At 55.5% G+C, this 67,803-nt stretch overlaps 3 protein-coding genes across 11 annotated transcripts in view; 2 read left to right on the forward strand and 1 right to left on the reverse strand.

Annotated features, from left to right (window-relative positions):
* Positions 1-9,802: 9,802 nt before the first annotated feature.
* On the forward strand, positions 9,803-37,991 carry UBTF (upstream binding transcription factor). Of its 8 annotated transcripts, none has more exons than XM_050934698.1 (22): positions 9,804-10,321; positions 10,572-10,678; positions 15,139-15,280; positions 21,187-21,362; positions 21,850-21,933; positions 23,047-23,202; positions 24,622-24,686; positions 25,344-25,464; positions 25,916-26,026; positions 26,377-26,507; positions 27,626-27,767; positions 28,242-28,283; positions 29,895-30,008; positions 30,316-30,471; positions 31,792-31,947; positions 32,391-32,501; positions 32,755-32,843; positions 33,712-33,901; positions 34,538-34,585; positions 35,027-35,095; positions 35,633-35,782; positions 36,817-37,991. In XM_050934698.1, exons 3-22 carry the CDS (start codon positions 15,223-15,225, stop codon positions 36,928-36,930), a joined length of 2,283 nt encoding a protein of 760 aa, XP_050790655.1. In that variant the 5' UTR covers positions 9,804-10,321; positions 10,572-10,678; positions 15,139-15,222; the 3' UTR covers positions 36,931-37,991. The 8 variants fall into 8 exon arrangements, with proteins under 8 accessions (XP_050790658.1, XP_050790655.1, XP_050790654.1 ...); XM_050934697.1 differs by having other exon boundaries at positions 10,572-10,647; XM_050934701.1 differs by lacking the exon at positions 10,572-10,678 and having other exon boundaries at positions 9,803-10,321; positions 36,823-37,991.
* Positions 10,732-14,230, reverse strand: LOC127040781 (basic proline-rich protein-like). Its single transcript, XM_050935365.1, has 2 exons — positions 14,185-14,230; positions 10,732-12,617 (listed from the first exon to the last, which is right to left on the reverse strand). The coding sequence occupies exons 1-2, from the start codon at positions 14,228-14,230 to the stop codon at positions 10,732-10,734; spliced, it is 1,932 nt and encodes a 643-aa protein (XP_050791322.1).
* A 13,372-nt stretch (positions 37,992-51,363) lies between the features above and the next one.
* Positions 51,364-67,803, forward strand: part of ATXN7L3 (ataxin 7 like 3) — a 16,637-nt gene continuing 197 nt past the window's right edge. Inside the window, exons 1-13 of one of the 2 annotated variants that reach the window (XM_050934734.1) lie at positions 51,366-51,498; positions 54,880-54,992; positions 56,381-56,513; positions 60,807-60,978; positions 61,539-61,636; positions 62,489-62,511; positions 63,302-63,347; positions 63,930-63,961; positions 64,271-64,339; positions 65,397-65,440; positions 65,741-65,812; positions 66,697-66,830; positions 67,082-67,803. The exon at positions 67,082-67,803 is cut by the window's right edge and continues 197 nt beyond it. In XM_050934734.1, the coding sequence (XP_050790691.1) occupies positions 54,942-54,992; positions 56,381-56,513; positions 60,807-60,978; positions 61,539-61,636; positions 62,489-62,511; positions 63,302-63,347; positions 63,930-63,961; positions 64,271-64,339; positions 65,397-65,440; positions 65,741-65,812; positions 66,697-66,830; positions 67,082-67,230 (1,023 nt within the window). In that variant the 5' untranslated portion in view covers positions 51,366-51,498; positions 54,880-54,941 and the 3' untranslated portion in view covers positions 67,231-67,803. Of the gene's footprint in view, positions 51,499-54,879; positions 54,993-56,380; positions 56,514-60,806; positions 60,979-61,538; positions 61,637-62,488; positions 62,512-63,301; positions 63,348-63,929; positions 63,962-64,270; positions 64,340-65,396; positions 65,441-65,740; positions 65,813-66,696; positions 66,831-67,081 lie in introns of both variants that reach the window. The other variant, XM_050934735.1, reaches the window with a different exon arrangement.

A 67,803-nucleotide genomic window follows, 5' to 3' on the forward strand; every position in this document is an offset into this window, starting at 1 on the left:
GCTTGAAAAGACTTTAGCTCAGGGGGGGTCTCAAACTGAGGGTCAGGACCCCTCGGGGGGTAGAGAGGTTATTACATGGGGGGGTCGTGAGCTGTCAGCCTCCACCCCAAACTCCGCTTTACCTCCTGCATTTAAAATAGCTTTAAATACATAAACAAATGTTTTTAATTTATTAATGGGGTGGGGTCATACTCAGAGGCTTGCTATGCAAAAGGGGTCACCAGTACAATAGTTTGAGAAACACTGCTTTAGCTCAAGCTACGGCCCCAGAGCTGATCCCGTTATCCAATCCACTACCCTGGCCCCTGGTGCAGGCTAGCAGTAGCAGATCAGGCTGCAGGGACAGGGCTGTGAGTGGGACAAGAGGCAATGCACACAAGAGGACTTGGGACAATCCTTCAGAGAAAGGGAGGTGGCGGTGGAGAGATTACTGGCCAAGAGGGGAAGGTAGGAAGGAGCCCTGCATGAGGAGTGGGAAGAATGGTTGCTTGGCAGATCACAAATAATTAATCATAACAGCCAGAACTCCTTTACTCCAGGGAAAGTCTCCTCCCTGTGTCGCAGATCCCACAGCGAGCACCATGTCTTGTCTCACCAGTTTGTCACTGGAGCAGGGGAAATTATTTGCAGGGAATAATTTGTTCTCTTCAACCCCTTCTATGCCATTCACATTTTAAGGTTGTAAGCTTTTCAGGCAGAGACTTCATCTAGATGGACCCTAGCACAATAGGGTTTGGATCCTGACTGGTGCTGCTTTGCATTCCCCTGAGTTCAAATCCTGCTGTTAATCCATTCAGTGTATTTAGCCTTTTTTGGTGACCAGACTATCCACAAACAGGGCAGGATTTTTACTACTTCGTTATTCAACACTTGGCGTGACGGATGTTTTTTCAGCCAATGATCTGCTGGTCTCTTTGTTTATCATTGATCCAACTTCTCATATAGAAAAGAGCTTCAATAATGATGCAACCAAAAGGGCTCAATGAAAACTGCATCACAATCATACAGGGCCCAATTCTTCACTGCCCAGCACTGTGTGCGGTGCAACAAAGTTCCTCCTCTACCTTGGTGGGTCCTGCACTTATTGGCAGATTTGTTCACCTCACAGATTCACCCTGTGGGTGGGGAAACAGCCCAGAGACCTTCCCCTCTGGTAGAGGCCACAGTCCAGGTCAATTCCTCCTGTGTCTGATCAGGAGTGGGGAGGTTTGGGGGGAAGCCGGGCCCACCCTCTACTCCGGGTTCCAGCCCAGGGCCCTGTGGACTGCAACTGTCTAGAGTGTCTCCTGGTTCAGTTGCACAACAGTGACAACTCCCTGGGCTACTTCCCCATGGCCTCCTCTCAACACCTTCTTTGTCCTCACCACTGGACCTTCCTCCTGATGTCTGATAACGCTTGCACTCCTCAGTCCTCCAGCAGTATCCCTGCTCACTCTCAGCTTCTTCCACACCTCTTGCACCCAGTTCCACGCACGCAAGCACTCCCTCTCCTCTGGCTCCCCCTTGGGCTGACTGGAGTGAGCCCTTTTCTAGCATCAGAGGGGCCTTCATTAACAGCCTCACCTGGCTCTTAGCAGGTTAATTGGAGTCAGGTGTTCTCATTAGCCTGAAGCAGCCCCTGCTGTGGTCACTCAGGGAACAGAAAACTGCTTATCCAGTGGCCAGTACATTTCCCTTCGACTACTCTGCTGTTCCCAGCTGGCCTGGGTCTATCACAGTGGTTATTAGTTCCGGTGTCGTGTACGTGTGAAAAAGTATAGTGGGGGGTTTAGACTAGTGTAATTGACCATGTCTGATGCGGGGGAGCAGAGAACCTGGCCCTGGATGCATTTTCATTCTGTGTTTGTCCAGTGACTAGCACTGTGGGGGAGCAGAGAACCTGACTCTGTATGCATTTTCGTTCTGTGTTTGTTCAGTGACTAGCACTGTGGGGTTCTGGTCCCTGACTAGGGCTATAGTAACACAAATAAATAATGTCCTCTCTTCTTTTTAACCTCTGGCAGAAGGGATGTTATTCTCTATTCCATTCTACAGGAATTTAGAAAGCTCACAATCAAATTCCAGAAGAGATTAAGCTAGATAAAAGCTTGGTTTACACTGAAGTTTTACCAGTGTAACTATTATGGTTAGGGTATTTAAAAAAACCAGAACAGTTATTCCAGCCCCTAGCCGGGAAGCCGTTATACCAATATAGAAGGTGACTTCTGCTGGTGAAGTTATTCTCTGTGGGAATGGGCAATACCAGAATAAAGCCCCTTTATGCCAATATAACTAGTATGACGACTACTGCAATCCCATGGCATACCTTTGGGGATGGCTGTATGACATTTAGGAATGGTTTCGGTATGACTAAAACAAACAGGAGTCCTTGTGGCACCTTAGAGACTAACAAATGTATGTGGGCATAAGATTTCGTGGGCTAAAACCTACTTCATCGGATGCCTGGAGTGAAAAATACAGTGACTGTGTTCTACTCCCCGGAGGAGGGCTTTCACAGCTCTTCCAGGGCCTAAATACAAGGGGGGGGATTACTATCAGGATCCTAACAAGAGCAGTCAGGACCAAGGGTTAGAGGAGGGTCAAACCTGAGGCTGGGCATAGCAGAGAAGTTCACAGTCAGGTTCCAGGCTAGGGTTGGTACCAAGGGTCAGAGTCCAAGTCAGATTTCAGGGTCTGGGTCAGGATTCAAAGTCCAGAATAAGCTGAGCTCCAAGCCAGGAGTTCCAGAGCAGGAGCAGTCATGGCAGCTACAAGAGAACCACACTATGGACACTTCCTGGAATGCCCTGGGGTTTAAATAGGTCAGGGAGCCAATCAGGAGCCATGTGGCTGCTGCCTGTCAGACCCTTTGAGGCAAGACTTCCCATGGTTGGTATCCACAGCAGGCCAAGGGCAGTGGGCTCTAGATCTGTGGGGCCTTATGGTTACCTTGGGGAGTGTCAACAACTCTGGAGAAGCACCACTCCTAAACTGGTTCACACTGGGTTTTCCAGAGACTCCAGCAAAGACAGGGCTTGGGGTCTAAAAAGCTGGGCTCGAGCAGGGGGCTTCCCTTTTGATGCAGCAGACGGGCAGGACTCTCTGTCCCAAGAGAGGCCCCAACCCCTGCAGAAGAATTGGAAATACTTTGGCCTGCGAGGGCCCCATAAGACTGATGCCAACCTGGGCAAAGGCTGCAGCATGCCCCTAGAAACTTGTCTTGTTTTGTGCGTGTTTTCTCTTTGCTTTTTTGTCCTTCCAATAAATGTACTCGGCTGGAAAAGAGCCGTGGGGTCCCTGGTAAAAGCACAGGAATTATCCTCAAAAGATACAACTTTCTAGTGCAGACAAGCCCTTGGATTTTATTCTTACACGCAAATTGTGTTTTTTTCCCCTTCCTTTAGTCTATTTGTAATGGTCTCTCTCTGCCATACTCCCCCTTGTCATTTCCAGCAGTACAAAGCGAGTGCAAAATGTTACCAGATCGGACCCTATGACCCAGGAGGTCCCTTCCAGCCCTACGTTCCATTCGACACCCCTTTTGCCCTGCTGTACATGACCACACAAAGGTGCCGGGCAATAATGAATCAGGCCCATAGTATCTCGCCATAAAAAGGTCTACAAATCATTAGCCAATGAATGATTTGCAAATGAGTAGCTCCCAAGGTCTTCTGAGGTGTGATTGGCCAGCTAGGTCACATGTTTTATGAATTATCATTTAGTAGCCCAGCGTGAGGCCCCAACCAAAATCAGAGCCCGCTGTGCTTGGTACCGCAGATCTCTGTGGTCAGAGACAGCCCATTGCCCCAAAGTGCTTACAATCGAATTAGACAAGACAGCCAGCTGCAGTCTTAGCCTCTCCACTTTATAGAACTGAGTCCCAGAAAGACGATGTGCCGCAAATTCTGAGTCACACTCCAGCGTCTTAACCACAAGCCCCTCCTTCTTTAGAAGCAGGAAGTCTTGCAGGAATTATCCGACAAAGCTATTCGCTTTTGGAAGTGTCCATCAGTGTCATATACACTAGTATTTACAAGGCCTTTGCCAGCTTCCTGGCATCCCTAACACCAGAGCAGCGAGTTCAGCTGCCATGATTTTTCCAAGAGCCTTTTTATGCCCCCTCCCTGCTGTGACAACATCCTCCTTTCCAGCATTTGCTCTCCCTTGTACCAAGCAATTCATGATGCAGGCCCTGTCGCTTCGTCTGATGCCCACTGGTACAGTACTGATTCAGTGTGCTTGCTTCATTTGTTGTAGAATCAAGCCGCTTTCTGAATAACTTGGAAAATCAGTTCATTCCCCTGCTTCCCTCAGTCAGAAAGCAGCCGATTCACAAAAGCGCGGAGGATTTGAGACATGTGGTATGTTTCTATAAATCCACTAGCTTCTGATTTGTTTTTTAAAGTCATCTGTAAATTAGTGCCCCGCCATCCAGTAATCTGTTCAGCTTCAGGCAGATCCCTCTAGTACAAAGCGAAGTGATAAAGTCATTGCCGTGTAATTTCACAGGATAAACAGCTGTGTGACCTTTCCTGCTGTGATTGTAGACGACCATTCCACGCGTGTATTGCTCCATCTTGCACCCAGCACTCTCATATTAAATTGAGGGGTGGCTGCAGCCTGCTTTGGTTTATGCAAAGTAGCTTTGGATTTGAGGAGCGACTGATGTGCCCGCAGCTGGGCAAAATGTAGGCATCTCTGTGCTGTGGCAGGATTATGGCATCGAACCAAAAGGAAAGCAAACAATGCAAAATGGAACAACTACGTAGGACCCAGATTTGTTATGCTCTCAGTGGAATTTAAAGAGCAAAGGGAAATCAGCACCAAGACTGCATAAAATTAATATATAAAACAAATACAGTATCAATTTTGTACTCACTGACATGACCTCTGCTGATACGCAGTCACTTTGCATCACTTGATGATGACGTGTTCTGTTCATTCCCCCTGGGGCACCTGGCATTGGCCGCTGTTGGAAGACAGGACACTGGGCTAGCTGGACCTTTGGTCTGACCCGGTGTGGCTGTTCTAATGTTCAATGAAACACAGAGCTGAAATCCAAGTAGTTGGGGGTTGCCATAAAGCAATGTTGAAGTTGGCCTCGATATTATGTATAACGATTTGTTTCCACAAAGACTGAAATAGGATGGCTTTAGGTCAGTCATGCTTTGAACCTAGGGTGACCAGATAGCAAATGTGAAAAGTCAAGACAGGAGGTGGGGGGTCATGGAAGCCTATATAAGAAAAAGTCCCAAAAGTCAGGACTGTCCTCGGGATCTGCCCCCCCCGCCCCCGGCCTGTTCCTCCCCCACCCCCGGGCCTGCTCTTCCCCCCTGCCAGGGGGTCTGCTCCCCCTGCTTGCTCCTCCCCCACCTGAGGACAGCTGGTCACCCTATTTGAACCCATAGGCCTCCACCATGAAAACACATACGCGTAGGAGTAAATTTACACACATGAACAGTGCCAGTGAACCCTGTGGGACAGTTAGGGTGACCAGACAGCAAGTGTGAAAAATAGGGGTGGGGGGGTAATAGGAGCCAATATAAGAAAAAGACCCAAAAATCGGGACTGTTCCTATAAAATCAGGACATCTGGTCACCCTAGGAACAACTCACTTAAATAAAGTTAGCCATGTACATACGTTTGCCAAACTGGTGCCAAACTGTTTGCCAAACTGGATGGTAGTTCTGGCCAAATTTTGGCCCTGATCTTATAAATGGAGCCAAATGGGCAGAACCTTGGGCCTACAGGCAGCTCCCAAGAAGTCAGTAGAACGCCACATGGGTTCTGGGATCCAATAGCATGGATCAAATTGCAGGATCTGTCCTTTGTTTACAATTGTGTGGGAACAGTACAATATAAGGGTAATATAATATATGAGCAATGTAAGAACCCTTAGAATTGGACAGATTAGACTTGGAAAAGGTGCAGAGAAGGGTAACAAAAATGATTGGGGTATGAAATGGCTTCCATATGAGGAGAGATTAAAAGGACTGGGACTTTTCAGCTTGGAAAAGAGATGGCTAAGGAGGGATACGATAGAGGTCTATAAAATATTGACTGGTGTGGAGAAAGTGAACAGGGAAGTGTTATTTACTCCTTCATATAGCACAAGAACTAGGAATCACCCCATAAAATTAATAGGCAGACAGTTTAAAACAAGCAGAAGGAAGTATTTCTTCACACAACACCAAGTCAACCTGTGGAACTCATTGCCTGGGGATGTCGTGAAGGACAAAACAATAACGAAGTTCACAAAAGAACTAGATAAGTTCATGGAGGATAGGTCCATCCATGGCTATTAGCCAGGATGGGCTGGGATGCAATCCCATGCTCTGAGTGTCGCTAACCACTGATTGCTAGAAGTTGGGAGTGGACAACAGGGGTTGGATCACTCAATGTTTGCCTGTTCTGTTCTTTCCCTCTTAAGTACCTGGCATTGCTCACTGTCAGAAGACAGGGTACTGGATCATTGGTCTAACCCAGAGTGGCCATTCTTATGTTCTAATATTGCGGGTGTGCAAATGGACACTTTATCGGTAGTAGCAAGGGCTAGTCCTTACCAACCTACAACATAATGCTGGTTACAAAAGTTAATGTTATAAATATTTATATTTCAGTTGCACCCAGCGGCTCCCATGAAGACTGGGGTCTGTTGTGCTCTCCACTAAATAAACACATACTCAGAGAAAAGACCTGCTCTGAAGAGCTCACAGTCTCAAGAGACAAGACAGGCTAAGAATGGAAGGGGAAAGAGAGGCACAAGGACATAATGCGCCCAAGGCTGCATAGTGGGGAAAGTGGCAGTTTTAAACAGAAGCCAGGTAGCCTGCCTCCTATTTTACTGCATTATCCACTAGGCCATGCTACCATCACATTTAATTAAGAAAAGCAGTAATGTTTCACAGAAAGCAGTTACGCTAATACCCACATTGATCAAATGGTCTAGGAACAATAGGCCTATATGCTCAAAAGAGACCTGTGGTGACAAGCTTACGAAACTTTCTTAACATGTTACAGATTTTAAGCAAACACGTGAGTATCTGAAGTTTCACATGATTTTCTTTTGGCGCAGGAAGCATCTTTTTGTTCTATGATTGTACATGGCTTGGGGTCCTAGGTGCTATCACAATACACAGTATCTGCCTCATGCAATTTCAGCTCTTTGTTTCCCCGGTAACAGCAGTACTTATATAGGACTTTGCATTCTTAAAGCACTGTACAAATATTAAGTAATTCCCCAATCAATACTCTGAGGTCCTTGTCTCCCTGTAGTAAGAACCACTTTCCCACTACACAAAGACTAAGTTATGGTAGGTTAGTTCTCTGCTGTCCACAGGCAACAACAAAGATAATCGCACTGTGGAGTTTCTTGGTTCTGAGCTGGATTCATCCACCATCAGGGCTGCCCAGAGGATTCAGGAGGTCTGGGGCAAAGCAATTTCAGAGGCCCCTTCCATAAAAAAAAGTTGCAATACTACAGAATACTATATTCTCGTGGGGGCCTCTGCAGGGCCTGGGGCCCCATCGCCCACCATGACCCATTCTGTGGCAGTGGAGTTATGGACACCAGAAGTAAAAACTCTTGGCCCTGATCCTGTAGTGAGCTCTGCATGGTGGAGTCATATGAAGCTTGAAGTTCTGTACAGGATGGAGGCCCTGGATCTGGCTGATTTAGGTACCGGCCTAGTAGTCTATGATGGAAAATGGTGCTGGTTTTGCCATACTTTTAATCAGGCTCTACATCAGTATCCACAACCATTTATCACCTGCCAGCATAATGGCTGAAATGAGTGTGAAAATGCTTTTAAAACTGGTAGTTTTTTAAAATGCTCAAGAAATAAAATGAATCTTACATTCCTGTAGCAACTTTCTACGCATATCTATCTATCTATAGGTAGAGAGCGCACTACTAAAATGCAGCCACCGGGCAACTTTGTTGCAACATGCAGCAAAACTGTGGAAGAAGGGGAAATTTTGACCAAAGGATATTGTGGGGAATTCTCTGTTTTAACTGAAGTTCCACAGCATTTTTAGGGCCAATTTTTCAGTGGCCTGGCATCTCTTTGCTAGTACATATCACACACACATTTTCATGCCTATAATGAACTGTGGTGTCAGACATCAGAAATTTTCAGTTTGTGGGAATTGAAGCTGTTTGTGGGCTTTTGATGAATTTCACAATTACAAACATTTTTGAATATAGTTTAGACATTGACAAAATGTTCTGTTTCGACAATTTCTAAATGTAAAGGTTCCATTTTGTCTCCAAATCATTTTTCAGTTAGAAATTTTAGTTATACTAAAAAAGTTTTAAAAGACTAAAAAAGGTTTAAAGTGAAATAAGGCTTCAATTTATCTGATCCATTTTTTTTTAGATTATTGGTTTATGAAAATTGAGATTGACTTTTCTTCCCAATTTGTGAATGGATTTTTTTTTAAAGCTTCTAAACCGATCATGAATGGGAAGCTCATCTCCAGACCAGCTCTAGTATCAATTAAGATGTGCGTCTGCCATTCTTCATCTGTAGGTGCACACACACAGACATCCAAGCAGGTTCATGTGTGTGTTTACACAAGTTGCATCCACCAAGAAAGGGGCTAAGCCTTTACCTCATTTAAAATTTTGGCCTGCCCTATGCAGAACAGACAAGACCTATGTTTTTAAGGTTTCACCCAAAATGATCACTTTGAAAGGCCTCTGGGTGAAACACAGCAGCACCTCAGTGACAGGACATGACAGTTTTAGAGCAGGAAGTGAACAATGCCGAAAACCGATGGCAGTATTTTACACCAAGGGATTGTAGAATTTATTTTTTCCCCCACCAGTGTGACGTTAACAACGGTAAGATTTTTTTTCTAAATTCCTTAGTGTAGACAAGGCCTAAATATACTATTTATATTTTGGTTCCTTTCCCAAACCTAAAGAGTTCTGTGTAACTCAAAAGCTTGTGTCTTCCACCAACAGAAGTTGATCTAATAAAAGATATTACCTCACCTACTTCTCTCTGGCTTACACCAATGTACTTTAATTCTTCCCTGGCTACCATCCCACCACCACGCTAAAACGAATCTACATTAATCTGTGATAACAAAACTCAGCAGTGCTGACATTCCGTTTACATTTCCCATACTATAAAAAGTATCTCCTTGGACAGGGCAGAAAAGCAATTGCAGATCCTGTTATGGGAATCCCTGGTAGCCAAAGCAAAAGCATGTAGCACCCTCCTCGTTCTTTCACGTTTATGGGCCTAAGAGCAGGTCCACCCACCCTTTTTCCCTAAGAGAGCTGGCAACACTTAATTGCAATTTTTTTTATTTTTTTTTTGGTCTGTAGAAGCCGCTTGCTTATTGGGATTGCCATTAATTTGACAGGCAGATCCCAGACAGGGGATTGGCTAGCAGCAGATGACGCCCATAACAACAAAGGTGGAGTTGGAAAAATTAGATTAAAAAAAATTGGGGGGGGGAATGAAAAACTCTCCCTTCACCCGCCCCACTCTGGCTCTGAAATATACAAGAGTGTCAATTTCACGGTAGCGTTAACAAATCCAGCGGTTCACCCGGTCCGGGAGGAAAGTGTGAATCTCACTCTAGATTGTGCATTTCCTGGTGCAAGAGACACACAACAAAACTCCCCATTTTTTTTCCGTCTCCTTCTTCCCCGCGAGCCTGTTTACAACGCAGCCACTTGCAGTTTAGTTCAGGTTCCTTCTTTTGCGTTGGTGCAAATGTCTGTCCCCTCCCTGGGAACTTTACAAAGAAAATCTGAATTTTATTTTTGTGCTTAGGTGGAACTTTAAAAAAAAAAACAACCACCCTCTTTTTTCGTGCTATTCGAGATGGGTTGTAGGAAATCGACCATTTGAATTTTTTGGTGCTGTTGTTGCAAACGTCAGAAGAGGATTGTTGCAAATGTAAGCTGTTTTTTTTTCCCTCCTCCTCCTCTTCTTTTGGCTACAGTGTTGCAAAAGCAAAGAGCAATAAACGCGCACACACACACACACACAGAGCCCCGTAAGAGCAAGAAGAGAGAGTTAAAAGAGAGGAGAGGAGAACGGTTTCTCTGACAATTCCGTTTAGGGAGCAGATGGAAAAGTGGAGACTTGTGAAGGGCTGTGAGGTTGGCTAAGGATCCAGGAGCGAAAAGAGCCCGGCTGATTGGAAGAAAAAAGCAGAGAGATGGAGGCGGGGGAAGTGCAATCTCTCTGCGGGGACTGGAGCGAGTCCACGCCCGGGGCCAGCGCTGCAGAGCTGGCCAGCATTCAACCAGCGCTCCCCAGCTAAAAGCACCCAAAAAAAGCAGCCCCCAAGTTCCTTCTTCAGCCTGGCTGATTTGCAGGTAGGTGCATTTTGGAAAAAAAAAAGCAACCCACGACCTCCAGCAGTCAACGCGCCCGATGCAGCCCCCTGTTGCAAGGGAGGGTGGGTGGGAGAGACGGATCAGGGGGAGGGGGGAGAAGGCACGATCCGAGGCAACGCTTGCTGCACCGGGCTGCTTTGCTGCAGCAGGAGCGCATGTGGAGCTCGCCATTAGCCGACGCTCTGGTTCGCCATCTGGGGCTGGAGGAGGCGCTTTGTTTCCTCCACAGGCTCCGGCGGCGGTTGGCTGCAGCTGCTGCTTCTCCCCCCCCCGGTTGCAGACTCGACTGGTGGCCGGCTGACTCGGTAAGGAGAAGGCGCTCGGGGGGCAGAGAAGGTACCGGGGCTCGGGTTTTATTTTTTTTTTTTGTTATTTTTTTTTGGTGTGGTCTAGCGGGGAGATTTTGGTGGTGGCTGCATAGGCAGATCGAGGCGGATTTTCCACGCGCTCCCAAGCAGGGAGAGGCCCGGGGATCGCCATGCAGGAAGCGGCGGCTCCATGAGCCTGGGCTGGCCCGGGCATCGGCGCTTACAAAGCGGGGTGGAAACCGCGTTCCTACCGCTCCGGGCTGCTGCAGAACCGGACCCCCCTGGAGGAGCAGCAGCCGCGGCGGTAGGGGAGGGGGAAGCCGGCGCCGCCGCCTCGTGCGCGCTGCAGCCCGGCGGTGCCGCTCCGCGTGCAAGGGGGGGACCGCACGTGGGGTTGGAGGGCGGCCTCGCTCGGGGGGCGGCTGGATTTCGGGGCCAGGCTCCCAGGGCTGGGCGGTTGGATTTCGGGGCCAGGCTCCCAGGGCTGGGCGGTTGGATTTCGGGGCCAGGCTCCCAGGGCTGGGCGGTTGGATTTCGGGGCCAGGCTCCCAGGGCTGGGCGGTTGTTTTTTCCCGTCCCCGAGGCGGTTAGTTCCGCGCCGGGGCTGGGGAGGTCGCCATGCGGCGGGCGGTGCGTGCCCAGGCTGGTTCCCCTCCCTGCCGGCCGGGCGCGGGGCTCCAGCCCCCCGCTGGGGTGGGTGGTTCTGGGCCCCGGCGCACGCCGGCGGGTGGGCTGGGCGGAGGAGAGACGCTCCCCGGGGGTCGGTGCGGGGAAGGACGCGCAGCTGCCCGGACGCCCCCAGCCGGGCATCCAGCGCGGTGGCGGCGCTCCCCGCCTCCTCCTCCCCTGCCCCCAGCGGCTCCGGCGAGGCTGCGGCTGCAGCGGCTCCGGCGAGTCCTTCCCCCGCCCCCCCTGCCCTGGAGCCTCGGGAGGTGGGTCCGTGGCGGCTTCGGCGGCGCGCTCGGGGCCGGAGCGGGGCGAGCCGCGGAGCCGGCGGGCGGAGTCAGCCATTGTCTGCCGGAGCCCGCCGCGTGGGGAGCCCGGTAACCAGGCGGGCGGGGAGAGCGGCGCGGGGCCCCGAGCGAGCCCAGGCGGCGGCCGGGGAAGGGTGGCGGGGGCTGGAGCCGAGGCGCCCCGGGAGGGCCCGAGCCTCCGGTGTCCTGGGGGGGGGAACGGGGCGGCGGGATCCGGTCGGGGAGGGGGACCGGAGCGGTCGGGGAAGCGGGGACCGGAGTCCGAGCGGGGCGGCGGAGACCGGAGCGGCTGGATCCGGTCGGGAAAGCGGGGCGCGGGGGACCGGAATCCGGTCGGGAAAGCGGGGACCGGGACGGGATCCGGTCGGGGAAGCGGAGGCGCGGGATTCGGTCGGGGAAGCGGGGCGACGGGGACCGGACCGGGGGGATCCGGTCGGGAAAGCGGGGACCGGGGCGGGATCCGGTCGGGGAAGCGGGGCGGCGGGGACCGGAGCGGGGGGATCCGGTCGGGAAAGCGGGGACCGGGGCGGGATCCGGGCGGGGAAGCGGGGCGGCGGGGACGGGAGCGGCGGGATCCGGGCGGGGAAGCGGGGACCGGGGCGGGATCCGAGCGGGGCGGCGGGGACCGGAGCGGCGGGATCGGGGCGGGGAAGCGGGGCGGCGGGATCCGGTCGGGGAGTGGGGCGCGGCGCTGGCCGAACGGCCCCGGGTCTCCTCGCCCGGCGCCCGCCAGGCGAGGTGGGACCCAGCCGCGGGCGGCGCCGCTCCGCAGCCGGGCAGGAGACGGGGGTCGAGCCGCGCTGTGCCCGGTGAGCGGCTCCGAGGTGGCCGCGGTCCTGCGGGGGGGGTCGGGAGCAGGCCCCGCTTCGGGCGGCGGCAGGCGGCGGGGGTGACGCCGCAGCGCCCGACGGAGGAGGCCGCCTGCTCTCCCCGGAGGGGGTGGGGGAGGGAGGCGCAGCTGCTGGCGCGTCGGTCCCGCCCGGCTGCCGCTGCCTGGAGGAGGAGGAGACTAGCGCTGGCCTGAGCTGCGTTTGGGCAGGGGCTGCGCAGGGCACGTGGGGATCTACCCCCCCTCCCCCGTCCGCTCCTCCCCCCGCCTGGGATCTGCCCCCCCGCCCGGCCTGCTCCTCCCCCTGCCCGGGGATCTGCCCCCCCTTCCCGGCCTGCTCCTCCCCCTGCCCGGGGATCTGCCCCCCCCCGGCCTGCTCCTCCCCCTGCCCGGGGATCTGCCCCCCCCCCGCCTGCTCCTCCTCCTCCCATCCCTGGGATCTGCCCTCCCCCGGGCCTGCTCCTCCCCCTGCCCGGGGATCTGCCCCCCCTTCCTGGCCTGCTCCTCCCCCTCTCATCCCTGGGATCTGCCCCCTCCACCTGCTCCTCCCCCCCGCCTGGGGATCTGCCCCCCCTTGTCCGCTCCTCCCCCTGCCCGGTGCCCCCCCCGGCCTGCTCCTCCTCCTCCCATCCCGGGGATCTGCCCCCCCCCGCCTGCTCCTCCCCCCCCCGCCTGGGGATCTGCCCCCCCTTGTCCGCTCCTCCCCCTGCCCGGTGCCCCCCTGGCCTGCTCCTCCCCCTCCCATCCCAGGGATCTGCCCCCCCCTTTCTGGCCTGCTCCACCTCCTATCCCGGGATTCTGCCCCTCCTGGCCTGCTCCTTCCTCCTCCCATTCTGGGGATCCCCCCCCCCCCGATCTGCTCCTTCCCTTGCCCCGGGGATCTGCCTCCTCCTCCCGCCCTTCTCCTCCCCTCGACTGGGCATCTGCTCCACCCCTTCCCATCCCGGGGATCTGCCCCCCCGCCTGCTCCTCCCCCTCCCATCCTGAGGATCTGCCCCCCTCCGCCTGCTCCTCTCCCTCCCATCCCCGGGGTTCTGCCCCTCCCAGCCTGCTCCTCCCCCCGCCCGGGGATCTTACCCCCCCGCCTGCTTTCCCCCCCCCCCCGCCTGGGGATCTGCCTCCCCCGCCTGCTCCTCCCCCTGCCGGGGCCCTGCTCCTCCTCCTCCCTCCCATCCCTGGGATCTGTCACCCCCGGTCTGCTCCTCCCCCTCCCATCCTGGGGTTCTGCCCCCCCCAGCCTGCTCCTTCCCCCTCCCATTCCGGGGATCTGTCCCCCCTCCCTCCCGGCCTGCTCCTCCCCCCCCGGGGATCTGCCCCCCTGTCCCGGCCTGCTCCTCCCCCCCTCGCACAAGGATCTGTCCTCCCCCTCCATCCTCCCCCTCCGACCTGCTCCTCCCCCCCCCCGCCTGGGGCTCTGCCCCCCCAGCCTGGCCGGCTCTACCCCCCCTCCCAGCCTGCTCCTCCCCTCCCCTCCCTGGGATCTCCCCCTCCGCTGGCCTGCTCCTCCCCCCCGCGCCCAGGGATCTGTCCCTCCCTCCTGGCCTGCTCCTCCCCACTCCCATCCTGGGGATCTGCCCCCCAATCCTGGCCTGCTCCTCCCCCCCAGGGATCTGCCCCTGAGGATTTCCCCCTTCTCTTGGTTTGCCCCTCCCCCTGCCTGGGGAGCCCTCTGGTGTCCCCCTCCCATGATCCTGGCCCAGCCCCAACTTTCCTGCTTGAGATTCCCTTTACTCTCGCCCATCCTGGTCTGCTCCTGCTCCTCTATCTGGGGATCCATCCTTCCTCCGCCCCATCCCATTCCAGCCCCTCCTCCCAGTCTGGGGATCCTTCTGCCATCCTAGCTTTCTGCTCCTCCCTCTGCTTGGGGAACCCTCTGCTTTCTCTGCCCCCTTCCACCAGGGGATCCCTCTGCCCCCCCAATGTGATCCTGGCCCCTGCCTGTCTGTGTCTGTCTTTCCCCTCCTGCTCCCCCCTTCCCCCTGGCCCCTTCCTGCCCCCGGCTGGAAGTCTTTCTGCTCCCCCCACATGCTCCCAGGCCAGCCTTCTCCCTCCCCTTGCCTGCGGGTCCTGCTGCCTCATCACAGCCCAACCCCCTCCCTCAATCTCAGCTCCCCCATCCTTCTGACCCCCATACGTGCGGCTCTCTCCCATGCCCCTGATCCAGGTCCCACTCCCCATATGTTGGGAGGAGTTTCTGGGCTCTCCGATTTATGAGTCTGTGAAAAGGGGTTGGGCTCCCATTGTTTCCCCCTGTCTCTGGGATTGGTCTTCTGGGTCTCCCTTCTCACAGGGGAGAGGAGGAAAAGGTCAGGAGTTGAGTGCGGGATAGAGAGATGGATGGGAGGGGTCTACTGGAGGGCGGAGGTCGTAGTCCCACTCCTCCATGCCCTTGCACTTCCCACTCCCCCTTTCTCCCTTTCCGCTAGAGGAAAGCTTGGCCCTTGCACCCCTTACCCCACCCCTAACCTACCCAGTCTTTTGGCACCAGGCTGCAATTTTTCAGTGGTGCAACAGGTAAAGGAGGTGCAGTTAGCCGAATTCTCCTGGCTCTGGTGTGATTGGGAGACGGGTCCCATTTTAATTCAGAGAAGAGGTTTCAGCTCCACCGTTGGGCTGGTCCAGTGACCAGAGAGGACAGGTTTTCTGCAACCAGAGTTTATAGGTCCGGTTTCTGTTTGCTTTTAGAGTGAAGCGTGGTTGATTTAAGGTAGATTGAGAGACAGCAGGAGAGACCCAAAAGAGATCGCCTTTGGGTCAGACAGGTGGAGAATGAACGGAGAAGCAGATTGCCCTACAGACTTGGAAATGACAGCTCCCAAGAACCAAGGTGAGAGCAGCCCTGTAGCCCAGGCTTTCCCCATCTGAAAGGGATCTGTGCTTTGAGATCCTCTCCGTATACCCACCCCCCAAAATCCTGCAAGGATATAAGCATATGAGTAATCCTAATGAGACGACTTACGTGTGTGTGTGTGTGTAGTTAAGCACTCGTGCGAGTCTGCAACAGCGTTTAAAAATGAGAACGACGCCTTGGTTGTGATGTAATAGACTGTACCTAATGCGTACATGGATTTGACCTTCAGACCATGCGTTCTGGTAATCCTTTCCTGGGGACGCTCAATAAAATTATTGAACATTTAAAGTGTCTGCTAGGGCCGGCAGAGTTAAGGCTGATGCTCCGGCCCCACTCCATGCAGGTGTGGTTGTAGAAAGGGGCCTGACTGACTAGTTTATGGATGCCAGCCAGGAAATTCAAAATCGAGGCCAACTTCTATTGGTTTGTGTCATGGTTGTGTCATTCGAACAAAACATACGGGATCAGATCCATACCTGATGTGATTGGGTGCAGCTACATTGACTTTGCTGGAGTTAAGTATCCGGGGGTAGCCGTGTTAGTCTGTATCCACAAAAACAACAAGGAGTCCGGTGTCACCTTAAAGACGAACAGATTTATTTGGGCACAAGCTTTCGTGGGTAAAAAACCTTGCAACTGTTTGCATTGGAGCTGGATCGACTCAGGCCTCCACCTCCTAGATCATCCAATTTTCTTTTCTTTTTTTATTTTTAAAGTGGTTTTAGCCCCACACACATACAAATCTGACTAGAAAAAGATGCTTCCCCCAACCCTGTGTTTGTATAGCCCTTAGCACAACATGAGCCTTGGCCAGGACTAGAGGTCCTGGATACTACAATACTGCAAAGAAATAGTAATAATTGTCACTGATAAGGTCAGAATCAGGTTTCCTGTGTTAATTTTGCCCTGCAAATGGCTGCCTTGAAGCCCTTTAAAAAGCCCTTGGAAAAACATAAAAGACCAATACTGGACCCACACCCACCATGAAGAATAAAAGAACTGATTCCTGTCCGTTCCTTGCGTACATGCCCAAGGCTCCCATTGAATCCTGGGGACTCGAAGATTTGCCAGATCAGAGCCCAGAAGTCGTAGCTGTGCAAGCTCAGATAACGACATGGAAGATCACATACCATGCTTCAGGGTGTGGATCAACATCTGGATGGAGCAGCAGAAATCCCCCCACCCCCGATAACCTATGTACATCATTGCTTAGTTGGCAGCTGCATTCCTTTGAAGCATTTGGTATAGGGTGCAGTCACAGGCCAGAGACCCCAGGCGATGACTGCACAGTTTGCTGGGGGAGGGGGGGGGGGGCTGGATCTGATAACATAGCTTCACAAAATGCATATTAATGAGCTGTGCAGGTCTGTCAGGTAGCTCATTTGATCGACTGTAACAGGTATAGTGAGGCTGTGAAAGGGAACTTGTCAAGATTTGACAGACAGAATTTAGCCTACCTTAAAATCACATACACACACAGCCCTCCTCCCCCTTGGTCTGCCTCCAAAATGGAGGTGGTTGGTGAATGGAGTCTAACGGGGGAGATTCTGCAGCAACAAAGCTAAGGTATGCAGGGACTTGGGGACGTACAGAGACCCTGCTTTCTGAACCAAATATGCCCTGGAATAGTCAGGTAAGTTTATTTCAATGCCCTAGTAGAATCAGGTGCATTGATTTCAGTGGCATTGTGTCCATTTACACAAGGACTGGACTTGGGTTGTTGAGAGTGCAGGATTTTTATAGTTTCCATAAACTGGCCTTTCCCGAGAATGGAGCAGGGAAATCCATTACGATACACCCCGAAACCCAGAAGCAAGAAGTACATGTGGGGTCGGCTTAGACCTCACTATTGTCCTGTTAATGGCTGATCTGTGATATTAAGGACCATGGTTGGCTCTTCACATAAAACTCCTGACACTGATGGAAACGGTATGTGCGGATTAAAAGCAGTATATGAATGTAAATGTTACCTTGATCTGGAATTTGGAGTCTAACCAATATATTTTTAACATGTAATTGATTAAAATGGTAGACAAAATTCACAGCTGTTAATTTTCCAAATTCTAAAGAGATCAGATTGTTTTTAATTTGGGGAGAAGAAAAAACCCCAACAGCAAATGTTTAGGATGGCCAGCTCTGAAAATCTCAGGAGATCTGAACTTTTTAATTCCCGTTAATTTTCATGGGAATTAGGTGTCCTTATCCCATACAGAGCTTTGCAAACTTCAGGTTTATCCCATGTTGGGGGTTAAAACTCTGCAACCCTTCACTTAAAATCAAAAGCCTTTGAAAGGTGAGCTGCATAGTGAAGGTGGTTTTGAACTGAGGGTCTGTTCAAGCTTTCCCTGAAATCAATAGGCCGCTTCCCCGCAGACCTGAAGTACAAATCTGTAGAATATAGAAGCAATATAGATGACTTGGCAGCGAAATACCAAAACCCTTTGTTTGTTTTTATATCTTTACTTGCCCCCTTTGGAAAAATCCAGACTCCACTAGGATTCGGGCATGCCCAAGAATGCAACTTTGTGGACAAAGTGGGACTTCCATAAGATTTCCAGTAGCTGTGATGTCGCAGAATTATGCACCTGTGGGTTCCCCTAGTGACTCAAGGATTTTAACAAAGGAGGGGAAGGAATTTTAAAAAGAAGCAGTGGGAGGAGTGTGGGGAGGAAACACTGGTTTGTAAAGGCTAAGTATTGTTAGGTGCGGAAACTTCCATTTACTCATTGCATTTAGCCTGTCTAACTTTACTGCCCAGATCAAATTCCTAGAAATGTAAGACTGGAAAGGGATCTCAGTAGGCCATCTAGTCCAGTCCCCTGCACTGGGGCAGGACTAAAATATTATCTAGACCAGGGGTTCTCAACCTTTTTCCTTTCTGTGGCCTCCCCAACATGCTATCAAAACTCCATGGCCCACCTATGCCACAGCAATGTTTTTTCTGCATGTAAAAGCCAGGGCCGGCGTTAGGGGGTAGCAAACAGGAATTTCTTTTGCCCTACACCACAGAGGGCCCCACAAAGCTAAGTTGCTCAGACTTCAGCTTCAGCCCCAGGTGGTGGGGCTTGGGATAGCGGGATTTCGGCTTTCTGCCCTAGGCCCCAATGAGTCTAATGCTGGATCTCCTTGCTGGCCCCCCCAAGGGCCTCGGACTCCTAGTTAAGAACTGCTGCTCTAGACCAGGGGTCGGCAACCTTTTGGAAGTAGGGTGCCGAGTCTTCATTTAGTCGCTCTGATGTAAGATTTTGCATGCCAGTAATACATTTTAATGTTCTTAGAGGGTCTTTTTCTATGTCTATAATACATAACTAAACCAATGTTATATGTAAAGTAAATAAGGTTTTAAAAAAAAATTTAAGAAACTTAATTTAAAATTAAATTAAAATGCAGAGAGTTCCCCCCCCCCCCACCCCCCGGTCCAGTTGCCGGGACCCTGGCAGTGTCAGTGCCACTGAAAATCAGCTCGCGTGCCGCCTTTGACACGTGTGCCATAGGTTGCTTACCCCTGAGCTAGACCATCCCCGATGGATTTGTCTAGTCTGTTCTTAAAAACCTCCAATGACGGAGATTCTGCAACCTCCTTAGGCAATTTGTTCCAAGGCTTAACCACCCTGACGGTTAGATTTTAGGAAAAACTTCCTAACTTCTAAATCTCTCTTGCCGCAATTTAAGCCCGTTGCTTCTTGTCCTGTCCTCAGTGGTTAAGAAGAACAATTTATCACCCTCCTCTTTTATAACAACCTTTTGCATACTTAAAGACTTACCATGTGCCCCCCCTTCCCTTCCAGTGTAAACAAACCCCATTTTTTCAGTCTTTCTTCATAGGTCCTGTTTGCTAGATCTTTTATCATTTTTGTTGCCTCTGGATTTTCTCTGATTTGTCCACATCTTTCCCAAAGTGCGATGCCCAGAAATATCCCGGTTGAGGCCTTAACAGTGTTGAGCAGAGCAGAAGAATTACTCAGTCTCTTCAGCCAGATTTAGAGATCTCTCCACAGATTCTAAGATCCAAAGGGACCCTTCTGATCATGTGGTCAGATCTCCTGCCTAACCCAGGAGTTCTGTGCATGTGTTGATTGCTGAGTGAAACAACCAAGGAAGATAATGATGTTTAGCTGTCTGCTTCTCCAGGGTGCAGTCTCTCCCAGTTTTCATTCATGTGCGTCCTAACTTCAAGCTCTGAGTCCAAGCCGGCCTTCTTGTGAATTGCATGTGGGGTGTGCAGTCGGCCTCGAGGGTCAGTGGTCACGGAAGCGGGAGTTAGAATGGAAACGATCACTCTTAAAACAGTTGCTTTAAAACACGCGGGTTGGTGTGTAACACGCAGCTGTCTGCAGATGTGGATGAGCGAGTCCCCTGTTGTATTGGGTGGTGGGGTCTGCTCCCCACAGCACGGACGGCAGTTCTTCATCTACTGACTGCCGAGGCTGTGCATTGTAGCCCCTTAATGTTGATGTTTCCCTCACCCCTTGCTCTCTGGGGCACTCAGCTGGGATAACCCTATGCTGCGTAGATTTTTCAAGTAAGTATTTGCCGGCCTCTTTTCAGGGCCCGGGGAGGGGTGGGAGGATGGGACAAAACCGAGCAAAGGAAAACGTGGGCTGAATGTCAGGAAGAAAAGCCGCAAATAGTGCGATTTTGGTGACCCAGAACCGTGTTCCCCAGGGACCTGCATTATGTGGGTCTTTTCCCCCTTTGGCTCTGACTTTTGTCAGCCAAAGTGCTGGGGGAGCATTAGAAACAAACCTTCCAGGCTCTGCCCTGCCGCTCGGCTGCTCCCTTCACCTCCCTTCCTGGGGAGCTTCCTGCCTCTTCCAGTGGGCAGTGTGCAGAGTTGGTGATTGCCCCTATAGGCTGGCTGGCAGCTACTGAGCATCTGCCTGGCAATGCAGTAACCACAGAGCAACGGGGCTGGCCCTTAGACAGTCATAGTGGGGGGGATTTATCTCTGCCTAGGGGGCAGAGAGGAGCCGGTTTGTGCCTCCCCTGTTCAGAAGGCTGCAGGGGCTGGTTCCTGTTGCACTAACTGGCGTCCCTGTGGAGCTTTGCCAGGGTGCAGAGTAGCCGGGTTGTGAGAATGCCAGAGCCCCGGCGCTCCTCTAGCTGACCCACTCTGCTCCAGCCATAGGGGCTTCCTGCGTGGGGGGAATTCAGCGGGGTGCCAGCTGTCTGTCCTGCAGCCCCATCACGCCAGCCCAAAGGTCCTTCATCTGCTAGTGTGGACCTCTGCTAGGCTCTAGGGTGGCATAAACGGAGCTTTTCTGAGCCTATGGAAGTTCTGTACCCACGGCTTTCCAGGGCCCCTAGGCATCCCTTTTTAATTTGGGGGAGGGTTCCCAGCTTTGCCACCCTGCCGTGCAGAGAGAGGTAAAAACAGAAAGAGAACAGCCATCAGGTAAACTCAACAGCTCCTGCCTTATTGCGTCAAAGAAACAGCCCTCAGCATGTGCAACGCAGTAGCTACCAGCTTGTCTGCTGTTGCTTTTAAAAAAACAACAGCCACCGAACCCTCTGGCGCATGCTGAGTGAAATTTCTGCCTGGGCTGGGAAGTTTTGGCCTGTAGAAGAGGATGGAAATATAGCTGGTGACCACGCTAATTACCCAGACCAGTCTGTCTTCCTCACAGTGGAGAATTTCATGCTGGGATCTATCTTCTCTGTATGCTGCACTGCTCTAATAAAGGTGATGCTGGTTGCAAGCGGCAGCTAGCCAAGTCTGAGTGCTGTGTTGCTGTCCTGCTTGTGGCTGCGTTGGGTTAAAGGGCTGTCGTTCCGCGGGAGCTCAGTAAAAAGCCTCCACGCGGAGAGGCGTGTCCTCCAGCCTCAGGGAGGGCCAGCTGGCTGCGATGTGGTTTCGATCCTTTGTTTTCTTCCCTGCTCAGACCTTTGGTCCCAGGAGGACATGCTGACCCTGCTGGAGTGCATGAAGGGCAACCTGCCCTCCAACGATGGCAGCAAATTCAAAACCACCGAGTCCCATCTGGACTGGGACAAAGTGGCCTTCAAGGATTTCTCTGGCGAGATGTGCAAGATGAAGTGGATGGAGATCTCCACCGAGGTAACCTCCACGCGTTTAACGCGACGAGCTTGGGCTCTCTCCTGAAGCTCGGTGCTATGAGGCCGTGGCTTTGTGTAGTGCAGGGGAGTGAGTGGTCTGAGCAGGGCAATTCCCGTGTCCCCTTCCTCCCCTACCTAAACAGCCAAAGTCTGATTCCCCGGCCATAAGACCTGGGTTCTTCAGTCATCTGTGTTAACTTTCTCTCCCAGCTCTGGCTCAGCCAGTGGCAAGTCCCTTCCCCCACTCTTTGCCATATGCCCCTCTGCACAATGAGGGTGACACTGACCTGTCTCCCCCTGCTTGGAGGAGGTCTCAGACGGTGAGCCACAGCATTGCTCTTGAAGTGTCGAGTGTTGTAAGGTTTAGCCTCGAAGTGTCTGGTGCTGAACAGATCTCAAAGCTCCCTTCCCTCCCTCGGCTTGTGATCTGTTATCACCATGGTGCTGTTCGATCTGTCCTCGGGACTGATCCCTGCCTATTCTTGCAGGTGAGGAAATTCCGGACGCTGACGGAGCTGATCATGGATGCTGAGGAGCACGTAAAGAATCCTTACAAGGGCAAAAAGCTCAAGGTAGGTGATAGGGATGGGGCCAACAAATGGGGTCTCGTGTCCCACCCTGTCCAGGCTGGGGGACCTCAGCAGGGGGCAGCAGAATTGCCTTAACCATCATTGGGAGGAGTGGGAGTTGGCCTGCTAAACCCAGGATTCTGGGTTCAATCCTTGAGGAGGCTATTTAGGGATCTGGGGCAAAAATCTGCCTGGGGATTGGTCCTGCTTTGAGCAGGGGGTTGGACTAGATGATCTCCTGAGGTCCCTTCCAACCCTGATATTCTATGATTCAAAACACATCACACATCAAGTCTCCCGTTTGGGATATTCTCTGGCAGGGAAATAGACTAACTGATCTAATGGGCCATTCCAGGGCTAACTCAGTGGGGGACACTTTGCTTCATCCTGCCCAGTGACAACACTGACGTGCTTCCCAAGGCTACTAAGGATCAGTTAGCTAATGTTCGTAAAGCACGTTGGAGGTGGAAAGCTCTGGGTACTAGCCATGTATAGTGACCGTGTGAACTAGGAACAACAGGCCTGGGTCTGTTATTGATAACCTGTGTCATAAGCTCAGGGCCAGGGGGCCGCGAATTGGCTCTGGGAGGCAACGTGGTCTAGTGACTACAACACAAAATGGGAGTCAAGACTCTCGGCATGAGTCAAGCCACGTCTCCATTTTGTGCCTCAGTTTCTCTTTCCCCATCTTCAAAATGACACTAGTACCCTCCTCACAAGAGGGGCCTGGAGGCCTAATTACTGTGTGTAAATGGTTTTGGGGAGCCTAGGGGAGCCCCCTTTGTGGCCTTGATAAATCTGAAGGATTGTTATTTATCTGTCTTAGATGCTCGTATGGGTCCCATTACCATAGCACGGAGCACCTCACAGCCTGCTGTGTGTATATCCTCACAACCCCCGTGAGGCAGGGCAGTGCTGTTCTCCCCGCCCCGGTCACAGATGGGGAACTGAAGCACAGACAGGCTAAGTGACTTGCCTCAGGTCGCACAAGGAGTTTGTGGCAGAACCAGGTCTCCCAAGTCCCAGGCTGGGGCCCGAACCACTGGGCCATCCGTCTCCTTACAGGGACGTGGTGTGCGTAGGGATGTGTTTTTGTAATTGTCCTCTTTCCCTCAGAAACACCCCGATTTCCCCAAGAAACCCCTGACACCCTACTTCCGCTTCTTCATGGAGAAGCGAGCCAAATACGCCAAGCTGCACCCTGAAATGAGCAACCTGGATCTGACCAAAATCCTGTCCAAGAAATACAAGGAGCTCCCCGAAAAGAAAAAGGTACGTGGGGCTATAGAATGGGGGATTTGGGAGCTTCTCTCTCGCATGCACACGCACACCCCCCCAACTTAGGCTCTGATTCTGTGCTCCATGCAGCCAGGTCCCCAGGTAGGCAGTTGCGAAGGGGGGTGCTGGGCGGGCTCTGGAATCTGCCCACGCGGGATCAGGGTTCAGGTGGGCAACAAGTCCTTAGGACAGGGGGTGTTCAGGGAGGCAGTGCGATCTGATGGACAGAATACTGGACTGAGACACGGGAGCCGTGGGTTCTATTCCTGGCTCAGCCACTGGCCTGCTGGATGACCTTGGGCAAGTCACATCACTGCTCTGTGCCTCAGTTTCCCCCGTCTGTACAATGGGGATAACAACACTGACCTCCTTTGTTAAGCGCTTTGAGATCACTGAATGAAAAGCACTGTAAAAAGAGCTGGCTGGTATATATGTAAATTTTTGGGGCTCTTAAGACTCTCTCCACACACACACCCCTGCCACCCCTGCCCTTGCACTCTATTTGGGATCTGTTGGGGGATGGGGTGGGGTGTATGGCGGGAAGATGGGTGGTATCCAAGCTCCACCCGTAATTTTTCCGCTGAAATGGTCAGCAGCAAAACAGTTACAACGTTGATTAATCCTCTTCAGACTTCAGGGTCAGCTGCGCAGTGAAATAAATGTGTGCCCGGCACTCCTCAGCCAGAGCTCTGGGTCTAGGCTGCCCATCTGTGTCCTCAGTGACACTGCCCTGCTCTTGTCCCCTGGGGAAGGTTTTCCGTGCAATCAGAAGAGGTTAGGGACTGAGCTGTCGATGTGACAGTTTCAGCTCTTCACGTGAAATGTTCTATCCAGCCCCGGCTCAGTCCATCCCATGCCACGACCCAGCGACCGCCCACCCGGCTGGGTCAGACATTCCATCGGAGCAGCAGCTGCGTGAGCCGTTCGCGTAATGTGTAAGCCCTCGCCTGTCCCCAAAGAGGTCTCGGCGCTAAACCGTGTATCGACATGACGTGGGACAGCGATAAACATCCCTCCGACTACCTGGCGCCAGGGCCTTCTGGGCTGAAACCAGGCTGGTCTGCCTTGCGCTAGACACTGGCCAGGTTGGGATCTCTCTGTAGCTGCCTAGGGGATGAATGGGAATTGTGCCTCTAACCCCTTTAGGCAGCTTGGAAAATCTCAGCCCCTAGCTGCCGTTTCTGGACCCGATCCTGCAGGGAGCTGCGAGCCCTGAACGCCTATGGACCCCAGTGGAAGCCAGGGTGCTCAGCACCTTGCTGGGGTCAAACACTTCATCTTTAGGGCTGGCCGAGATGACTGGGCCGCAGCCTCCCAGCACATGGGACTCCCCTTCCTCTGCTGGGCAGCTGAACATAGGACTCTGCTGGCTCCCCTCCCCTGTTAATGCCCCGGCTCTTTTGTCCCTCCCAGACGAAATACATCCAGGACTTCCAGCGGGAGAAGCAGGAGTTTGAGCGGAACCTGGCAAGATTCAGGTAGGACACCCACCAGCCGCGTCTCCCGGGGCAATCTCTAGCTGTGTTTGTCCCGACTAATGGGAGATGATGAGCATGTACATGTAACACACACAGAGGGAGGAGCCCTTTGTCGGGGGAACAACGAGGAGGAACAGGGCGAGGGTGAACAAAGGGAAAGGAATCTGAATGGTTTCATTGACTCTCAAGCTAGGGGGACGCAGACTAAGGCCCGGGCTTTCTCTGACAAAGCCGCCCTAGAGTGCAAACATTGGGGAACCACCTGTGGATCCATCTCCCTCCAAGAGAACGGTGGGGACCAAGCTGATGAGGTCCTTAAATACATTAAAGGGATCCTACATTGGCTCCCCACTGCAGTATGGACACTATCTCTTCTAGCTCCAATTCCTGTGACCCCCTGACTCTCTTCTTGGGCCCTTCTCCTAAGCTGCTAGGGTCCTGATCCTCAAAGGCATTTAGGCTGCCAACTTCCATTCAAATCAATGGATGTGAGGACCCTAAATACCTCTGAGGTTGTTGGCCTCGGGGTGTAGCCGTCTTAGGTTCCGGGCCAACATGTTCCAGGGTGGAACCCAGTTGATCAGAGTGTTATGGTCTGTCTCCTCCTTTCGCTGCCTCTGATGTCACCCCCCCTCTTCTTGTCCCCGTTGCGTGAAGGGAAGACCACCCAGATCTTATTCAGAATGCCAAGAAGTCGGACATCCCTGAGAAACCCAAGACCCCACAGCAGCTGTGGTACAATCACGAGAAGAAAATCTACCTGAAAGTGCGCCCGGATGTGAGTTCCTTGTGGCTATGTGGCCTGTGTGTGTATATGTGTCTTTACACCATGGGAAGGAGGGGGAGAGAAGCCGGGGATGGGAGGGGGCCTGAAGGAAGAAGCACCAAGCAGAAGTCCTGTGCTCTCCGAATAGAGGTAAGGAAGAGGCGCCATGTGTCTAGGAGCAGACCCGGTGCCCGAGAGATAGGGCAGAGCTCTGATTTCGCTGTGGCTAGGGAAGGGACGCAGCGCTTAGGGGCCGGATGGTGCAGTGAGCAAACTCAGGATCGCAGTATTTCCCAGGGCTCAAAGAAGTGCCGAGCCCCATTGCACGACCCAAAGCAGTGAGATCCCCAGCGCAAAGGCGACTCCCCTCCCATGTCCCCGCGAGCTCAGCTCGCTGCCCCGCCATCCCAGGCGGGGCCCACATTTCACCCCTGTGCCCTCACCTCTGGCTTTGGGTTTTCAGGCCACCACGAAGGAGGTGAAGGACGCGTTGGGCAAGCAGTGGTCTCAACTCTCCGACAAAAAGAGGCTGAAATGGATTCATAAGGCCCTGGAACAGCGAAAGGAGTACGAGGTAGGGAACAGCCTCCAGTTCCCCTCCATCTTCTCCCCGGCCCGACGGGCGCCACCTCCCGGCCACCAGCCGAGGGGCGTTCCCAGAGCCGGCCAGCCCCTCTCTGTAATCAGTTTGAGGGGTTGCTGTTGAGGGATGCAGGCCCCTCTCCTTCCACTCATTGTGGGGCTAGCCCACAGCCCAGGTAGCTCAGAGCCTTCCACTGCAGAGCTTGGGATCCATTGCCTCTCGAAAGCGAGGGCAGGTGGGCAAGGCGTAGGGAGGTGACTGGCTTCTCTCCTTCTCCCCTCCCTGTGCTGGCGGGCGTCGACTCAGCCCCCTTAACCCGCTGGCTGCTTTGCCGTCCGCAGGAGATCATGCGGGATTACATCCAGAAGCACCCGGAGATGAACCTCGAGGAAGGCGTCACACGCTCCACCCTCACCAAGGCAGAACGCCAGCTCAAGGACAAGTTCGACGGGCGACCCACCAAGCCCCCTCCGTAAGTCCCTTGCAATTCGGGGGTGGGGCTGATGCTGCTTTTTCTTGGGGAAGGGGGAGATTTGGGGCTTTCCATTCCTTCCCCCATGTGGGTCCAGGGAAAGCAGGACTGGAAGAAGGCAATCTGGGGCCCTAGGCACACCCCTCCTGGCTTCGTACTCATGGCCCCACCCTCCGTGGCTTGGCCCCACTGGGCCCTTCCTCACTCCAGGACCTGGGTGTATCTGCCTGGGGGGACAGTTGGGCTCCCTGTGCTCTCCTCCTACCTGCAAAGCCCTCTGCTGGGTGGGCACTGGCAGGGTGCTCCAGGACGGTGAGTCCTGGAGTTAACACCCCATTGAGCTCCTCCTCTGAGCTGTCGTTCCAGGCTCTCTGCAGATTCAGGCTGATGTTGCCCTCGGATCACGGTTTTAAGTTTTTCTTCACAACCACGAGGACTAGCCTTACTTTTTTATTTATTTTTTTAAACGAGAGCTCAGCCTTGCTCTGTACTTAACATTTAGATCGACCTGAGTATCACTCAGGGATGTAGAAAAAAATCTAGCTGTAGCTGCAGCTAGGTGTACAAAAGAATTCTCCCGTCGACCTAGTTGCCACTGCTCGGGGAGGTGGATTAACTGCAGTGGATGGAAAATTAAGTAGGACGCGCCTGCGCTACAATGGCACAGCTGCGATGTAGCGCCTGTAGTGTAGACTTACCCTCGGATTCTGAGTAATCATGTGACTCCTGGACATGGGCCTGTATCTGGCCTTCAGTGGCACTGACTTCGCAGCATCCAGCCAGTCCCAAGTGGGTTGACACACTGGCTGCTCTAGATTTTGGAGGCCAGTATGGTTGGGATTATTGCTTCCCTTCTCTTTTGCTGCACCACTGAAATGCAGCCTCCTCTGGAGTTGAGCATGGCAACTGTTGAACAGTGCACAGCAATCCTGCAGGGTAGGCTGGGACAGGAGGTGAACCTGAGGAAGCAGGCTGGAATCCCCCAATTTGTTCCCCAGAAGGAGCACCGCTGGGGAATTTTCAGTGGCCACATGTGGGCAGGACCCTCATCTGAAACGGGGGTGAGTGGGGAAGGAGTGGCGACCCCTGGGCGCCTCACAGCCATTGTTGCTTCACAGGAATAGTTACTCTCTGTACTGTGCGGAACTGATGGCCAACATGAAGGACGTCCCCAGCACGGAGCGGATGGTGCTGTGCAGCCAGCAGTGGAAGCTGCTTTCCCAGAAGGAGAAGGACGCGTACCACAAAAAGTGTGATCAGGTGAGCAGGCCGGGGACCCATACGTCAGCGGGGCTGAGTTTGGGGAAGGGGAGGACAGCTAGAAACAGCCGGTTTCTGCAGCTGTATTGGCAGTTCGAGTGGCCGTGTTAAATCCCCGATCTGGGTTTGAGCCCCACCTGCCTTGTAGCGAGAGAAACGAGCACCAGGAGAGAAGCCGGATGCTTGGGTTCTGCCCATAACGCTGGGCAAGTCACGTGCCCTCTCCAAGCCTCAGATTAAGCAAGGGGTGATTAGAGGTTGTGAAGTGCTTAGAGATCCTCCAGCGGGGAGATGGGATTAGAAGCCCTGAGCACGGGCTGAGGGAATCGGCTCTCTCGCTGCGCGGCGCTGGCTGTGACACCAAGGCACAGATCCCCTGTGGTTTTGCTGGGTGTTCGATTGGTGCGTGGGGATGGAGGTGACATCTCTTAGTAACCGTCTCTGTCTCTCCCCCCCTCCTGCTTTTTCCAACAGAGGAAGAAAGATTACGAAATCGAACTCTTTCGCTTCCTGGAGGTGGGTGTGCCTGGGACGCGGCGGGTGGCCCAGCTCATTCCGTGAGGGGGCCCCGGCCAGCTTTCCCTTGGCATTTCATTACATGGCTCGTCTGTTTTGTTTTGCATGGGCAACTAATCATGTTGCACAATTGGGGTGGGGTGGGGGGGAACGCTTTGTGTGTGCGAGGGCCTGTCTTTCTCTGCAGCATGGGCTAAAGAGGCAGGCACGGCATGGTGGTATTCCAGTGTTCCCCAGGTGCAGCTCCAGCTGTCTTCTTTCGCTGGGGCGGATGTAAATCAGAAGTCTGTTCCTTTATATGTTGGGTCTTATCTCACCCCCTATCACTGCAGTATCCCAGCCCCTTCTAGTTATGCATGAAGCAACTTGATTAACAGTTGTCAGGTGTGGTTCAATCCTGGGGGAGGACGGTGTGGGCAGTGGAGGGTTTTGTTCTGGTGGATGTCCAGGCTGCTAGGGATGGCTGTTCATTCCCCAGTCTCTTACCAGCTCCGGAGAAAGCCCCGGCTCCTGCATGGAGGAGCTTTAGCAGAGTGAGAGGAGCTGCTCCAATGTAAATGGATGTGAGCAGACAGAGAATCCAGGGGTGGGTGGGTGTGGTCCTCTCCCCCTTCCGGCCCCCCACCATGTTTCCACCATCTTCACAGCATGTGGGGATTTGGCCTTTGTTCAGCTGGTGGGGGAGGGCAGGGCAGGGCCTGGCCTTGTTTTGACCCGGGTGCTGCTTTTTCCAAAACGTCTGGGAGCTGCTAGCCCCTGTGTTGTGTCTGGATGGGCACCATGATTTTGTTTGCAAAAACCAAGGGTGGAAAACCCAACAGGGGCTCTGTTTCCTCACCCACTTCCCCCAGGATAAAGCTTCCTCTCTCTGGGGGAGGAGAGAAGGTCCCGCTTTGTCTGAGTAGGTGGGACAGGGACTGCCTCAGGTTGGAGCTGGTATCTGTCCGTGCTGTGGGAGAGCCCAGCACCCCGAAGTGCTGTTCTGAGCTGTCTCAGGATGGGTCCATTTTGTTACATGGTGTTTTAACCAATCTCTGGGCACGTTCGCTGGTTTAAAACCCAGTGCTCTAGGAAGGTGCCAAAGCATTTGGAGAATGGTACCTAGAGCACCAAACATTTCAGGTGGGGGTGTCCTTTTCCCCTCTATCCCTGAAGTCATAAAAGAGAAGCGTTGTCTAGTGGCTAAATCACAGGCCCAGGAGTCAGGACTCTTGGGATCTATTTGTGTCTATGCCACAGATTCGCTGGGTGTCCTTTGGCAAGTCACTTCCTCTCTGTACCTCTGTTTCCCCAGCTCTGAAATGGGCATATACATTTTACTGTGAGGAATTGGTTAGTGCCTATGTGCACCACTGCCCTCTAGTGGATATGACTGGAAATCCCACATTGTGTCATAGGCCCAGTACCGCTAATGGAGATTCTCTAGTAGGCAGATTCTGGAGCAGGAGAATCTGAGGCCCATGTGGTTTGAAATCCTCAAAGGCATTAGTGAGACTAAAGCAGCAGCATTGTTATCATTCCATTCCCTTTTGGTTGGATTGTTCCTCCTTTGAAAACTCGCCCGTGCCTCTTTGGTGCTCTCTGACCCACCTGCCTTTGCTTGCCACGCAGAGCCTGCCCGAGGAGGAACAACAGAGGGTGCTGGGGGAAGAGAAGATGCTGGGAGCGAACAAGAAAGGTGCCAGCAGCCCAGCTTCCAAAAAATCATCGCCAGACACTGGCAAGGTGAGGGGCTGGCTTCGGTGCAGGCAGGCTGCAGTGCAGGGGGTGCGTGTGCGTGTCGTGAGAATAGAGGGACAGAGCCAGTTACTTCTAAACCAGCTTCAAGACTTCTGGATGGTAACTGCTGAGCCAGCAGGGAAAAATTAAACCAATAAACTAAAGAACATAAAGAAATTCAGATTTTTTTTTTTTTGACTATTGGAAGCTGCTGCGGGATTTTTTGTACCCCCCCCCTTTTTTTTTTTTTTTTCATATTTTATATAATTTTTTAACTCAACCCCACACCAAGACCCTTTGTGCTCTTCAACAGGCAGGTTCTGAGAAACCCAAACGGCCCATTTCTGCTATGTTTATCTTCTCGGAGGAGAAGCGAAAGCAGCTGCAGGAAGAGCGACCTGAACTTTCCGAGAGCGAACTGACCCGGCTGCTGGCGCGGATGTGGAACGACCTTTCAGAGAAGAAGAAGGTTGTTAAATCAATGACACGCTCGTTAGACGCCTTGTTTTACCAACCGGCACCTCTAGCTAATTCGCCTCTCTCGAGAGCCCCAGAGGATGCCGGTAGCATCCATCCCCTCTAGGGGACGCCAGCAGTTCAGGCCCTGGTCACTCCCTGCCTGGCTGTCTGCTGTTGTGATTTTCTCCACCGTGTCAATCAAGGCTCCAGCGGGTGGCACAAATGAATGGGTCCTGGCGGCTTCCCCCCTTCTCAGCAGTGGGGTCCTCGCATCTCTCGGGAGCACCTTTGATTCCATGCAGCCCGGGACCCGCTGTGTGGAATGAGACACCAGAACTAAACAAGCAGCTCAAAGAGATGAGAACTTGCCGGGATTAAACCCGGAGAGGTCTTGAGCCTGGATTTAAAAGCCTGGCAGGGGGGGAGGCGGGGGGAGTGGAGTGGTGGTCCATCCAGCCCCAGGGGGGTTAGCTCACAGCCGAGGGTGTGTGTGTCGGAAGTTACACTTTGGCTGGAAGGTTTTTGTGTGTGTGTGTGGGGGGGGGGAGGGGAGGGTAGAGGTTATTGAGCGTGGGCTTGATTTTCTCTGTGCCAGAGGTGGCCAAACTGGGGCCTGCCCCCTAGGTGGGCGCAGAGAAACATTGAGGCAGGGCAGAGCTGGGGGGAGGGAGCGACACCCAGCTTTGCTCCTGGTCCCGGCTGCTGACCCCGGCTTCCAGGCCGTGCCGGGGCCCCAGCTGGCAGTCCCAAGCCCGCCCCCAGCCTCGGCCCCCTTACTCCTCTCTGTCCCGTCCGCCCCCCCCCCCCCCCCCCCCCCCAGCCACGGCTCCATTCCTGGCCCTAGCTCCAGGGGGATGGTTGACAGGTCAAAAGTTTGGAGACTGCTGCTCTATGCAGATTGGGGAAGGTGTGTGGACATGTGCCTTGCAGGCGTGTGTTCTGGCACCTGGCACAGCGATGGGGAAAGGAGAAAAGGGGCAGTTACCTACTGACCTGCGTGACACCCCTTCCCCTCACCCCCTATGCTGAAAACACCCTCCCCTGCCAGTTCCAACCAGGCTGCTGCTCGAACAGCGCTAGGAACTGATGGAGCTGGAGTGCAAGCCCCCCCCCCCCCCCCGGCAGCCCCCCACAGATCTAATAGCCCAGACACTGCTCCCCCTTTTGTCTCAGTGAGGGGGGGATGGGAGTACATGGGGGTCCAGCTCACAGGCACCCAGGTTATTTCATAGCTAGGATGGCAGGGGGAGGGGCAGGCATTTGCCAAGGCCAGGGGACTGTGTTGGAGAGACTTGGGCCTTAAACACCACCCTTCTGTGTGTCTGCCCAGGCCAAGTACAAAGCCCGAGAGGCGACCCTGAAGGCGCAGTCAGAGAGGAAGCACAGCTCCGACAAGGAGGAGCGCGCCAAGCTGCCCGAGTCCCCCAAGACGGCCGAGGAGATCTGGCAGCAGAGCGTCATCGGAGACTACCTGGCTCGCTTCAAGGTGAGGCGCTTGGGGGGCGAGGGGGGATTAGAGAGAGAGCAGACAGGGGCACCCCCACCCTCCACACACCCCTGCTGGAGAAGGAACAGGACATTTCCTGATTGCAGGCTCTGTCTCGGGGCAGCCTGCTAGATCTGACCCCTCTGGGATGGGCCTGGACTGGGCATAGGTTTAGCTGCGGCAATTCGTAACAGGGTTGGGTACTCCGGGATGCTCGGTAGCAAAGGAGATGGCGATGGGAGGTTGTATGGAGGAGAACCGGCCCTGTGCTGCATTGTATAGCCCCTAGAAATATCAGTCCCCTGGTCTCGCCGGGAGAGGGAGGCGTAAATATCGCCATGTTGTGGGGTAGGGGGAAGGAAGCGACTTGCCCGTGTTCGGTGACAGACTCGAGCATAGTCCGGTGCATAACCTGAGCGTTGCCGGGTCTCGCTGTGCCGCAGAACGACCGGGGGAAGGCGTTGAAGGCCATGGAGGCCACTTGGAACAACATGGAGAAGAAGGAGAAGCTGATGTGGATAAAGAAGGCGGCGGAGGATCAGAAGCGCTACGAGGTTCGTCCCTGCGCTCCCCGGGGTCAGGGAATCTGTTCTGCGGCCAGGGCCGGGGGGTTCCTCTGAGACTGTTACTCCACCTCTGATACTCTGCATCCCTGACTCCTGTATCTCGGGCAGGGGGTTTCCCCAGTGGCTGGATCTACCCACCGCCTTGTTGCCTGAAGTTTTCATCTTGGAGAGTGGGTGGGGGAGAGGCATATGCTGAGCCAGCGATTGGCCTCACCTCATCCGTCTCTATTCCCCCCTCCAGAGAGAGCTGAGTGAGATGCGGGCCCCTCCATGCTCTGCAAACTCTTCAAAGAAGATGAAATTCCAGGGAGAGCCGAAGAAACCCCCCATGTGAGTATCGATCCCTCCGGAGGAGTGTGGGGGGCATCTTGCTTCCACACAATGTGGAAAACAAGCCAGTTGTCTCGCCACTGAATGAGAGACCAGTCCAGGGGGGCAAAGCTGGGGCTCAGGCAGCTGGAAGGGGACTGAACTCGACCCTGCCAGGGACTCATAGCTCATTGTGTAGCAAAGTCAAGTGCCAGGTAACTGAGAGGGAAGTGTAGTCTAATAGTTAGAGCAGGGTAGGGCAGGGAGTCCTGGGATCTATTCCTGGATCTCAGGGGAGAAAGTGGGCTCATGGCTAGCGCAGCAGAACAGGAGTTGGGACGCCTGGGTCCTAGTCCCACCTTTGGGAGTGGGTAGATTCTGGGGATGAGAGCAGAAGCACAGGACTCCTGGGTTCCATTCCTGGCTTGGGTGTGGGGTGGGGTCTGGTGGTTGGAGAAGAGGGACAAGGGGTCAGGATCTTTGGGTTCTGTTCCTGGCTCTAGGAGGGGACTGGGGTCCAGTGATCAGAGAGGACGGATCGGGGTTCAGGACTCTTGGGTTCTGTTCCTGGCTCAGATGTAGCATGGGGATCAGGGTCTGGTGGTTGGAAGAGAGGGACAGGGGGTCAGAATCTCTGGGTTCTGTTTCTGGCTCGGGTGGGGAGCAGGGTCTGGTGGTCAGAGGAGAGGGATGGGGGGGTCAGGATCCTCGGGTTCTGTTTCTGGCTCTGGGAGATGCGTGGGGGGTCTAGTGATCAGAGTAAAAAGATGGGGGGTCAGGACTCTGGGCGTGGTCCTCTTGCTGCCTGGCTGCTCCTAGCTGTGCTTGGGATGGGCCCTCACTGGGTGGGGGGCTGGCCGCTCTCTGACCCCGCTCTCCCTCTCCCCAGGAACGGTTACCAGAAGTTCTCCCAGGAGCTGCTGTCGAACGGTGAGCTCAACCACCTGCCGCTGAAGGAGCGGATGGTGGAGATCGGCAGTCGCTGGCAGCGCATCTCCCCAAGCCAGAAGGACTATTACAAGAAGATGGCTGAGGAGCAGCAGAAGCAGTACAAGATGCTCCTGGAAATCTGGCTCAAGGTGAGCGGCTGGGCGGGGGGCAGAACTGCTCTGACTCCACGCATGGTTTCCTGTCCCCACCCCCGCCCCTGGGATGTCCAGTCCTCATGCGTTTTCGGGGTACGTGGCCTTTGAGGTACCCCATCCCTGTTGTTCCCCACTGACCCTTCCCCCTCTCCGTTCCCAAGTGTCTTGGGTCTTTCTTCACCCCTCACCACTGGGAAATGAGGCTTCAAGTGTCCTTGATTTAGCTTCTCTCTCTACATTGCGCACCCAGACCATCCCCCCAATATTCATGCCATAGGGCGCATGTCTGTGGCTATGACAGATGCTGTCCCTGGGGTCAAGGTCACTTCCCCTCTCCTAGCACGGGAGCCCGAGAGAGATTTCAGAGTGGCCGTGGCTGCAGATCCAGCTGTAACTCTGTTCCCCCAACTCCCTGTCATGCTTTCCAAGCAGAGGCGGCTAAGGAAATTCCCTCTCTGGACAGAGGGGCAGTGCTCTTGCACTCCCAATGGCACAGGGGTCTTTGCTTTCCACCCACATCCCTTTTCCGGCACAACTCCCCTTCCTGGAGCTGGGAACGCTCCCGCAGTCATGTAGCTCCATCCCCCTCGCCTTCCTCCGGGTGGTTATTTTAGCCTCCTGTCTCTGCAGAGCCTGTCACCGCAGGAGCGAGCTGCCTACAAAGAGCACACCTCAAATGTGAGTATCCCCTGCGAAGGGGGGCGGGGGGGGGGGCTGAGCTGTCCTGGATGATGGTTTAAAAAGCCTTAGTTTGAGGGAACAAAGTCCATAATTGGTTATGTTCCATTAGCACCATGAGGCCTGAGCCCTGCTAGGGGCTGTCCATATGCCTCATAAGGGAGACTCCTGGCCCACCGATCTTCCAGTCTAAATAGACACAGGGAACCAAGGGTGGGAGAGGAAACCGAGCTCACAGAAGGGGAAGCTGCTGGGCCCAAGGTTAGCTAGCAGGGCAGGGTCAGAGCTGGGAATAGAATATAAAGGCTGTCCCCCACCCAAGGCCTTTCTGTGGGTGTGGGTGAAGGTCATGGACTCTTTAATCTCCGACCTCTTGGGAGGGACTGAGGAGCCTCCAGAGTTGGCCCTTTGACTTTTCCTCTTCCCCTCCCTCTGCCACAGAAGCGCAAGAGCATGGGGAAGGTGAGGGGACCGAACCCCAAAATGAAGCCCGCCATGCAAATCAAATTGGTAAGTGCCCTTTTCTTCCCTCTTCCCCCCATTGGGCCAGTAGCATGACTCCTCCCTGGGCCCTGGCAACTTCCTGGGGTGTTTCTGCCACCTGGAGAAGCAGCTCTCCAGTGGGACGGGCTGCGAAGAGGGCTGCTTGGAGAACAAGAGCAAAAAACGAAACATTTTTAGAAATGCCACCATGGTGCTGTCTGGGAATTGCAGTTCTGGGGTGTCTTACTCCCTGGTAGGACTACATCTCCCATGATGCACCGTGGTACTCTTCTGCGGGGAGCCCATGCATCATGGGAGATGTAGTCCAGCTGGGGAGCCGAGCCTGGAGTGGCGAATGGTAACACGTGGCACCCAAACTACGGATCCCATGAGGCACTGGGTAATCCGTGGGTGTCCTGAGTTTATTGCACTGAGGGCCCTAACCCATTAGCCGAAGGCTCTGCTTTTCTGTGGCCTGGGACTCTGCCATTGTGGGGATTCCAGGGAGGGGTGGGGGCCATGAGGCCTGGCCACATCCGCCCACCACATCTGTCTGACCCCCAGGAGTCCGAGGAGGAGGATGACGAGGAGGAGGAGGAGGAAGAGGATGACGATGATGATGATGATGATGATGATGACAATGGGGACTCGTCCGAGGAAGGCGGGGACTCATCGGAGTCGAGCAGCGAGGAGGAGAGCGAGGATGGGGATGAGGTGAGGCTGCCTGAGGCACGCTGCGGGATGCTGCGTTTGTGCCGTGCCGCTCACTTGACACGCACACACACATACACCCCCGCTGCCACTCCGGTTTGCTCCCCAGCCAGTGCATTGACATAGCTGCGCTGAGGTCAGAAGAGCTGCACCCTTTCCAATGGCTGGGTATCTGGCCTTGGGTTTGACCTGCATCCACAGCGTGGGGAGCTGCACCCCAAGGACACAGAGTTTGGGGCAAGCCTAGGGGCCAAGGCTATGGCCGTTGCTTCCCATCGCCCCGACCCACAGCACATTCCATGCCGTGTTCTCTCCCTAGATAACCATTTACAATGTGTTAACTTTGTCTTCTGCTGAAGATATCTGGCCTGATTCTGATCTCTGTCCCGCTGATGTAAACATGGAGTAAGTGAATGGAGTTACTCTGGATTTACACCTGCGGCCGTGAAGTCAGAATCTGGTCAATGGTGCCAGGGCTGGGTTTGGATCGCAGGGGTCCGTGCTGCCTGTCCCCAATTCTTAACCACACTCCCTCCTGCCATTTGAGAGCTCAAGAGATCTAGTGTCCAGCGGCGGCAAAACTGAATCTTGCAGCATGGCTTTTCCAGTCCCCACTTCCAAATAATAGACAGCCTGCTTGCCGTGAAATCTTATTTATTCTTTCGACTTCATGGGCCAGGTTTCAGTCAAACCCGCTTGTAATGGGTGACCCGCGGCAGGACAGCATACCAGTGCTGCAAACGGCCATCCTTCCTCCTGCTGTGCCACCCGCTCCCGCAGGCTGAGCGGGGCAAGGCTGCTGGGATGCAAGCCGTGGCGTGATGGACCTACGGGCCGCTGTGCTGCCTTCTTTTGGGTGGGACTCTATGCAACAGCGGTCCCATCTGTGTGCGGCGCTGGCGTGGGAAACCCGTGTGCGGTGGAGTTCGGCCACAAGGCGCCATCCCAGGGCCTGTCTCCCCAGCACAGACAGACCTGCAATTCCCCAGCCACCCCTCACCCCAGACTCTTAACCTTTTCTTTGCCTTTCATCCCAGAATGAGGACGATGACGAAGAGGACGATGACGAAGAGGAAGATGACAATGACTCTGAGGGCAGCAGCAGCTCCTCCTCTTCCTCGGGCGATTCCTCCGACTCGGACTCCAACTGAAACACCCACAACTCCACCTTCTTGCCGGACTTTCAGTAATTCCCCACCCCACCCCGACCAGTAATATCCCGGCTGGAGATCTAAGTTGATGGTTGCAGGGAGGGGGATGGGAAAATCACTGTGGCTAATTTTTTTCCCCCTCCCTCTTAAAGAATTTCACACTAATGGGGTGGGGTGGGGGCAGCTGATGAAAAGCTTTGTTTTAGGGGGGAAAGAAGGGGATATTCTGTGTTGTTTTTCCCTATAGAGTTTGCTTTCGATTCTTTATTTTATTTTTGTTTTTTGGAGAGGGAGGGGGATTTTTACCCCTCAGAGCCCCCCAGCTGCCCCTGCCTTCCCCTTCAACTTCCAGCTACCCCCTCCAGACTTTATACAAAACCCTCGCCAAAAATCCTTTTTAAAACAACAACAAAACAGTGACAAAAATGTAGTGGCAAGAGGCACAGAGCGTTGTTCCGGCGGTGCGCGGGCTGAGCGGCTCAGGACTCGGCCGTCGGGACGATCTCCCCCTTTGCCTCTCCAGCCGGAGGAGGGGACAGTCTTGTATAGTCTGAATCTGCACCCGGAGCTCCTGGAGAGCAAGTCCCATTGCACTTAAGCGCTCCTGGAATGAACTTACCCTGCAGCATTTCCCTCGGGACGGGGGAGAATTTTTGTGTGTGTGTGTGTTTGGGGTTGGGTGGGGTGGGGGGAGTTTAAAGAGCTGTTGCCCAGTTTCAGGGGCGGGAAGGGCTGGCATTGGGTGGGGGAGTTAGGGGGCTGTTACAGAGCATACCGTTGGGAGCTGATCATTGCATCACCCAAAGGAAACATGGTTGATCCGTCGTATTCAACCGGCATTTGAGCAAAGATGGTGGCAGGCGGATCCCAGATTTGAATATTTGTTTTGTTTTGTTTTTTTACAATGAAGTGACCAATTATTGTACTGGAACGGGGCATTTGTCAACTGGGAGGGGGCAGGCACGGGCGCAGGGTTCGGCTGCAAGGAGAGATCATCTGTGTTGGTGGTTGTCGTGTTTGTTGTATTATTTTTTTTTCTTTTATAAAGCGAGAAAGATCCATCTTTTTATAATCAAAATCTCTGTCTCTGGCTAGCTGCACAGCTTGGCTTCACCTCCCCACTCCCCTACATGTGCGGCATCAATGTCGGGTCGGTGTGCAGATTGTTTTCGGAGGGGGGGGGAGGTGGGCACGATTGGCACAAACTTCCCAGCGGGCATCAGCCTTGCCTAGAGAAGCGTGTGTCTGCAATAGGGGCGGGACGGTGCTTGCCAGAGGAACCCAGCTGTGCCATCCCGTTCCAAAGCCAGGCTGCCACATTGGTTATGATAGAGGTGGGGCCACGCCCACCAATCTCACACCTCCGGGGCCCATCTGCCTAATCTGTTCAACTACAGTTTTGCTACCAGCTCTGATGATACTGCTCAGATTTTTATTATTTTTTTTTTAAGGAACATTGGGGAAGCTTGATCCAAAAAAACCTATCCGTAGACCCAAGCAGCTAAGATCTGAGCTCCCAGGAAGCTGCTGCTTCTAGGACAGGATTCTCAGCTACGCATATATCTAGATTAGTATATAACAGGCTATATATTAATATATAGACTGGTATCAATATCACTTTTCAGGTGGAGAGCTGTGACTAGCGTTTCATCCCTGTTCGTGGGAGGTTTTTAAATGGGTGTGTAAGTGGTTCTGTAAATAACCCATGTGTGTGTGTGTGTGTCACCACAAAGGCCCTGCTGCCTTCTGCGTCCATTCTCTGGGTCACTGGCTGTTACAGATCAGAGAGTGACCTCGCCCCCACATGTCACTGGGTCTCAGTTCCTTGCACCTTTCCACTGGGCTGGGCGAGGCTAGGGCACTTTCACCTAGAGAGCATGGGAGTAGAAAGTGACTGAGACGGGGGAAGAAAAATCCAGTGTTTAAATAATGTTGGGGTTGTTTTTTTTTGTTTAACTCTTTCTCCCTCGCCGTGAGGGGTGGATAAATTTGGGCAGCAGGTGTCCTTGCCATCTGCTCCCCCCACCCCCGTTGCTCCTGCCCCCTTTCTGCAAAATCCACCACTGATTGGAAGAGATGGCTCAGTTTCTGGGATTTTGTTCCTGCCGTTTTTGTTACGGCCAGTGAATGCAAGGACAGTGTTTCTGGGACTAGACTCCCCCTCCTTCACCCCTCATCCTTTATGCATTCACAGCACCAGCAATTTCATCTCTCATCTTGCTGCATTCTGGTCCCCTTCATCTCCTAATGTAGACTGGGGAGCCCAACTTACTAAGAGACACTTGAGGAAAACAAAACTGGGTCCCCGTTACTCCCCCCACCCCCTTTAAAGCCCTGCCCTTCCCTCCTCACCCAACAACTCTTTACCACTTCCTCTCCCCAGCACCAGGCAGGGTGACAGTGACAGTATTGAGCAGTAACAGATCCAAGCAGCGGGTCAGTGTGTTACTGTCACGTTTTTTTCCCCTCCAAGGGCACGATCTCCCCTGACGCGCCGCCTGCTCCCAAAGCAAAGCTCTGGTGAGTGCGGAAAGCGGGGCCGCGTGGAACAGGAATTCTGGGCTCTGTCACTTCCTTTCCTGTTTGTGTGTTTCAAGGATTTAGGGAGTCCCCCACCCCCCCGTGTTTTGTATTGGGCATACCCAAATCTCATCAGAGTATTAGGGAATCTCTTCTCCCCCGTCACAGTCTGAATTGAAGGACTGGAGGGGGGGCCCACAAATGTGAAGAGTTTGTTGATGTAGAGAAAATTAGTGCAGCCTCAGAGGGGTGAAGCTCCCAGCAGGGTGTCAGTGGGGGTCATGGCAGGCAGCGGGTACGGATTTTAGCAGCATGTGTTGGGAGGGGTGTCAGGTTTGGGAGCCACAGAGGGGTATGGGCAGAGCAGGGAATGGCTGGATTTGGGAGGCCTGGATGTCTAGCCGCGGGGGGGAGAGTTGGAGCAGATTTTGGGGGACTGATTGGGGTTGCTGTTCCTTGGGCTGTATCCACAACTCATCTCCCTGTTTTCCATCGCAGCCCTCCTCCCCCCTTCTCCCAGATGAGCATGAGGGTGAGGTGAGCCCCCTCTTGGTTGACTTTAGACCTGTCTGTCCCTCTCTTGCCCCCCAGTACAGCGTGCATGGGGCTACTCAAAATATCCTGCGCTCTAGGATTTGGATTCCACAACAGTTCAGGGTGGAGATGGTGTGCTGGGGACGCCACCCCTAACCGCCCCCCCACGTCATCTGAAGAGAGGGCAGCTGCCGTGGGTTGTGTGTGTCGAATCAGGTCTCCACTGGGGGTGGGGGGGCTTTATATGGAAACGAGGACAAAACACCCAGTGCGGGTATAGGAAGGGGGCCCGTGGCCACCCTAAGTGGGTCTGTGCCCAACAGAAGACACCCTCCCTTCCTTTCTGCTAGGATTTTGACACAGACTATGCTTTCTGGGCCAGAGTCCTAGAGTCCTTGCTTAGGCGACGCTCACAGCAAGCTTGCTCCCAGGTATGGGCTGCAGGATCGGGCCTAGTCTATTTAACGCTGCCTTTTTACAATGCTAGGTTGTGTTTGAACTGAGAATAGTTCTCTAAACCCCCCTTCGCCCAGGTTCCTTGTTTGAATTTTCCCAATTCAGGAAAGCTCGTTTAATTTCAATGGGGTTTAAGCAAGTGGTTTTCTGAATTGGAACCAGAGGGTTCTTGGGATTAAAAGATCCCCATTTCTAGCCGGGTGCAGCAGGTTTCCCCATCCAAGCTGAAACTGTCCTGGGGCTCCCAAGTCCCAATGGGAAGTCATGCTATTGACTTGAGTAGGGTGAGATAGATATCGTGGGGAGGTCCTGCTTGGGGGTGTGTCATTCAGCCAGTTCACAGGATGCCCTCCCCAAAGAGTAACAGACAATCCTTGTAGATCTAGCAAGGGGACTCAAGTGCTGATGAAAATGTAGGGTTTCTCACCCCCTCTTCCTGCCCCTCCACCCCTCTCACTGGGCGTGTTCTGATGCAACGCGCCCATGATATCTCATCCCCCTGCTGTTTTGTATCCGTCTGTCTGTCCTTGGCCCTGTTTCCCGACCCTCCCCAACTCCTTTTAGTTTTTGTTTTCTGTTTTCTTTTTCCCCCAGTGGGGAAACCAATTTCATTTTGCTGATTGTACCCAGCGCTGTTGTATTTTAGTGGATGTGGTTTTTAGTACAAAAAAAAAATACAAAAAAAAATGTTTTTTCTGTTTAAAAAAAAAATAAAAATGAAAAATTCTTACAGTACTGACAATTTTTTTTTTAAGTTACAGGGGAGGAAAAAGTGGTTTGTACTGTAAGAGAATTGAAGCTGAGTGCATTTTTGCACTGCCACAAACCAGTGATACTTTAGATGAACGTTCTTGTGAATTACAAAAAAAAAAAAATCATTTTTTTTTCTAATATTTAAAGAGTGTTTTTGTAGGTTTCAAAAAAAAAATTTAAACAAAACCCAACTTCAATTTGTATTGCTCAGTGGACTTAGCAATCAAGCCTGGACAGACTTAAAACTGTGGAGGGTTTTTTGGGGTTGTTTTTTTTGGGTGGGGTGGGGTTCGTATAATGAAGTGAAAAATAATGTTTCTGTTCTCATGTCATTACTATTAAAAAAATTAAACTTTAGGGAAAAAACTGTGTAAGAGGTGGTTTTTCCCGTGTTGTGACTTTGTTCAACTTCACAATTAGCTATTACTGTTTATTTTACAATAGCATTCGGGGGTGGGTTCTGGACAGACCCCAATCTAGCAAAAGATTTGAAAATACTTAGAATCATAGAATATCAGGGTTGGAGGGGACCTCAGGAGGTCATCTAGTCCAACCCCCTGCTCAAAGCAGGACCAACCCCAACTAAATCATCCCAGCCAGGGCTTTATCAAGCCAGGCCTTAAAAACCTCTAAGGATGGAGATTCCACCACCTCCCTAGGTAACCCATTCCAGTGCTTCACCACCCTCCTAGTGAAATAATGTTTCCTAATATCCAACCTAGACCTCCCCCACTGCAACTTGAGACCATTGCTCCTTGTTCTGTCATCTGCCACCATTGAGAACAGCCTGGATCCATCCTCTTTGGAACCCCCCTTCAGGTAGTTGAAGGCTGCTATCAAATCCCACCTCACTCTTCTGCAGACTAAATAACCCCGGTTCCCTCAGCCTCTCCTCGTAGGTCATGTGCCCCAGCCCCCTGATCATTTGCATTGCCTTCTGCTGGGCTCTCTCCGATTTGTACTTGAGGGGTTTGAGTGTGTGAAATTCTGTGGCTTTTATGAAGATCAGATTAGATAACCATTTCTCAACCTTTTCAGACTGATGACTCCTTATTTGAAGTGAAAAACCAAATTGTGACTGAACATTTACTATAAAAGTATATAAAAGTAAGAGTAAAAAGTGTATCAGTGCTAAGCCTGTGTACTATATGTGTGTGTTTCGATTGGTGGCCGGAGAACACTTGACCTTGAAAGGGAACGCGTGTGGGAAAGCGAGATTTTCTTTGCTGTAGATTGTAATTCAATGTTCAGTGCCTACCCTACCCCGATTGCCTCTGATCACTTGTTGGTCACGACCTAAGGACATGCATCTGCATAATTAAGACCTTAATAAGAGACAGCCCCTGTCCCAAAGAATTTACAGTACAAGCCCTCATTCTACAAACACTTGTGCATGTTGAAGCGTGTAAGCAGCCCCTGTGAAGTCAAACGATTCTCTTCCATGTGTTTGCACAAAGGGGCCCTGATCCTCTATTTCTTCCAAGGGGTACATCAGCTCCTCTAGAGATTTACCTAATTTTACAACAGGCTCCATAAAAAGCACTAGCGAAGTGGGTATCAACTAACATTTCATACAGAGAAAATGAGAAAGCAATTTTTCAATACTAGTGGGGCTGTGACACTTTTGTGTGTTTATGTCTGATTTTGTAAGCAAGTAGTTTGTAAGTGAGGTCAAACTTGGGATATGCAAGACAAATCAGACTCCTGAAAGGAGTACAGCAGTCTGGGAAGTTGAGACCCACTGGACTAGGCAAATGATTTTAAAACTGGGCGTCCCTGGAATGCTGATACCCAGGGGAGCCTCTGCTTTTCAGCAAGGTAAAACAGCTGTCGGCCAATCCAGGACTATTTTAAGATTAGAGAAAGGTTCTAACTCCTTAGCATGCTGTGAAATACCTTGCAGCTACAGACTTAAATACGCCAACCAGTTAACATGGGTTCCAAAACCCATACGGGATGCTTTGTGCTGTCCTTCCATAAGGTGTAAGGCGCTGTGCTACTCCAGAAGCTGGGTCTGGGTCTCCATTATCCTGTGCTGTGTAAGCAAAGGGTGTATAAAACTCCCTCTCTGACCTGGTCCTGTCGTACATTGACTCTGCGCAGATGTGAGTAGCTACACATGGTGCAGGGCAACAGATAATTTAACCCACTGGCTTTTTGGAGGAGCTTAAACAAAGGTCATAGAATCATAGATTATTAGGGCTGGAAAAGAACCTTAGGAGGTCATCTAGTTCAACCCCCTGCTCAAAGCAGGACCAATCCCCAAATGGCCCCCTCAAGGATTGAGCTCACAACCCTGGGTTTAGCAGGCCCATGCTCAAATCAACGAGCTATCCTTCCCCTCTGGCCACTTATGACAATTGACGTTCCTGTGGGACTTCCTGCAAGGATCAGGGTGTTAAACCAGAAGCCTGCCCAAATTCCAGAACAGGTGACTGCATTGCACCTGCTGAATTCCCCCTGCATTAGCAATTTAATACGAGAATTGTCATTTCTTACCCTAAACTGTTACACAGAATGGCCGTGTGCTGTTAAACCGCGGCCAGGCTCCGACCCAGAGGTGGTTGCATTTCCACAGTAAATGAAATTATTCCCTTGTGTTTATACCCAGAGTCTGGGGGCTGCACAGGTGTTACTAAGGACAGAAGCTCTGCTCTTGGTGATGATGAGCATGGAGGAAAGAACCCAGCCTGACTCTCAGATCCCAGGAGGAGTCTGCAGAGGTGGCAGTTAGCAAAAGCATCTTTCCATGACAGCTGTGCACCATGGATCTGGAGGGACAGACCCATACCTGGAACTTGACTTTCAGAATCACTTTTCAGAGCAGAATCACACTTTCTGCTATGGGCTATCTAGCAACAGTTGCTAGGGAAAGACCCGCTTCCACTGGTACAGAATTGGCCTGCTGAGTGGCTGGCTGTCTCTAGTCTGTGCTCAGGAGAGGTCCAAGGCTGGAAGAACAAAGGCATCTGCAGATCAGGAATGAGAGACCACAGCTGAGCTGGGTGGGACGCAGGTGCGGGGTGCTGTAGGTCAGGATGAAAGGGGGAAGCTTGTGCCCAACCTAGCAGGTTACAGCTACCAAAGACTTTCTACCAGTTCCTCGCTTTCCTGAGCACTGAATTTCTCCTCCCCTGAAGGTGGGCAGCTCCTGGGGGAGATCTCACTTGGATGAAGTGCAGATCTGGGCGCTAAGGTGAGATTGTTCATGTGTGAAAGGTGGAATCAGCCCTGCAAAGTGGTAGAAGAGATGAACCTTCAGAGGAGGGTTCAATCCCTGTGGTAAAATGTACCTTGCCCTGCCTGCCTGTTGTTCAGCATACACCAGGGCCCAGCTTCTCCCTGGCCCTGCCTCTTATCCAGTCCTCTGCAGCAGTGCAAAGGGAGCGTGAAACACTGGAGTAGGATGATAGCATTTCCCACCAGTAGTGCATTGAGGTAAATGACTGCAGATGGTGCAGGACAGTGAAGAAACAGGCCCCAGGCATTTATTATCCTAGCCCACTGTAACTTACAATGCTCAATGGTTTCAGAGTAGCAGCTGTGTTAGTCTGTATCTGCAAAGAGAACAGGAGGACTTGTGGCACCTTAGAGACTAACAGATTTATTTGAGCATAAGCTTTCCTGGGCTACAGCCCACTTCATCAGATGCCTAGAATGGAACAGGGGTTGGCAACCTACGGCACGCATGCCAAACGTGGCACGCAAGCCGATTTTTGACAGCAAGCGGGGCGGGCTGGGCCGCTCAGCCTGCCACAGCTCTGGGGTTCCCACTGCTGGCCCCTTGCCAGCTGGGGTCCCACCACTGGTCCCACAGCGCCGGCTGCCAGCCTGGGGGAAGGAACCCCAGGCTGGTAGGGGGCCGTGAGGCCAGCTGACGGGAGCCGACAGGCGAAACCCCAGAGTGCCACCTCCGGCTCCCATCGCGAGTCCCACTCAGTGCCCACTGCTGGCCTGGGGTTCCTTCCCCTAGGCTGGCAGCGGGCTGAGACCCCAGCTGGCAGGAGCCAGTGGCTGAAACCCCAGAGCAGCGGCATGCTCAGCTGCTCAGACCACCGCCGCTCTGGGGTTCCCACTGCTGGCCCCTTGCCAGCCGGGGTCCTACTCAGCACCTGCTGCTGGCCAGGGGGAAGGAACCCCAGGCTGGCACTGGGCTGAGACCATGGCTGGCAGGAGCTAGCGGCTGAAACCCCAGAGGGGGTTGGTGGAGATGCTCAGCCCACCCCTGAAATCCCAGAGCTGAGTGGACTGACCGGCTCAGCCCTCTGCCTCTCTGGGGTTCCGGCTGCTGGCCCCTTACCAGCTGGGGTCCCCGCCGCAGCCCCATTCACCTTGCTTCCAGTGCAGGCCTCCTGCCAGACAGGGTCCAGGCTTCCAGCCCTACTCAGCCCTACCAGCCCCCAGCTCCACTCACTTCAGCTGCCAATCTGGGGGTCCAGCCGCTGACCTCCTGCCAGCCGGTTAGCAATTATAACTCAGAGGCCTGTGTGCAGCTTAAAGTATCTAAATAGGTGCCACCGGACATTGGAAAACTCAGCAAGGGCAAGGATCACACTAAACTAATAAGATCTGTATTTTAATTTAATTTTAAATAAAGCTTCTGAAACATTTTGAAAACCTTGTTTACTTTACTTATAACAGTAGTTTTGTGATATATTATAGACTTATAGAGAGACCTTCCAAAAAAAGTTAATGTATTACCAGCACGCAAAGCCTTAAATTAGAGTGTATACATGAAGACTTGCCACACCGCTGCTTAAAGGTTGCTGACCCCTGGAATGGAACATATAGTGAGGAGATAGATATACATACAGAGAACATAAAAAGGTGGGAGCTCCCCTACCAACTCTAAGAAGCTAATTAATTAAGATGAGCTTTATCAGCCGGAGGAAAAAAATTGTAATGATAATTAAGATGGCCCATTCCAGACAGTTGACAAGAAGGTGTGACGATACTTAACATGGGGAATTAGATTCAATTTGTGTAATGACCCAGCCACTCCCAGTCTCTGTTCAAGCCCAAGCTAATGGTATCTAGTTTGCAAATTAATTCTAGTTCATCAGTTTCTTGTTGGAGTCTGGTTTTGAAGCTTTCCTGTTGAAAAATTGCCACCTTTAAGTCTGTTACTGAGTGACCAGAGGTTGAAGTGTTCTACTGTATTTTGAATAGTATGATTCCTGATGTCATTGGAGTGCTCCTGGCCACCTTGTTAGAGCCATGAAGAACTCTTACCAGGCAGGGTGAATGAAATCATATGTCTGTTATACAGGGAGTTTGGTGCTTGCATTTTGCAGGGGTGCTGGGAGAGGAGGATCCAGCAAAGATCATAGCCTGGAAGATCCAGCAGTAGGAGAGTTGGTTAGGATGTGTGCCTTTTCTAGGGGGACACTGGAGGAGGGGAGAAGGCAAATTGGTTTTAGGAGGATCCCCTAGGAGGTGACAAGAGGCTGACATGGGGAAAAGGGATACCCTGAGGAGGGGAGTCGGCAGCCTGGTAGGAGAGGGAGGACACAGACAAATGGGGAGAGGGATCGCAGGCATGTTGGGGGGATGAGATGGGGCAAGAAGTCAGTATATGGAGGTAGATCCCTGAGAAGTGGGGAGAGCAGTCAGGTGTGGGGAGGTGGATCCCCTGGGAGTGGGGGGAGCAGTCAGGTGTGGGGAGGGGGATTCCTCTGGGGGGGGGGGAGCCAGGTGTGGGGAGGAGGATTCCTCTGGGAGTGTGGGGAGCAGGCAGGTCTGAGGACGTGGATCCCCTGTGAGTGTGGGGAGGTGGATCCCCTGGGAATGGGGGGAGCAGTTAGGTGTGGGAGGGAGATCCCTGGAGGAGGGGGGAGCAGGCAGTCAGGTGCAGGGGGAGGGATCCCCTGGGAGTGAGGGGAGCAGGCAGTCAGGTGCGGGGGGAGCGATCCCCTGGGAGTGAGGGGAGCAGGCAGTCAGGTGTGGGGAGGGGGATCCCCAGGGAGTGGGGGGAGCAGTTCAGTGTGGAGAGGGGGATCCCTGGAGGAGGGAGGAGCACGCAGTCGGGTGTGGGGAGGGGGATTCCCCTGGGAGTGGGGGGGAGCAGTTAGGTGTGGGAGGGGGATCCCTGGAGGAGGAGGGAGCAGGCAGTCAGGTGTGGGAGGGGGATTCTCCTGGGAGTGGAGGGAGCAGTCAGGTGCGGGAGGGGGATCCCTGGAGGAGGGGGCAGCAGGCAGTCAGGTGTGGGAGGGGGATCCCCTGGGAGTGGAGGGAGCAGTCAGGTGTGGGAGGGGGATCCCGGGAGGAGGGGGCAGCAGGCAGTCAGGTGTGGGAGGGGGATCCCCTGGGAGTGGAGGGAGCAGTCAGGTGTGGGAGGGGGATCCCGGGAGGAGGGGGCAGCAGGCAGTCAGGTGTGGGAGGGGGAATCCCCTGGGAGTGGAGGGAGCAGTCAGGTGCGGGAGGGGGATCCCGGGAGGAGGGGGCAGCAGGCAGTCAGGTGTGGGAGGGGGATCCCGGGAGGAGGGGGCAGCAGGCAGTCAGGTGTGGGAGGGGGAATCCCCTGGGAGTGGAGGGAGCAGTCAGGTGCGGGAGGGGGATTCCGGGAGGAGGGGGCAGCAGGCAGTCAGGTGTGGGAGGGGGATCCCCTGGGAGTGGAGGGAACAGTCAGGTGTGGGAGGGGGATCCCGGGAGGAGGGGGCAGCAGGCAGTCAGGTGTGGGAGGGGGATCCCGGGAGGAGGGGGCAGCAGGCTCTCAGGTGCGGGAGGGGGATCCCGGGAGGAGGGGGCAGCAGGCAGTCAGGTGTGGGAGGGGGATCCCCTGGGAGTGGAGGGAGCAGTCAGGTGCGGGAGGGGGATCCCGGGAGGAGGGGGCAGCAGGCAGTCAGGTGTGGGAGGGGGATCCCCTGGGAGTGGAGGGAGCAGTCAGGTGTGGGAGGGGGATCCCGGGAGGAGGGGGCAGCAGGCTCTCAGGTGCGGGAGGGGGATCCCGGGAGGAGGGGGCAGCAGGCAGTCAGGTGTGGGAGGGGGATCCCCTGGGAGTGGAGGGAGCAGTCAGGTGCGGGAGGGGGATCCCGGGAGGAGGGGGCAGCAGGCAGTCAGGTGTGGGAGGGGGATCCCCTGGGAGTGGAGGGAGCAGTCAGGTGTGGGAGGGGGATCCCGGGAGGAGGGGGCAGCAGGCAGTCAGGTGTGGGAGGGGGAATCCCCTGGGAGTGGAGGGAGCAGTCAGGTGCGGGAGGGGGATCCCGGGAGGAGGGGGGCAGCAGGCTCTCAGGTGCGGGAGGGGGATCCCTGGAGGAGGGGGCAGCAGGCAGTCAGGTGTGGGAGGGGGATCCCCTGGGAGTGGAGGGAGCAGTCAGGTGCGGGAGGGGGATCCCGGGAGGAGGGGGCAGCAGGCAGTCAGGTGCGGGAGGGGGATCCCGGGAGGAGGGGGCAGCAGACAGTCAGGTGCGGGAGGGGGATCCCGGGAGGAGGGGGAAGCAGGCAGTCAGGTGCGGGAGGGGGATCCCGGGAGGAGGGGGCAGCAGACAGTCAGGTGCGGGAGGGGGATCCCGGGAGGAGGGGGCAGCAGGCAGTCAGGTGTGGGAGGGGGAATCCCCTGGGAGTGGAGGGAGCAGTCAGGTGCGGGAGGGGGATCCCGGGAGGAGGGGGGCAGCAGGCTCTCAGGTGCGGGAGGGGGATCCCTGGAGGAGGGGGCAGCAGGCAGTCAGGTGTGGGAGGGGGATCCCCTGGGAGTGGAGGGAGCAGTCAGGTGCGGGAGGGGGATCCCGGGAGGAGGGGGCAGCAGGCAGTCAGGTGCGGGAGGGGGATCCCGGGAGGAGGGGGCAGCAGACAGTCAGGTGCGGGAGGGGGATCCCGGGAGGAGGGGGCAGCAGGCAGTCAGGTGCGGGAGGGGGATCCCGGGAGGAGGGGGCAGCAGACAGTCAGGTGCGGGAGGGGGATCCCGGGAGGAGGGGGCAGCAGGCTCTCAGGTGCGGGAGGGGGATCCCGGGAGGAGGGGGCAGCAGGCTCTCAGGTGCGGGAGGGGGATCCCGGGAGGAGGGGGCAGCAGGCAGTCAGGTGCGGGAGGGGCATCCCCTGGGAGTGGGGGGGAGCAGTTAGGTGCGGGAGGGGGATCCCAGGAGGAGGGGGCAGCAGGCAGTCAGGTGTGGGAGGGGGATCCCGGGAGGAGGGGGCAGCAGACAGTCAGGTGCGGGAGGGGGATCCCGGGAGGAGGGGGCAGCAGGCAGTCAGGTGCGGGAGGGGGATCCCGGGAGGAGGGGGCAGCAGACAGTCAGGTGCGGGAGGGGGATCCCGGGAGGAGGGGGCAGCAGGCTCTCAGGTGCGGGAGGGGGATCCCGGGAGGAGGGGGCAGCAGGCTCTCAGGTGCGGGAGGGGGATCCCGGGAGGAGGGGGCAGCAGGCAGTCAGGTGCGGGAGGGGCATCCCCTGGGAGTGGGGGGGAGCAGTTAGGTGCGGGAGGGGGATCCCAGGAGGAGGGGGCAGCAGGCAGTCAGGTGTGGGAGGGGGATCCCTGGGAGTGGAGGGAGCAGTCAGGTGCGGGAGGGAGATCCCGGGAGGAGGGGGCAGCAGGCTCTCAGGTGCGGGAGGGGGATCCCGGGAGGAGGGGGCAGCAGGCTCTCAGGTGCGGGAGGGGGATCCCGGGAGGAGGGGGCAGCAGGCTCTCAGGTGCGGGAGGGGGATCCCGGGAGGAGGGGGCAGCAGGCTCTCAGGTGCGGGAGGGGGATCCCGGGAGGAGGGGGCAGCAGGCAGTCAGGTGCGGGAGGGGGATCCCGGGAGGAGGGGGCAGCAGGCAGTCAGGTGCGGGAGGGGGATCCCGGGAGTGGGGGGGAGCAGTTAGGTGCGGGAGGGGGATCCCAGGAGGAGGGGGCAGCAGGCAGTCAGGTGTAGGAAGGGGATCCCTGGGAGTGGAGGGAGCAGTCAGGTGCGGGAGGGAGATCCCGGGAGGAGGGGGCAGCAGGCTCTCAGGTGCGGGAGGGGGATCCCGGGAGGAGGGGGCAGCAGGCTCTCAGGTGCGGGAGGGAGATCCCGGGAGGAGGGGGCAGCAGGCTCTCAGGTGCGGGAGGGGGATCCCGGGAGGAGGGGGCAGCAGGCAGTCAGGTGTGGGAGGGGGATCCCGGGAGGAGGGGGCAGCAGGCAGTCAGGTGTGGGAGGGGGATCCCCTGGGAGTGGAGAGAGCAGTCAGGTGCGGGAGGGGGATCCCGGGAGGAGGGGGCAGCAGGCTCTCAGGTGCGGGAGGGGGATCCCGGGAGGGGGGGGCAGCAGGCTCTCAGGTGCGGGAGGGGGATCCCGGGAGGAGGGGGCAGCAGGCTCTCAGGTGCGGGAGGGGGATCCCGGGAGGAGGGGGCAGCAGGCTCTCGGGTGCGGGAGGGGGATCCCGGGAGGAGGGGGCAGCAGGCAGTCAGGTGTGGGAGGGAGATCCCGGGAGGAGGGGGCAGCAGGCTCTCAGGTGCGGGAGGGGGATCCCGGGAGGGGGCAGCAGGCAGTCAGGTGCGGGAGGGGGATCCTGGGAGTGGAGGGAGCAGTCAGGTGCGGGAGGGGGATCCCGGGAGGGGGGGGCAGCAGGCTCTCAGGTGCGGGAGGGGGATCCCGGGAGGAGGGGGCAGCAGGCTCTCAGGTGTGGGAGGGGGATCCCTGGGAGTGGAGGGAGCAGTCAGGTGCGGGAGGGGGATCCCGGGAGGAGGGGGCAGCAGGCTCTCAGGTGCGGGAGGGGGATCCCGGGAGGGGGGGGCAGCAGGCTCTCAGGTGCGGGGAGGAGCAGGCAGGCAGCCCCGCCCCCACGGCCCCTTTGTGCGCTGCCCGCTCCCAGCCCCTCCTCCTCCTCCCCCTTCCCTGGAATCCTCAGACACTCTCCGCCTTGCAACAATGTAGCCAGCCCTGCGCGGCGCACAGCAGCGTGAAAAAGGTGCCGGCTGCGCTGATTGGCTGAGGCTCGCGGCCTGCCCCGCCCATTGGCGGCCGGGCCGAGCCCCGCCTCGGCCTCCTCCTAGCAGTGTAGGTTGCGCCTCCTGGCAAAAGCCGCCCCCTTCCCCTCCAGCGCCTGCAAATGCTGCTGCCGCCGCCGGGGCGGAGGGCGCGCTAGGGCCGGGGCCGCTGCAGGGCCGGGCCGGGCTGAGCCCCCGCTCCCCCCCCAGCCTGCGCGGGCGGCTCGGCTGCCCCCGGCCTGGGGGATCCGCTCGGGCCGGGAGCCAGGGGCCATGGCCGGGGCTGCCGCCCGCTGAATGTGCCCGGGGAGGCGCCGCCGGGCATGGGGAGCCGGGAGCGGGGCGGGCGCTGCTGCTAGCGGGGAGCTCGGCTCCGAGCGACCCCCCCACCGTCCCTCCCTCCCCGCCTCTTCCGCACAGCCGGGGTGAGTAGCCGGGGGAGGGGCTTTGGGAAGGGGTGGGGGGAGGAGGAAGTGGGGAAGCGGGGGGAGCAGATCGGCTGGCTGGGAGGACCGGAGTAGCGGGGTGACTGGGTAGGAGCTCAGTGGGGGAGAGGCTCACCCGGGGCGGGGGGCAGGGACCCATCCTGCGAGGCACATGGGGGGGGAGTGAATGGGGGCTGGGCCTTCACTTGACACATGCTGGTCTGGGGGGGCCACACCACAGCAAGCCTGTGATGAGAGCGGAAGCTAATTTGGGCTGGGGGGGGCCTCCTCTCTTTTGCACCCCCCGCCCTTCAGCGAGGGGCCACGCAGCATCTGCCCCAGTGTGACAGCAGCTCTGAATCATGGGGTGCGGGCCTGATCCTGGTGGGCAGCAGCCTCCGCCTGCTGGGATCTGGCTCCCTGGCTTCAGAGGGGTCTTGGGAGGGGCAGGGTGCCAGGGGCAGGACCCTGTGCCAGCTGAATGTCTCGCTTCCTTTTGTCAAGCGAATCAAGCTTTGCACGGGCCTGGCGTTAAGAGGCTGCTGCTAACAATAAGCAGTTAGGGAGAGCCCCGAACTGTTGGCAGACCCTGGGATTTGGTCTGTTCTTTGTACTCATCCCCCTGTGTCCACAGGCCGCTCCCTGCTCTCCAAGGGGGCTGCCCTGGCGGAGGTGCACAGTGGGGCTTAGAAAGAGAAGAAGCCAGTTTTGAAATCGATATTTCCTCTTTCTGACCTGGAGGTGGGAACTCTGCCCCGCCACAAGCCCTGAGAGTACAGGAAATCTAGGGCCCCCGTGGGGCTGCTTCTGGAACCCCTGAAAGGTGGGGTAGGGACCTCCACAGGCCTGCGCTATCCTACCCTGCCATTGGCATGATGCAGAAGCTGGCAATATGGCTCCTAACTGGATGGCTCGGTTATTTACTGGGTGTGTGCATGGGGGTGGGGGAGAGGTGTAGTTCCCCAGGCTGCCCTCTTTTAATATCATATCCATTTATCTCACACACACGCTTAACGCCTGTCAAAATCCTGTGCATCTGTTCCTGGGGAAGGTGATGCAGCAGAATTGCTTCTAGTTGATGTGGGAAGCCAGGGGGCCTCCTGCCGTGCTCCTCTGGGTGGATTATTCCAAAGCGGGGTGGGGGGAGAGGCAGATCGATGTTGACTTTTCCCAAAAGCCGGGAACACTCTGACTTCCCTTCAAATAGCCTGTGGTGATGCCTCTGCCCCATGTCTGTTGCAGGGGGTGCAGAATCAGGAAGGTGCTCACAGAGCAGGGGCAACAGTGCAGGCCCCTGGCAGTGCTTTCTCCTGCCCAGCTGAGTTTACTCCAGCAGACAGAGATGCCCTCTGCTGCGGGTGCCCCACTGGGGGAGGTAGCTGTTGGCAGGGCTGCTGGTGCGGAAAAGTGGAAGGAGCCCCTTGTTCTCCACCTCGCTTGCTGCTTTCTTGGCGGAGGTTGTCTCACGGCGTGTCTCAGCCTGCTGCTGCTCTTGTCCCAGCTCTGCAGGCTAAGGTGCCGTGTCCTGGCGCAGGGCCCGAGGACTGTGGTCTCTCTCCTTGCTCCGCTTTGCCTTCTCCACCGTGTCAGGATTGTTGTTTTCCTAGACAAGGGCTCTGCTTGCCTGGGAGAGGCCCTGTTTATCTGAACTGGCCTCGGGGAGAGGCTGCATTTCTAGCTAATGAAACACCAGAGCTCTGACTCCACCAGCCCGCTGACCTGAGGCTTGGCATCTCAGGATGATTGACTTGGGTGTCACGCTTGGAGCTGTGTTTTGGGGTCCTGTTCTTTATTTGTATTACAGTCGTGCTTAGAGACTCCACCTGAGACCAGGGCCTGAGGGGCTGTACGTACACAGATTATCCCTGCAGCATGGTCCAGTTGGTAGAGCACTGGGCTGGGACTTGGGAGACCTGGTTTCTGTTCCTGGCCTGCTGGGTGACTTCAGGCAAGTTACTTTGCTGCTCTGTGACTCAGTTTCCCCATCTGAAAAACAGGGAGAATGATACTGACCTTTGAACTCTACTGTTCAGAGGTGAGCGGTAGTGGTAGCATTAATAAAAAAGCTCGCGGTGCAAATAGAAAAGACAGACAAAGGGTGAGAGGGGAAACAGACGCAGAGAAGTGACTTGCCCAAGGTGGTGCAGCAGTGGCAGAGCTGGGGCTAGAACTGGTCTCCTGAGTCCTACTCCAGCGCCCTGGGTGCTGCTGGGCCGTGCTGTCTGACCTGCACATCCCCTAACCCAAGGCTTGGAGGAAGAGGTGACGGTGATTTAGGGACTGGAGAAAACACCTGCTGTGAAATAGTTGCCTGCCTGACAGGTGAAATGCCGTTAATCGCTTTACAGATGAGGGGCTGAGTTCGTCTTGCACACCGGGGGGGGGGGGGGGGGGTTCATCGCATCCCTGCGCTCCCCGCCCAGTTCTTTGTGTGCTGCCCTGTCATCCCCCTCTATTTTGGGGGCTCCCTGCAACCCCCCACAGCTCCTCCCTCATGCCAGGGACTGCCTCCCCTCCATTGTTCCTCCTTTATTTCCTATCTGGGTGGGAAGGGTATCCATGCTAACCTCTGTTGAGAGGATGGGCAGAGCCAACCTGGGGTGCTGGAATGTGTTAATGGCTGCCATCTGCCGGTGCTTTGATCTATAGACAATTACAGACCTGGTGGAAGCCGACTGATCTGCTAACTAGGTGCCAGGGGCTCCGCATGTCCTCTGTTTTTCCCCTTCCACTTCACCTATTTTTCCCCCAAATCCATAGGGATCTGCCCTATGGAAACCCAGGTCTCTGGCATTATTTTCGCAGGCCTTCCAAAGGGAGGAGGGTCTGTTTGGTGAGCAGCTCTCGTTTCCCGGACAAGCTCTTGTAAACCAGGAGTGCTTCACCAAGCCCTGGTGTCTGTTGCTTTCAGGCCACTGTGCCAGTCTGCCCAGCGCCTGGCAGGACGAGGGCCTGGTCCTTGATGCTACGGTCAGAAAAAGAAATAATAATGGTAGCAGATTCTGCTTTCCTTACAACTGTACCCTGCCGGCCCATTACAGCCCCTTGCATCAGAACTGGCTGGCGACCCCGGCGCCCTCTGACTAGCACGTGGGGCTGGTTTGGAACGGTCCAAATGTGGTTATGGGCGGAGGTGTGGCCTGGTTGGGATGTGGGCACTGGCCATGCACCGGTGCCGGGAAACAGAGCCTCCTGGGTCCCCTGTCGCTGATCTAGTCCGTCTGTCCCCCTCTGGCCTGTGCAGGGTTGTCTCTGTGGTATGTTCTCACATGAGCCGCCGGATGGGGCTTCCCTGCATGGCCGAATGGGCAGTGGGCGCTCTCGAGTGGGTTTTGACGGTGATCTCAAGCGCTCACTTTGTTTTTCTTCTTGTCCGTGCAGCGGCCTCCCAGCCTGGCCTGGGCTATGTGCGTTCCAAGCGTCTTTTCCACTAGCGTTTGCAAATGAAAATGGAGGAAATGTCTTTGTCTGGCCTGGATAACAGCAAGCTGGAGGTAAGCGGGAGTGAGCCGGGACCTGCAGGACTTCAGAGAGCCACGTTCCCTTGGTGAATCCTTCCCGCCATCCTGACCTTAGGATTTAATGAGTCCGTTTTACTCTGTGCAGAATTGTCCCCTTCTCGCGCCGTGCAGCAGGCAGATCTGCTGGCTGATCAGTGAGCAAGGCGTGTCTTTGCCACTCCTCTCAGCCCTGCAGAGCCAACGGGATTCCAGGCTGCATTAGCCACAGCCTGAGCACAGCTGCATGGATGCAACCCTGGGGATGCAAGGGATGGCGGGGCTAGAATTTATTACTGGGGGTGATGCTGGAAAGAGCCAAGCCTGACTCGTGGGTCCTGAAATACCAGGAATGTGGATTCCTATAGTGCTGGCCTCTGACCCCTTTATGGTGCACCCAAGGGGAGGGATGTGGCGAATCGCTGGGAAACCAACGACACTAGGTCAGAGGGGGTGGCAGAGGGAACGCCAGGGAAACCGAATTCTGCACCTTGCCTAAGGAAGAGGAAAGAACGGGCCCACAGCTTTACACGTGCGCCCAGGGCTGTCCTGGGGAAAAACCTGTTGTCTTGTTGGAGTGGGGTCAGCCTTGCAGTGGGCAATGCCTGCTGGATTCCTATGGAGAGGAGGGACCCCTCTTTCAGGGTGCAGGTGCGGAGTCTCTCTTCCTCCTTGCAGTGTTAGTGAGGAAGCAGCCATGTGTCCAGGTCTAACTGGAAGCCATGGATGGGGGGCGTGGGCATCCACCTCATTGGGCCCCCGATTCTGCCCGTACTGAGCAGACCCCTCTAGAAGGGGAAGAGGCTGGGTTTGCAGCAGGACTTGGGTACATCCAGACCGTGCAACTTCATCCCAGAAGGAGGAAGATCGAGCCAGAAGGCTGCTGTCTTGTGGGGAGAGCTGAGAGACATGAGACTTCCCAGGGTAGCTCCTCTGTGCCTGCTTCTGCCCCTTCTGTTGCCTTCTGGGGGAAGAGAGCAGGGAAAGCTCCCTGATCCCAGATCCCCCTCTCCCTGCCACCACCTCCATGGCTGAGGGTAAAGCAGCGACAGCCTCGGGTGGGAGACCACGTGCAGCTGGGCCCTGCATAGCCACCAGTGGGTGCCTGCTCCAGCATTGTGTTTGCTGGGATGGACAGAAAACACACTCGGGAAAGGTGGCAGCAGTTGCTCTGGGATACAGTGCAAGGGGAGAGGGGGTGAGTAGGGGGCAGTTAAGCTCCTCGCAGTCGGACCCACTAGGTATATAAAATGTTGCAGTCTCAGGCAGCATGGGGTGGCTGTCATGGCATGGGCTGTTGAAAATGGCAGGGGGGTAATTTCACCTGGAGGGATGTAATCGAGTCTCCCTCCCTGCTGCTTCTCACCGGCTCTGTTGGGCCCCAGGCCATCGCTCACGAGATTTACACGGACCTGGTTGAAGACGCCTGCCTGGGGCTCTGCTTCGAGGTGCATCGGGCAGTCAAGTGTGGTTACTTCTTCCTGGACGACACGGACCCCGACAGCATGAAGGATTTCGGTGAGTTCCCTCTAGGGCCCCTTTCCTGCTCCCTTCCCCCTCCTCGGGCTTAAGGGGGGCAGAACCGGGTGGAGCATTCTAGGAGGATTTAAAGGGACATGCCAACTTGGCTCTCTAGAAATGGCGAACTGAAAGCTGGGATCCGTTTTCTGATGAGGTCCCTTCAGATGGCAAAGCCTGATGCTTCCAGAAATGCCCTTGAAGGTCACTTTGAGTCTGGTCTGCTCCCTCGTTGAGCTTTGAAAGGGCCTGTTTAGCAAGCGAAAGACGGAGCTACCGTAGCTACTCAGCGACAGGGTGAACTGGCCAGACGCGCAGGGCGGGTCCATGCGCGGAGTGAGCAAACTTGGAAAAGACGGGGGATCCAGGGAACCATCCTGGGTCAGATCAATGGTCCGTCTTGACCAGTGGCTCTCAACCTTTCCAGACTGCTGGATCCCTTTCAGGAATCTGCTTTGTCTTGCGTGCCCCCGGGTTGTGCCTCACTTAAACTACTTGCTGACAAAATCAGACCTAAACATACAAAAGTGTCACAGCCTCTAGTACTGAAAAATTGCTGACTTCTTCATTTTTATCATATAATCAAATCAATCAATTGGAATAGGAATATTGTCCTTACGTTTTGGTGTATAGAGAGCAATATAAACAAGTCATTATCTGTGTGAAACTTTAGTTTGGTACTGGCTTTGCTAGTGCTTTTTATGTAGTCTGTTGTAAAACTAGGCAAATATCTAGGTGAGTTAACATACCCCCCGGAAGACCTCTGCGTACCCCGGTGGAGAACCACTGATCTAAACCAGTATCCTGTCCCTGACCTTGGCCAGCACCAGCTGCTTCAGAGAAAGATGCAAGAAACCGCTGCAGGGGGCAGTTACGGGATAACCTGCCCACGAGGAAAATGTTTTCCTGACCCCTGTTCATTAGAAGCTCCTTTCTGCCCTGGAGCGGGAGGCTTGTCTTATAATCCTTGTTTTCCTCCAACTCCTATGAGTTAGGCCTTGGCTATGCATAAGAATTGTACCGCTTGCACTAGACGCTTAAGGGGCTGCAGCCTGCCTCGTATGCATGCAGCGATCCCGGTGTAAAGCTGCCGTAGATAAACTCATTGACTTTAAGGTCAGCAGGGACCATTATGATCATCTAGTCTGACCTCCTGCACAACGCAGGCCACAGGATCTCACCCACCCACTCCTGTTACAAACCCCTAACCTGTGTCTGAGTTATTGAAGTCCTTGAATCGTGGTTTGAAGACCTCAAGGTGCAGAGAATCCTCCAGCAAGTGACCCGTGCCCCACGCTGCAGAGGAAGGCGAAAAACCTCCAGGGCCTCTGCCAGTCTGCCCTGGAGGAAAATTCCTTCCGGACCCCAAATATGGCGATCAGCTAAGCCCTGAGCATGTGGGCAAGACTCACCAGCCAGACACCCAGGAAAGAATTCTCTGTAGTAACTCAGATCCCCCCCATCTAACATCCCATCACAGACCACTGGGCATGTTTACCTGCTAATAATCAAAGATGAATTAATTGCCAAAATTAGGCTGTCCCATCATACCATCCCCTCCACAAACTTATCAAGCTTAGTCTTGAAACCAGATATGTCTTTTGCCCCCACTGCTCCCCTTGGAAGGCTGTTCCAGAACTTCTCTTCTGATGGTTAGAAATCTTCGTCTAATTTCAAGTCTAAACTTCCTAGTGTCCAGTTTATACCCATTTGTTCTTGTGTCCACATTGGTACTAAACTTAAATAATTCCTCTCCCTCCTTGATATTTATCCCTCTGATATATTTATAAAGAGCAATCATCCTCCCTCAGCCTTCTTTAGCTTAGGCTAAACAAGCCAAGCTCTTTGAGTCTCTTTGATTCCTCGGATCATCCTAGTAGCCCTTCTCTGTACCTGTTCCAGTTTCAATTCATCCTCCTTAAACATGGGAGACCGGAACTGCACACAGTATTCCAGATAAGGTCTCCCCAGTATAATGGTACTAACAGCTCCTTATCTTTGCTGGAAATCGCTCGGCTGATGGGTGTAGCTGATCAGGTTCAGGAAGAGAAGAAGTTGTGCGAGCAGTTTCACTGTCTCCGCACCAGGGCTCGCACCAATGTAACGAGGCTGGTTAAAATTTGCACGCCGTAGTTGTATCAGTACAAAACCTGTGAGTTGCTCAGGCTGCAGAGTGGCCTGCGGGATGTGGTGTTGTGCCAGGTACAGACATCAGAGAAAGGCAGCGGTTTTCAAACCGCTGGAGTCCCTCTGAGCCAGAGGTGGGCAAACTACGACCGACGGGATCGTCCTGCCTGGCCCTCGAGCTCCCGGCCAGGGAGGCTTGCCCCCGGCCCCTCCCCCGCCACTGTGCGGTTGGGGGGCTCTGGGGGGGGGCAGTCGGGGCAGGAAACGGGGTGGTTGGATGGGGCAGAAGTTCAGGGGGTGGTCAGGGAAAGGGAACTGGGGACGGTGTTGTATAAGCATGGGAGTCCTGGAGTGGCCTGTCAGGGCAGGGGTATGGATAGGGGTCAGGAGACGGGGAACGGGGGGGGTTGGATAGGCGTGGGTCCCAGGGGGCAGGGGTGTGGATAGGGGTTGGGACAGTCAGGGGACTGGGAGCAGGGGGGTTGGCTAGGGGATGGGGTCCCGGGGGGGCAGTTAGAGGCGAGGGTCCCAGGAGGGGGCGGTTAGAGGACAAGGAGTTAGGGGGTTGGATGGGCTGAGGGTTCGGAGTGGGGGTAGGAAGTGTGAGGAATGGATAGGGGGTGGGGGCCAGGCTGTTTGGGGAGGCACAGCCTTCCCTACCGTGCCCTCCATACGGTTTTCCAATCCCAGTGTGGCCCTCAGGCCAAAAAGTTTGCCTACCCCTGCTCTAGACCGTCGCTCGTTGTTTCTGGCATTGCAGCTGGTCCAGGCAGCTGCGTGGCTCGGCTGATCAGCGCACTCACTTCCTGGGTTCCATGCCACAGAGCGACGGGCCCGGAGGGGAGAGGGGGGAAATGCCGAAGGAATCTGCCAGTCTTCACTGACTGTGTCTTTATAAAGCGTGACGTATTTGCAGTCAGGTTGGGCTCCTGTGCTGGTCCCACTTCACCCTCTTCCTGACATGAAGTGAGAAACTGGTTTAAAGAGAGATTCCCAAGTGTGCCGCTTCATATTGGGTTATGCAGAAACCTTAATGCGCTCAACCAACTCGGGGCGGTGGGGGGGCCGGCTTGGTTTGGGTAGCAGAGGGTCAGACAATAGAGATGTATCTAAACCTCAGACTTGGGCTTTCGGTGAAACTTTCATTTGCCTGACAAAATCTAGGGCAAAGTCACCTGAAGGCATCAATACGTGCATGGCATTGGCTGTGCTAATAGGATCTGTCTTTCTTGGGGGTGGGGGCTCTTGCAGGAAAACCACTGTATTTCTGTAGTGGGGGGGAAGGGGCTGTCTGGGGACTGGCTCTTAAACTGACCTTGTTAGTGGGGGTGGAAGGGGAGTTTTTGTTGTAATCAGAAAAGTGACTGTGTAAAAACAGCCTCTTCTCAGCACACAGCTCCTTGGGGTCCCAGCTGCTGATGTTACTGAAACAAACCTGTCATTTTCCCTGCGACTGCCGCAGGAGAGGGAGCTGGAGTGGATTCTGCCACCCTACTGCTGCATATCTGTATTGGCGTACGAGCCCCGACTGAGCTTGGGCTCTGGAGCAGCACTTTTCCAGTTCGGCTTTGGGGGGCCCCCTCTTGCCTTGGTTTCCCCTCCCTCCCCAGTTAATCTTGGGAGGCTGGTTTCTGCCAAGACGCTCTGGAGGGTTACTCAGCCTAGCCAGGCCTTTCCAGTAGCCCTTTCCTGGCTGTACTTCCTGTGCTCACTTGCAAGGCTTCCCTGGTATCCTTGGCAGGCCTGGTTGGTCATCACGTGCTCCCCATCCCACGGCCCTTGCTTTTATCCTGGCTAAGCCCAGCATGCATGTGGCAGAGCCCCACCCCCTTAGAGGGCCAGCTCATCCTGCGACTGGCCCCCGTGGTGCCAGGTGCTGTACGTATTCCCAGGTGGAGTTGGATGCCTAGAGAAATCATTGCTGTGTGTCCTGAGGCTGCTCAGAGTCCGTGGGAGCAGGGGGCTCTCGGTATCTCTAGGGCTTGCTGTTGAGGCGGGTGAAACTTGGGCTGTCGCGGAGCCTCTCCGAGCAAGCTGGAGCGTTGTGCGGTGGGTGTGAGGGCTCAGGGACGTGGCAGTGGACGCGGCTGGGCCCCCCGGGGGAGGTGGGCCGTGCCTGCCCCGTGGCACCAGAAGAGCTGACGCTTGTGCTCCCCTCTTTCTCAGAAATCGTGGACCAGCCCGGCGTGGATATCTTCGGCCAGGTCTACAACCAGTGGAAGAACAAAGAGTGTGTGTGTCCCAACTGCAGCCGCAGCATCGCTGCCTCCCGCTTTGCCCCCCACCTGGAGAAGTGCCTGGGGATGGGCCGGAACAGCAGCCGGATAGCCAACAGGAGGTGAGGGCTGGGAGACCGGACCGCGAAGGGGTCGTGGACACTGAGCCCGCCCCCTGCAATGCGTGTTTCCCCGCTCGGGGGAACCGAGGCCTGGGGAAACTTAGCAGGGCGTTCTGGTGAGTCTGTGGCAGGACTGGGTGTGGAACCCAGGAGTCCTGACTTAACCACTAGGCCACTCTTCCTTCTCTGAGCTGGGAACAAAACCCAAGAGTCTCGATCCTCTTCGTTTGCTAACTGCTGGCCCCCGCCCCCCTCCCAGAATCAGGAACAGAACCCAGGAGTCCTGACGCCTATTTCCCTAATTGCAATTAAATTTTTTTTGTAAAAACTTAACATTTTTTAAACTTCCATGCACCGTGTTTAGCCCCCTGCCCTCCCCCCCATGCAGTTGGCTTGTTGCTCAAGACGCTCCCTCCTCCTCTGCTGATCTCTGTGGATGTGGAGTTTTGTGGGGTGACTGGGTGTCCCTCTACCTCTGGCCGTCTGCTGAGGGGTGGGGGGCAGGCCTCCGGAGCCAAGCGCCCTCATGTCTGTTCTCTCCCCCTACCCCCCTCCAACAGGATCGCCAGCAGCAACAACATGAACAAATCCGAGAGCGACCAAGAGGACAACGACGACATCAACGATAACGACTGGTCCTACGGCTCGGAGAAGAAAGGTAGCAAGGGTGGGGGTGGAGGTGCAGGGCGAGTGGGTGGGACATTCCTTTACCGATAAGGAGCTGGATCACCCCACTCCTGACACCCAGTAGGCTGGGCTGTGAGACACCTCCCTGGGGAGCCATGGTGAGGGGCAGCGTGAGAGGTAACAGGGTTCCTACCCCCACATACCTTAAGCCTGGCACCCCCACTGAGGGGCCTGCCCGTGACTTGCTCATCAGTGGGGCAGATGTTGGTCCCAGCCCCTCGTGCCCAAGGTCACAGCGGGGGGTCTGGAGCAGAGCCAGGAAGTGATCCCCAATCTCCTGAGTCCCAGCTCACAGCTGCCACCACAAGCCTGTCTTGTCTCTCCCTGGGGGGGCTGGGAAATAATCTCGCATAGCTCCCCGCTTGGGAGTGGTCTTTATATGGCCTCTTTCCGGTGCCCCCCTGGCTTTGTGTTCTGTCCCCTGCACTCCAGCCCATCTCTACCACTTACCCAATGGCCTCGGGCAGCCGGCTGAGCTGGGGAGTCTCTTGGCCACGTGGATACCAGGCCGAGAGGCGCATTAAGTACCTGGCAGAGTGAGAGAGACTGTGGCTGTGTTTTGTGCCCCTCGGGAGCCACCTAGCCTGCCTGAAGCCCTTGGAGGAGCAGGGCTGCGGCAGAGTGGTGGTGCGGGCTGGTGCCGAAAGGGTTAAAGCAAAGCAGCTTGGGGTTTGGCTTTTGGTCCCATCCCCATTTCCCACCCTGCTCTGATGGCCCTGGGCTCTCCTGCCCCTGGAGGGACGGGCGCCGAGGTTGGTTTGGATGTTGTGATGGTGGCACTATTCAGGCTAAAGAACATTATTCCTTTCTCCTCCCTTCCTAGCAAAGAAGAGGAAATCCGATAAGGTACGTTCTGGGTGGGCGAGGGAATGTGGGGTCGGAGGAGGAGAACCATCAGCTGTGAGCTCTGGGACACAGGCTGGTGTCAAGTGTGTGAGGTCTGCAGGGTATGGACTGGCAGCGGGGCAAGGGAAGGTTGGCCCGGGAGTGTGGCTCTGCCCAGATCTGCATGCCCCATGGTGTCTCTAGTGCCCATCCCGGGTGCAGGGAGCGGCCAGCAGCTCGGCTCATTGCTTGCTGCGGGGGGACGCCATGATCCATTTGCACCTGTGGCCGCATCAGGGAGCGAGACTTTCCGTGTGCGCTGCCCCAGTGCTTTCTGCTGTGGTGGCCAGGGCCAGTTCCCTCCATGGGTCTGCAGCGCCTTGGCACAGGCTGCTCTGGGAGGCCACCTGCTCCCATGAACATTGCTAGTTAGCGCCATGTTTGCACGGCTGGCTCTGTCAGGGAGGAGCGGGGAAGAGGGATAAGTGGGGTAAATGGGGGGTGAGTTGCAGTCTAGTTCCTAGAGAGTGAAGGAAGCTGTTAGGGGTACGAGGACACAGCAGCTCTGCTAAAAGGGGAAGCCCCCGGTGTCAGCAGCTGGCTCACTGGCCCCTTTCGTTCTGATCCCAGGTGCGTGCGTTCCCTTGAATAACGAGGGTGAGGATTGTGGGTGTGAATGACCAGATTCTAGGGGCTGGCAGCTGGCTGTTCGTATCCATGGGGCTGGGCAGGGAAGGGGACGGGCAAGGTGCATTCAGACTCCGCTTCATTCTTCCTCTTCCCCAAAGCATCTGTGTCTGTCTTATTCCAGAACCCCAACTCGCCCCGGAGATCGAAATCCTTAAAACACAAAAATGGTAAGCGGCCAGGGGGCGGGGCACCTCGGCGATGGGGGCGGGTCTTAGGCCAGCTGGCTCTGCCTGGGGCTGGTGCTCCCCACTGCCGTGGTTTGCCAGACGCCTCTTGCCGCTGCCCTGCACCTCTCCTAGCCTTTCCCAAATGCCTCCGCTGCCCTTTCACTGACTTCCTTTTTCCTTCCTTGCCCAGCTGGAGGCTCTGCCGTTGCTCGCTCCGCTGTTCCCGACTCCTCCTCTGCATGCTGGGTCCTCCATCCCCCCCCTTCCCTCCATGCCCTCTTCTCATAGGCCTCTCTCATGCCCCCTAAACCTGCTTCTGGGAGCCCCTCCCAAGCTTCCCACACACACACCCCTGTGCCTGGCTGAGACAACGGTCCCTGGGGCAGGGACTGGCTTCCTAGGGGCTCCGTCCAGCACCCTGGGGATGCACGCTGGGCTGCCCGAGCAGAGGCTGCTCGGTGGCTCTCCAGGCTGCGGGCAGGGAGGGTGGGAGCATGGCTGGTGCTGGAGTCCCCATTTCTCCCTTTGCCTGAAGTGACAGGTGGCCGCGTCACACGTCTCACCATCTCATCCTCTTTTCAGGGGAGCTCAGCGGGAACTCGGATCCCTTTAAGGTGAGTGTAGGTGTGAATCCATGTCGGGGGGGGGACAGCATGGCCCAGTGGTTAGAGTGCTGGCCTGTGACTCAGAAGACCTGGACTCTATTCCCAGGTCTGCCACTAACTTGCTGGGTGACCACAGACAAGTCACCTCCCCTCCCTGTGCCTCAATTCCCCTCGCGCCCCTCATCTGATGTATTTAGATTTGAAGTGCTCTCAGGCCGGGGCTGGTTTCCACAGCTCTGGGGCCCTGATCGGGGTTAGGCGGTAGAGTGATCTCACGCGACGCTTGTGACATTCGGTCACCCTCGTGTCTCCCTGCAGTACAGCAACTCCTCTGGAATCAACTACGAAACGCTGGGTCCCGAGGAGCTCCGCTCGTTGCTCACCACGGTGAGTAGCCCCTTGGGACGGAGCTCTCCCGGCGACGGAAAGGAGTCTCGCCCTGCTTGGGAGCCAGGGCTCCTGGGTTCTGTCCCTGCTGACCTGCGTTGTGGCCTGACAGCGCGGCTCTGCAGTTGCTGCATGGCTTTTCCACTCTGCTTGGGGCTTCAGCAGTACAACTAGCCAGGGAGTGCAGGAAACATTGCTAGGTTGCTCCAAGGCTCCTGAGAGTCAGTCGTTCCTGCTCGCGGGATACAGAGCCCATGAGTTAGGGTCCAGGGAGTTTGTCCAAGTAAAAATCCCCACACCTCCTTCGCCATCCCCCGGAGTTTTTCGCTGGTATCTTCAATATCAGCCTGGAGCTAGGAAGCATGTGATAAACTTGCAGCTACATTGACTGCCCTCAGCTTCCTGACTGCATGGGATGGGGGTCTTGGTTACTCCTGTCTCTGGAGTCTCCCCTCAGCCCTTCCTCTTGGGCACTGCTCCTTGTTCAAATGCTGCCTACCTCCGATGCAGTTGACCTGCCTCTGCAGCAATGAAATTGATGTCTTGCGGCTTACCCCTGCCGCTGTTACCTGCTGGGCTGGGAATAGCAGCAGCAAAACTGACCAGTCTAGTTGGTTTCACGCTGCAGTTGCTTGGGGAATACTCTTACCAGCAGCAGCAGAGGCACTGGGGCTGCCCTGCTGCAGACTAGGGAAGACGGGCCTGCATTGAACCATAGATGGAAGGTTGCCCTGGGGAGTGAAATCTTTCAAGCTCTGTGCTGCCCCCAGAACCAGGGGGCAGGGCTGCCCAGAGGATTCAGGGGGCCTGGGACAAAGCAATTTCGGGGGCCCCTTCCCTTAAAAAAAACAACAACAAGTTGCAATACAATATTCTTGTGGGGGCCTGGGGCAAATTGCTTCACTTGCCCCCCCCCTCTGGGCGGCCCTGCCAGGGGGAACATTGTGTTTCTGGTTGCCAAGGAAGGTCCCATGTTAAGGGTGTTTGAAAACCCCACGTAGCCATACCTCTGCGCTGGGACACCTCCGGCTGCTCACCCCGTCTGTTTTCTCTCTAGCAATGTGGAGTGATCTCTGAACACACCAAGAAGATGTGCACCAGGTGAGAGCTCCGCCTTGGGTCTGTGTGTCCTACTCGGGGACTCTCCGAAAAGTTTGCTCAGGTGGCTTGGCCTCACTGCAGCCTGGGACTGCATGGTGGGGGGTCATCTCCTCCTGTCCTAGGAGCAGCTGTTGCTGAGTTACTGGCAAGAATCACCCCCCCACTCACTGCCCAAGCATGACTTTCCGGGATGCAGGGAGGCAGCTGGTGAACAAGGGTAGGGCTGGAAAGTACATGGAAGGGGAACAAAAGCCACTGTGCGCTCCAGGCCTCTGAACTCCTGTATCCCCCCCCCCGCAGGTCTCTGCGCTGCCCCCAGCATACAGACGAGCAGCGGAGGTCAGTCAGGGTCTACCTCCTTGGACCCGCTGCGTAAGTGCGATCAGACAAAGGGGAGCCGAGGCATGCCCACGGGAGATGGAAAAGGCTCCTGGGCCTGCTGCCTCCAGGCCGGGCTATACAGGGCCAGCTCTCTGGGCCCCGGCGGGCTCGTCTTGAGGAGACATTTAACGAGGCCCTGGCGTGGTGTCTCTGGACCTCAGCCGAGTGCAGGCAGGAGGGGCAGCAACTCCCTCAGAGCGTGAGGCCCTGGGCCCCAGGTCTCTTGGGGACTTTGCTCAGTACCATGTGGGTGGCCCTGGGGAATGTCTGTCCCAGGTTGGAGGCAGGTGATTGAGACATGGGACAGTAGCCCAGGAAGGCACACAGAGGGGAGAGGTTTCGGAGACTGGCTGTTGGTGGGGGCTTGGTTCCTGGAAGGAGGGAGTCTGTTCCAAGCAGGAGGTGGGGTGGTGGGGGCAGCAGAAGGCTTGACACAGTGTGAGGAGAGAAGAGCTGATTCTGGAGGGCTCTAGGGAGCAGCAGGAGGACCTGAGGGCAGGGCTGTGCAGGAGCTGGGCAGGGCTGCTCTGGCCTCTCCGCTTCCGCCACAGCCAAAACCCAGCTCTGAGGGCCTGCCTGGTGGGGGGGGGCCCCTTTGAGGAATGCTAAGAACCAAAGCACCCTTGTTTGTGCCTCCACCCCAAAACAAATGGAACAGCAGAAGTCGGGGGGGGGGGGGCTGCACCTGCCAGGCACATCTCCTCCCCCTGAGACCTCGCTGGCCCCATCTGACTGCTCACTTCACGCTGCAGGAGAACCCATTGCCTTGTGGGGCGCAGGCTCAGAAGCAGTATGTGGGGTGGGTGTGGGGAATTGCTCGTGCAGCTAAGGGATGTGTGGAAGGCTGTGACCCCTCTCCTGTGTGCCCCCCTCAGCTCGCTCCCAGAAGCAGAGGGCAGTGTGGAAAATGAGGGCTTTGACATGTCGGAGAGCCAGGCCATCATGAGCCGGCTGCAGTGGGACGGCTCCTCGGACATCTCACCCTCCGACTCAGCCTCCTCGAAAGCAAGTAAGAACTGGGGCCCGGGGGTGGGGTCTCAGCTGGCTGCCAGAGTCCTGGGAGAAGTGCCCTGAGGAATTGGGGCAGCTCTCCGGTCCACCGTGCCCTCGAGAGAAGGGGCAGGCTGCCCTCCCTCCCCCCAGTTTGTAGGGAAACCCCTCTGCTTTCCCCACAACTTGCTTTCTGAGTCTCTGGGGAGTGGGGCTTTTCCCTTGGGGGGGCCCCCGTGGCTCACGTTCCCTCTTCTCCCTTCGGCCCAGGTACGAACAACTCGGAGTCGCGTAAAACCAAAAAGAAGAAGCCGCACCTGAGCCTGGTGGGGGGCACGCCGGGGCTCAGCTCCAGCAAGAAGAAGAAACCCAAACCGCCTGCGCCCCCCACTCCTAGCATCTACGATGACATCAACTGAGGGGCGGGCGGCGGCCCCTGCACCGGGCCTGTCCTGAGTCTGATCACACCCGGGGGAGCCAGGCGATGCCTCTTACCCCCTGCGCTATTGACTGACGAGAGAGGACCCGTCTCCGGGAATCGGACTGCGTGGATGCAGGGGGCACCTGTCTCCAGGAGGGGGTGCTGTGGAGCTGGAGGACGTCACTGCCTGTGGGGATTGGGGGGCATGGCTGACATGTCCTTTCCCCCATGTCTATTTATTCTGTAATTTTTTTTTTTTTACTGGATGTCCAATCATGACTATACGGTGACGTCTGTCGCTCGGCAACACTAGAGACGGGTGTGCGTGTGTGTGGGGGGACTCAGCGGATACCACCCTGGGCCTTGAAGGGAGGCACCGGAGGGGGGGGTTGCAGGAGCCAGGGCGTGCCAGCCCTGCAGCCTCCCTGCCTGCTCTCCCCGACGAGCTGAAAAGTCGGGGGATCTGAGGGGAGGAAAAGGCCCCAAGTCTTGTCCCTTCAGAGCCACCTCCTCCAGGGAGCCGGGTGCTGGCTTCTGAGGAGGAGCTGGTACAAGGGTCAATGCCAGGGGC

Source organism: Gopherus flavomarginatus, chromosome 25, assembly GCF_025201925.1.
Source record: "Gopherus flavomarginatus isolate rGopFla2 chromosome 25, rGopFla2.mat.asm, whole genome shotgun sequence".
Taxonomy (NCBI): domain Eukaryota; kingdom Metazoa; phylum Chordata; order Testudines; family Testudinidae; genus Gopherus; species Gopherus flavomarginatus.

Coding starts and splice junctions, on each gene's coding strand:
- LOC127040781 (XM_050935365.1), bottom strand. CDS start 14,230: ATGGATCCCCAGATAGAGGAGCAGGAGCAGACCAGGATGGGCGAGA. Junction 12,618..14,184: donor GCAGACCAGGATGGGCGAGA/GTAAAGGGAATC, acceptor CTCCTCCTCCAG/GCAGCGGCAGCCGGGCGGGA.
- UBTF (XM_050934698.1), top strand. CDS start 15,223: ATGAACGGAGAAGCAGATTGCCCTACAGACTTGGAAATGACAGCTCCC. Junction 23,203..24,621: donor AGCTCCCCGAAAAGAAAAAG/GTACGTGGGGCT, acceptor TGTCCCTCCCAG/ACGAAATACATCCAGGACTT. Junction 33,902..34,537: donor TCCTGGAAATCTGGCTCAAG/GTGAGCGGCTGG, acceptor CTGTCTCTGCAG/AGCCTGTCACCGCAGGAGCG.